The sequence below is a fragment of the Heloderma suspectum genome, chromosome 3 (assembly GCF_057233095.1).
Source record: "Heloderma suspectum isolate Gila_16-S chromosome 3, 16-S_ref, whole genome shotgun sequence".
Classification (NCBI taxonomy): domain Eukaryota; kingdom Metazoa; phylum Chordata; class Lepidosauria; order Squamata; family Helodermatidae; genus Heloderma; species Heloderma suspectum.
Genome location: NC_139460.1, coordinates 322,845,637 through 322,899,528, shown reverse-complemented (window position 1 = coordinate 322,899,528; position 53,892 = coordinate 322,845,637). Strand labels below are relative to the sequence as shown.

Below are 53,892 nucleotides of genomic sequence, written 5' to 3'. Positions count from 1 at the left end.
CTGAACTAGCATTTAGCTTGCTACTATGTACATGCACAGCAAACGTGGGATCACATAACAGCTGAACAATCAGCTGTGATCTTATTAAAATGTTACTTCTGTCTTCACCCTTAAATCATCAAGCCTGGTCCCTGGGATGTAGAAACAAAACTTTCAGTGACTACATCGCAGTCCTTTTGCACTCTGAGATGGTATCCCAGAATGCAGTGCTCTCGAAAATGATACATGATCCTTCTGGTTCATCACATCTGCCTGATTTGTGTCCACAGGAAATGTGTGTGGCGGGGTGTCTGTGTGGCACGGCTTCCCTTCATTCTTTATACCTGTAGCAGACACTGCAGGAAAAAAGGTTTTCCCATAGACTGTGTGCTTCTCTGTTATATTTGACATTCCAGCCCCACCTTCCAGCCCCACATTCCAGCCCCATCATGACATGAACCGAAGGCAACAACAAACGGGTGTCCGGTGTGGTGGACATCTTTTCTCTAAGAAAGGGCCCCCACTCTCCATAGGTATTACTAGGAGTTTATAGGGGTGGGGGGAATGTTTTGATTTCTCACTTGTTTCAATTGCATCCCTTTTCCCTTTGATTCGAACAGAAGGCTCAGCCACTTTTCTGCTGCCTGTAACTTTGGTGTTTTCAATATAAACACATGCTATTTGCAGGCGTTCTATTCCCCTCTGCCAAATATCGGATAGGTAGAGCAAAGGGTCCCTGTTTTATAGGTCAGTTAAAAAGAGCGCACATCCTACAACCTTCCCTTTTAGTGGGAAACTTTGCTGCATTCTCCTGCTCTTAATGTCTGTGTTTTTAATCCCGTTAGCATGCAATTTTCAGGTATTCTTCTATCGTCTTCCCCCACCACATTCCGGGCATCAGACCCTTGGGAGTCCTGAGGAATCTCTGCACACAGGGGCTCAAATATCCTTATAGGGAAGAGCTGTGAATCAGTGGTAGAGCTTTGCATGCCGAAGGCCCCAGGTTCAACCTCTGGCATCTCCAAATAAAGGACTGGGTTGCAGGTGATTGAAAAGATCCATTTCCGAAACTCTGGGTAGCTGTTTCTCATCAGAGCAGGCAAGAGCGGGCTAGATTGACAGTCTACATTGGTATACAGGAGTCTCCTCATTCACCAGAGTATCTGGATTTTTCTTGTCATAGATTGCATAGAATTCTTGTGTAAGGTTATTTTTTATTTATTTTTTAATCCATACAGATAGGGATGGGTGAAAATTTAGTTTGGTTCATTTTTTTAAAGGAAGAACTTCTCAAAATCCACACATTTCTTCATAAATTAAAAGGAAAGAACTTGAGACTTTAAAAGGGTTCAAATGTGGGAGAAAGCAAAAGATTCAAATGTGGGAGAAAGCAGACAGAAGGTGTTGAGTGTTTAGCCTTTAAAAATCTGGTTTGAATTCCTGTGTATTTGGCCATGTTTCCGGTGCTGAATTAGGGTTCATAGAATCATAGAATAGTAGGGTTGGAAGGGGGCTACAAGGCCATCGAGTCCAACCCCCTGCTTAGTGCAGGAATCCAAGTCAGAGCATCCCTGACAGATGGCTGTCCAGCCTTGTCTTGAAGGCCTCCAGTGTGGGAAAGCCCACCACTGCCCCAGGTAATTGGTTCCATTGTTGTATTGCTCTAACAGTCAGGACGTTTTTCCTGATGTTCAGCCGGAATCTGGCTTCCTGTAACATGAGCCCAGTATTCCGTGTCCTGCACTCCGGGATGATCAAGAAGAGATCCTGGCCTTCCTCTCTGTGACAACCTTTCAAGGACTTGAAGAGTGCTATCATATCTCCCCTCAGTCTTCTCTTCTCCAGGCTAAACATGCCCAGTTCTTTCAGTCCCTCCTCATAGGGCATTGTTTCCAGTCCCCTGATCATCTTTGTGGCCCTCCTCTGAACCCTCTCCAGTTTGTCTGCATCCTTCTTAAAGTGCGGTGCCCAGAACTGGACACAGAACTCCAAATGAGGCCTAACCAGTGCTGAGTAGAGGGGAACTAGTACTTCCCGGGATTTGGAAGCTATGCTTCTATTAATGCAGCCCAAAAGAGCATTTGCCTTTTTTGCAGCCACATCACATTGTTGGCTCATACTCAGCTTGTGATCAATAACAATTCCAAGATCCTTCTCGCTTGTAGTATTGTTGAGCCAAGTATCGCCCATCTTGTAAGTGTGCTTTTGGTTTCTTTTTCCTGGGTGCAGAACTTGGCCTTTATCCCTATTAAATTTCATTCTGTCATTTTCTGCCCGGCGCTTCAGTCTATCAATATCACTTTGAATGTTGTTTCTGTCTTCCAGGGTATTAGTTATCCCGCCCAATTTTGTTTCATCTGCACATTTGATCAGCATTCCCTGCACCTCCTCCTCCAAGTCATTAATGAAAATGTCGAAGAGCACTGGGCCCAGGACTGAGCCCTGCGGTACCCCGCTCGTCACCACTCCCCAGTTTGAGAAGGTCCCATTGATAAGCACTCTTGGAGTCCGATTCTGTAGCCAACTGTGGATCCACCGGATCGTTGTTTCATCTAGCCCACTTTGAGCTAGTTTGCTCATCAGGATATCATGGGGCACTTTGTCGAAAGCTTTGCTGAAGTCAAGGTTAGGGATGTCAGAGAATTCCGCCATGGACTCCAGTGAGGCCGGATTCTTTAGAATCTTGCCCCCCGGAATCCGTGGTAGAACGGCCTCCTGCCTCCCACCACCCCGCGGAATCCCCCCAGGACGGAGCTTACCTGGGGTGGATGCAGCGGCGGTGGCTCCGGCGGCAGAGGCGGCTCTGGCTGGTCTCCTGGCCGGCTGCTGCCAGGCTGCTACGGCCGCAAATGGCAGCCGTCATAGCAGCTGCCATTTGCGTGCTTGCAGGCAGCCATGATAGGCTACATAAATACTTACGTAGCCTATCACGGCAAAGAACAGGGGCGCAAATGGCGTAGCGGCCGCCATTTGCGTCCCTGCTTTAGCCGTGATAGGCTACGTAAATATTTACGTAGCCTATCACGGGCTACCGTAGGGACGTAAATGGCGTCCTCTACGCAGGACGACATTTGCTTCCGCACCAGCCTGGCAGTGGCTGGAGGCCCCACTGCGGATCAGCCCGGCTGGCAGCTCCGTGGACTGGCCGCGGAGCAGATCCGGCTGGGCAGGATTCCGGGGGGAGGACTGGATCGTCTCCCCCCCATTGAGGATTCTGGGGGGAGGAACGGATCGCCTCCCCCCCGCAGCGGATGCCCCGACCGGAACCAGGTAAGGTATTCGTACATCCCTAGTCGAGGTATATTATGTCCACAGCATTCCCACAATCCACAAGGGAGGTTACTTGATCAAAAAATGAGTTCAGATTCGTCTGGCAGGATTTGTTCTTGACAAATCCATGTTGGCTTCGAGTAATCACTGCATTGTTTTCAAGGTTCTTCCAGATGGATTGCTTTATCATCTGCTCCAGAATTTTCCCAGGTATTGATGTCAGACTGACTGGTCTGTAGTTCCCAGGGGCCTCCTTTTTGCCCTTTTTGAAGATAGGGACAACATTAGCCCTCCTTCAGTCATCTGGCACTTCACCCATCCTCCATGATTTCTCAAAGAGAATAGATAGTGGTTCTGAGAGTTCCTCTGCCAAGTCCTTTATTACTCTAGGATGCAGTTCATCTGGCCCTGGAGATCTGAACTCATTCAAAGTAATTAGGTGTTCCTTGACCATTTGCCTATCGATCTCAAGCTGCAATCCTGCCCCTTCAGCCTGTACTTCACCTTTGCCAGGGGGGTCATAGACCCTCTTTTGGGAGACGACTGAGCCAAAGAAAGTAGGAATTGAGCATTTCTGCCTTTTCTTTGTCACCTGTTATCATTTTGCCATCCTTATTTAATAGTTGAACCACCATTTCTTTGTCTTTTACTATGCACATAGCTGAAGAAAGCCTTTTTGTTGCTTTTAGCATCCCTTGCTAACCTCAGCTAGGGGTGTACAAACCTCACTTACCTGGGTCCGTTGGGGGGTCTGGGGGGGGGAGGCAATCCTGTCCTCCCCCCGGAATCCTCCCCAGCCGGCTCTGCTCCGCGGCAAGTCCGCAGAGCCGCCGGCTGGTCTGCGTCCGCAAATGGCGTCCGGCATAGCGGACGCCATTTGCGTCCCTGCACTTTACTGTGATAGGCTACATAAAGATTTACTGGGGTCCATGGAGGATTTCTCCAACATCCCTAACCTCAGCTCGTTCTCAGCTTTAGCCTTCCTGATACCAGCCCTGCAATTCTGTGCTACCTGCCTGTATTCTTCCTTTGTAGCTTGACTCTTTTTCTCGTTAGAGTCGCTCGCCACGGGACCTTACTTATCATTGTTCTGAGTTTATTAAAATTGGTTTTCCTAAAATCCAGGGTATGTGTTTGGCTACACTCAGCTTTTGCTTCCTTTAGAACCAAAAACTCAAGTATAACATGGTCACTTTCCCCTAGAGTTCCCATAACTGCTACTTTATCCACTAGGTCATCTCTGTAGGTTAGGTTCAAGTCAAGGATAGCCGATCCTCTAGTTCCTTCCTCTGCTTTCTGTAGGAGGAAATTATCCGCAACACAAGTAGGAATTTCTGGGAGGGGCCATGTTTTGTTTTGCAGAATTTGTCTCCCAACAAATATTGGGTAAATTGAGGTCCCCCATTACTACCACATCATGTTTCCTTGAAATGTTGGCAATTTGCTTTTCAAAAGTTTCATCCTCGTCTTCTCCTTGATTGGGTGGCCAGTAGTAGACTCCGACCACCATGTTCCTTTTATTCTTTGCTCCATTTATTTTGATCCAGATGCTTTTGATGGGGCTACCAAGCTCCTCCTGCTGTATTTCTGTGCAGAAATATGTATTTTTCACATATAGTGCAACCCCACCTCCCTTTCTGTTCCTCCTGTTCTTTTTGAACAAGTTATATCCTTCAATTGCTGTATTCCAGTCATGGGAATCATCCCACCAAGTTTCAGTTACACCTATCAAGTCATAATTTATTTCCCTCCTGTATTAAGAGTTCAAGTTTATTCTGTTTGTTTCCCATACTCTGGGCATTAGTATACAGACATCGAAGACCATGTGCTTCGTAGTCTGGCTTTCTTCCTACATGTTTCTGAAGACTATTATTGGGTGCTATCAGAGCTGTTCTCTCCATTGTGGTGCATGAGCCTTCGTCCATTATTACCCCCAACTTTACGTCTCCCTTCCCCATAGGATTCAGTTTAAAGCCCTCCTGATGACGTTCTTCATGCTGTGGCCAAACACATTCTTCCCAGCCTTTGTGAGGTGCAACCCATCCCTTGCCAACGGTCCATCTTCCAGGAAGTATAGCCCGTGGTCCCGGAATCCAAATCTCTCGCATCGGCACCACCTTCATAGCCAGTCATTCACCCGGAGTATTTTTCTTTCCCTTTCTATCCCTCTTCTAACTCCTGGAAGGATGGATAAGAAAACTATCTGGGCCCCAAAGTTCTTGAGTTTCCTTCCCAAAGCTTCAAAGTCTGACATGATTTCTTCGTAGGTCTGCTTGGCGGTATCATTTGTTCCCACATGGATGAGAAGAAAGGGATACCTGTCAGTGGGCTTTATTTGTGTAGGCAACCCTTCAGTCACGTCTCTAATCCGTCCTCCTGGGAGACAGCGCACTTGGTGAGTCTTCGCGACATACTTGGGTTTTGATCCCATGCAGCAAGGAGTCTCCCACTACTACTACTCTTCTCTTCTTCTTGTTATAGGCCTTGGTTTCATCACCTCTGCTTGACTGACCTTCAGCCTCTTGCTCGCTCTCTTGCGAGGTTCCCCTGCAATTCTTCCTCTGCAGGCTGTCCTCCAGTCTCATCCTCAAGTACCTGGAAACGGTTCTATAGTTCCACTGCTTCCACTGGTGCAGAGTGGCTTCTAGTTCTTCTTCTCCTAACTGTCACCCTTTCCCAAGGAATATCCTCTGCTTCATTTTTCCTCACCTGAGCAGTTTCCTTTCCTGCCTCAACTTGCTGTTGCTCTTCTAACGTCTGTTCTTCACTTTGCTGATGTAATTCCACTGTCCAAGAATTCTTCGTGTCCTCTTATTCCCTGGAGGGTGAACACTCACCGCTCCAGTCCTCTTATTTTTTCTTCCAACAGTGTGATCAACTTGCACTTGTTGCAGGTGTAGGCCATGTTGATCTCAGGCAGGAAAACAAACATTGCACAGACCTTGCAGGTCACCACCACTGCAGAGTCTTTTCCTTCCATAGTCTCTATTCCCTTTTTGTTTCTATTTTTCTGACTGTACTGGAATAGCCTGTGCTTTGTCCTCTATTCACTGGGGCTTAAAAACAGAGTCCCACTAGTATGGAAGTGTGTGTTACAAGAAAAAGAAATAAAAAAAAAAAGTCAGGGGCCTCCCCCTTGACCTCCCCTGCTGAACTCCCCTGGCCATCTCCTGTTTGCTCTCCCTCTTCACTCGCTCTGATCGCTCGCTGTCTGGGAGCTTGCTTGCTTGTATAGCCCCTAGACCAGCTGGGGCAGCTTCCTCTGCTCTGCTCTGCTCTGCTCAGCTAGGAGGCGGGAAACAGACTGAAAATTCCCGCCCACACAGCTGCTGGGATTACTCAGGCCACACCCCCTCATTCAATTGGAGCTCTCAGGAGCACATGGTGAGCACACAGCGACTCAGAATGGAAAGGACGACCCCCTGGGCTTACTCCAGCCCACCCACCACTTTGCCTTTGTCTCCTCTTCCTCTGCCACCTCTGTTTTCTGACAAGCCCCTTATCTTTAACAGCTTTATGGCAGACAGCCACAACATGGTCCCCTCCATGCTGGGAATAGCAGTACCTATTGAGTTTGGCCAGTGCAGGTGGATGAGAATTTTGTTACCGTTTGTTTTTGATAGGAATTTATTTATTTATTTACTTATTTCATTTCTATACCGCCTAATAGCTGAAGCTCTCTGGGCGGTTCACAAAAATTATCAACATTTATCAACATTCACCAATGTTTTCATGTGCATGATAGAAAGATTTTAAAAAGCTAAATGCGGGAGAAACCAAAATTGACAGATTTGTCTGTCTCTACATCCAGTCCATTAGTAATTTATATGCCAATAGGAAACACTCATTGTATGTGGATGTACCCTTAGGGCATCAAAATATTGCCAGAAACTCCAATGAGATTAAAAACCAGTGAATGGACAAGGATCTGTGAAGGAGACCCTGATCCTACCAAGATGCGGTAGCCAAGCGCCTGGTATAATAATGCATTATATTGGCAGTTTAAGAGGTTTAAACTAAAACATGCTGGTATTGTTGGCATGTCCTGCTCCTTTTGCCTTTGGTCATGCCTAACACAGGAATGCAGCCCTCCGAGAGCTTCTCCTCAATGGAATTCAGCCCTCGAACTGAAAGAGGTTCTGCACCCCTGAGGTATGCAGTGCTGACATCTCTTCCTGTGGGGTCACGGCCAGTAGGGCCTCGTGGGGCAGGCCAAAACCATCTCTCAGGCTAGATGCTGTCCCTGAAGGGCCACCAGCTGGACTTCCCTGCCCTGTATCGGTGTTCCCCCAGGGGGGCATTTCCGTTTTTCCCTTGCTGGACTTCCCAGGTTCATCGCCTCAAAGGCAGGCCTCAAAGTTCCAGTAACTTTGGAAGCCCCCCCAATGCAACCTCTAGGTTGAGGCAAGCTATGCATGGAGCTTATTTTTAACCCCAAGGCTCCAACCAGCTGTTGTGTGGGAGAAGGAGGTCAGGGGGTCAGGCGTCAAGCAAAGGAGACAAGGCCTACCAGGAAGTGCCTTTCTGGGGAGACAGACGCCATTTCACAGCAGGCAGCTGGGGCTTGGCCTGGCCTGCAATGCAAACCACAGACAGGAGGACAGCTGTGTGGCTTCCTTCTGGTTGGGTCTTACTGGGGCGAGTGGGAGCTTGGAGAAGACAGGATGAGAGTGCTTCTCTGACAGCTTCAGCAAATGGGCTGGTTTGCACAATCGCCGGCACCCACCATGGCTTAAATAAGCCACGGTGGGTAGCGGCCTGTGCTGGCCACCATTGTGAATATTTGTGGCTTACTGCGACATGCGAACCTGGGAACTGTGGCTTGTTGCCGTGGATAAAAAGCCACCCCAGAACCTTGCTACACCCCATGGGTTCTGGGTGGCTTGTTTTTAAGCCACGGTGGGTGCAAACCAGGTCAATAGATGTCCCTGGGGAAGCTTTAGTTCAGCCACGTGGACTTCCCTGCATGAATTCATTGTAAGCCACTGGCAGGAAGGCTGGTTCGCATTAATTTATTTACTTTGTTTTTGGACTCTGTTGTCCCGCCCTCTCTCAAGCTGTAAGTTAGGGGTCAGAATCTGAAATACAAGATCAGTCCGTAATAAGACCTTTTTGGATCTCAAAACAACCCAACATCTCTGTTGTAATGGTCAAATTGATTTTATGACAGTTACATGGTCATAACTACCCCCAAGGAATCCTGGGAAATGAAGGGAGTTCATGAAAGTTTGCCACCCACAAAACTACAGGTCCCAGAGTTCCTCAGGGAAAAGCCATGACAGTTGAGCTCCTTTAGTAGGCACATAGTATGGCTGCGCCCACAAACCCTCCACACGTAATCCTAAATCTCAGTTTTAGCTGAGAGCTTCGGCTACTGGGTGGTATAGAAATGAAACACATAAAAATAAGAACATAGTCCTCCATTTCAATCTGGCAGTGGCAGCTGGGAAAAGCTTTTCTTTTGGTATGGGATACGACTCCAGTCATGAGTTTGCTGTCCGGGTCACTCTAGGCCAGGGGTGCAGGACCCCACAGCCAGGGGCCAAATCCAACCTACCAAGGGTCCCAATACTTCCCTCTGTGGTTTCCCAGATGGCCCCGCCCCTTTTGCCTTTGGCTCCACCCACCACTGGAATACAGCCCCCAAGGGCTTCTCTGAAATGGAGTTTGGCCCTTGGCAACACTTCTGTTTTATGGTGTATTTTTGACCCTGAATAGGACTTGCCCTTCCCCCAGCAAACATGCTAATCTTTCACTTTCTGGGATCCTTAATTCCCCTCGCTAGTCTTCTAAACATGGGGTGGGGAGTGGGCAAAGCTCAAGCAATGGAACAAGCATGTGCTTACGGGGGTAGGCGGCTGCATCCCCCCCAGAAAAAATGTGCTCTTGGCGTTCCTTCTGTGATTCTGAAGCTTCCCGCCCAGCTGGTCTGCCAAGCAGGTCTGGCGCCAGTGGTTAGCATCATCGGGCACCTGCCAAGGTGCCCCAGCCCAGCAAGGTGGGGGTGGGGGTGCTGCTGACCCCCAGAGCCCTCTGGTCTCACTGCTTTTCCCCTTCTTTGCTGTTGCCCCCATCACCTGTCCGCTCCAGGTGTGTCAGTAAGAGCAAAGGGAAGGAACAGCAGCCTCTTCTGGGCAGCAGGGAAAACTGGATCCCAAGGGAGCAGGGCAGATGTCTTGGCAGTGGTGACATGGCAAGGAGGGGGCACTCAGGGAGGGAGAGGCCATTGAGGGCATCTTGCCAAAGTACCCCCCACACACACCTGGAACCAAAACTGAGCAGCAGGGATAGTGGAAAGGGGACTGAATTGGTTATGAAGATTGGCTTGGTGGATCTTTCTAGTTATCCATAAATCCCAAACAGCACCCTAACCTCACTGGTGCTGGGAAGAAACCCCCCCAGCTTGGATGGTATTTTGGCTTTCAGGGTCAGCTGGCAGAAAAACAGAGAGAGGGGCTATTTACATGGAGCTTTTCTACACAAGGCTGTTTAAGCCGCTGTATCTACTTTCAGTTTCATTGCAGAATTGACATCTGAGCACTTCACAAAGAGTGTTTCCTTTCCTGCTTTTCTGCTACATAATCTCTAGGTAGTGCTACGGCACAGCAGAATACCGCAATTACACAAGCGGATATAGCACGTTCTTTCACTTTCTCAAATAATACCACATTTTCCCTGCTCTAAAAAAACTTGCCGAAAGAGCTGTTTACAAACAGTAGCAAACCTGGAGGGTCATGTCATCATCTAAAGAACCCATAAACAACTGTGAGTAGGGAATGACGAGCGCACAATAAATGCCTCGTGTAGAAAAGCTCTCACACACAAGCTGTACACTGGCTCTGCTGTCAAGCCCACTTTGGGCTCTGTCCCCAGACTTTCCCTAATTATCGAGGGTCGGATGGAGGATCTGCCTTCCTCCCCTCATGAATGGTCCTTCTACCTGCTTTTGGGGGATCCCCATTCTCCCCCACACCACAGCTCTCCCCATTCAGTAGGGATCCTGTCACTCTCTGTGTAGCATTTTCAGGGGGCTGCCATGGGAAGGAGGGGGGCAGGGAGCCCACTTCTGCCAGCACACTCGATCCACCTTAAATCTGGATCCAATTCGCGGTTTATAAAATTTTATTTCAAGAGTAGGGTGCTGGGCTCACCTACGAGTGCCAGGTACCAGGTGTGTGTGGACTATGTCAAGTAATAAGGAATGCCTCTGAAAATAAGAACAGTGGATTTTACCGTGTCACTCTGGCTTAATCTCATACATCTGAGATTAGGAGTCAGGTTTCAAAGCCAAAGAGCTTGGTGCTTTTTCCCAGGGCACATCTGAACCCCAGCATTGATAGTTTCAGAAATGAAATGACAAAATGAAATACCAGAAAAGGTGAGAAACTCTAGCCAGCAAGTATGGCCCTCTATATCCCTCGTCACCAGCACATGGTACCCAGACAGAATGGTCCTCTGGACAGGGAGATGGTCTCAGCAGCTCTGAGAAATTGCTACTGGAGGTTAGATGAGAAGTCCTTCTCTTTGGCCAATTGCAGGGAAACGGGGTTCTCTTCTTGGTCCCATTTTACAGATGAGGCCCCTGGCACAGAGTGGCAGCCGAAATTGCAGCAGAGCAGTTGCCAGATCGATGGAGCCACCCCAAGACACGACCTCTGTATCCTCTCGCTTCTGTGTCCATTTGTGCTCATCTCTTGGCATCAGCCCCTGCGACCTGGGCAGAAATTTCCCGAAAACTGCGCTGAAGGGCTGTCTTCCTCTTTATTCCTATAAATAGGGGCAGCTTTGTTGATCCGAGTTACACAGTGGTCTGGGCACAAAGATGTTCCCGGCACTTCCGGACACCTGCCCACCCCCTGCCTGCCCCGGACAGTGACCCCACAGAACGGCCCTGCTTAGCTCGCGTGCCCAAGGGGATTGGCAGGGACAGACAGTCCTGCTGCTGCCCCCCACCCCATCCCCACATTGTTTCAAAGGCAATTGGCTGCCATAATTGGGGAAACAGCTGACAATGCAACTGTCAGACAGCTGGGCCAAAAGTGCTTGGAAAGGAGCGGGTGCGGAGGGTGGGAGAGGTGGGTTCCAGCTCAAAATAACCCTCCAGACCCTCCCGGCTCCACACACACCCGCTGCTGCTTGGAGACAAGAAAGCCGGATCCAGCAGGATGGGTTGGCCTCGCTTGCTCCTTGCCTACAGCTTCCTCGCAGGTAAACGGGCCTGATCCAGTTGGAGCTCGTGGGCTCTAGCCAATGACGCTTGAAAGCTTTCTTTCTTTTTGCTGGGGGGCTGGGGAGAGAAGGGGAGGAAACGCTTTCCACTGAGATTAATGTGAAGCAAATCCTGGGGCCATTAATGTGGCGCCCCTACTCCTGGACCTCAGGGCTGAAGTCCAGGGACCCCACGGCCCAGTGGGCCCCCAAAGGACCATCCAAGGAATGGCCAGTGATGCGGTAGAGGCAACAGGCCCACATCAGCCCCTCAGCCAGCATGAACATGGTGGGGCCCATCAGGGCTGCCCCTGCTCATCCAACACCCTTTCTTCTTATTTTCTTCTTATTAAAATGTGTAAGAGTTAGGGGGCAGCCAACGGGGCGTGTGCACTTATTTATTTTATTTTTTAAAATTACATTTCTCTACCACCCAATAGCCTAAGCTGCATGGGTATGGATGCTCATTTTTATTATTTTTAGTTAGAAAAGATATATTTCTCTTTTACAATAAAATGCTGCTTATTCCCAAGTCAATGTGTTTCGCACCAGAGCAGCAGAAGCAAACTCCATTTGATTCCTGGAGTCGTGCTGGTGCTTTGTGATGATTTAAGTGAGTTAAAAATGCAAAACGGCACGTGAATCCTAGAATCCTAGAATAGGAGGGTTGGAAGGGGTCTGCAAGACCATCGAGTCAATCCCCTGCTCAATGCAGGAATCCAAGTCAGAGCATCCCTGACAGATGGCTGTCCAGCCTCGTCTTGAACGCCTCCAGCGTGGGAGAGCCCACCGCCTCCCCAGGTAATTGGTTCCATTGTCGTGCTTAGAGTATTTCTCTTTTATCAGAATTCGCAAACTGCTTCTTTCTCTCTCTACCATATCAAGAATGTGGAAGCAGTGGTGAAGCATGGAATGGCAGGGAGAGGAAAATAGAATTGTTAGTTATGTGCATCCTAACTGAAGTAATACACACGGCTGTCCAAAGGCCCCCCCCCCCATTACAGCCATTAAGTCCAGGGTATGCATTCTATCTATCTATCTATCTATCTATCTATCTATCTATCTATCTATCTATCATCATCTATCAAAAAAAATCCTTGGCTGCCTTCCAGGGCAGAAGCCCTCCCACAGCAGCTCCTTCCCTATTCCAGAGTTGGCAGGAGACAGATCGGCATGATATATAAAGCATCCATAGTGTGAAATGAATGGGATGTTTGTAGGGCTTGTCACAGCCACAATACCGTCATGGACAGTCACAGCCAGTCACATTGTTTCATTTATTTCCATTATTTTAAAAAAGAGATGGAGCCAGGAAACATCTCACTGATACCTATTGGGCACTTACTGCATTTGGGGGATGTGTGTCTTTCTTGCGGAACAATTTTAACCTTTCAGGAGCGAATATGACAAAGGTAACCCCAGATGCTTCCAGGCGGGGCTTCTGTTGTGTAATCGCCCACGGAAGACGACGAGCCATCGTCGTCTTCCGTGGGCGGGGGGGGGGGAGTGTTAAGGAGAAAAGATGGAATACTGCCTAATACTTTTCGATTGTTATTGCTAGGAGCCCTCTGTCTGGAAGCACCCAAAATTGAATGTACACAGCACTTTTCAATATTGAAAGAGCATCACGTGTGTTCTCTCAGTAAGTCTTATAACAACACCGGGAGCATCTCTACAGCAGCGTGAAATCCAGCATTTAAAAGGGGGCTTTTGGCCTCCGCTTTAAATGCAGGATCGCAACAGACTCCCTTTCCACGTGCTTCCTCCCCCCCTTTCCCCCCTCCTTTCCCCCCTTAACTGAGTCTTCCATATGTTTAATTATGTAGCCGCTAGATGGCGCTGTGGTGTAGCTCCTCTTATTGCGGGGTTTCCTCTTTTCACGGAGGAAACTCAAGCGGAACTCAAGTGCTGTAATTGGATCGCTCATTGTCTCCGTTCTTTTAAAAAATGGAATAAAGATCAGTTAGTGCGGGAGATGCCCTGGAGGTTGACGACATCATCTAAAGGACCCACAAACTTCCATGAGTAACCAATCTCAATAGCAGGATAAACTCTCCATGTGAAGAAGTCCCATGAGGCAGGGCTACACAGTGTGATGCCCACAGGGCACCATTGTGTCCCCAGACACCTTTCTTGATACTTGCCAAGGTACCCTGTCTCTCCCACTTTTAAAAAAATTAATACATATTGTTATCGACAGCTCGGGTGAAATAGGTTTATGTTGGTGCTGAAAACTGGAGCGTGTGTGCGTCAAAGGAGGTGTTTAGTGTGTTAAGGCTCAGACCTCTGCCTTGTTCTCAGCCTTTTGGTCAGGTTACTTGTCCTTTCCCATAGCTCCCATGGCCGCCATTTTGTGGTGGTGCCCAGGACAGTTTATCAAATGTGCCCAGGGCCCCCAAAAGTTGCCTGCCTCTGCTGAAAGTTAGCCCAGCCTCTGCAGTTACCCCTATATCTCAGATGTGGGGGTTGCAAGGTGGACTGCGGCTCAGACAACAGTAGCTCACCTCATATGAGGCCCCATAACAAGTTTGTGACAGAGACAGGATTTGAAAGCAGGCCTTCATGGCCCAGAGCCAAACTAGATGTGACATTGGCAGCCATATTTATTTTTCGCCTAGGACGAGGCAGGATGGTGCAGTCTAATTTTGACAGCCGAAGGAACACATTGGTTGAGGGGAACTAGTCAAGTTGGGTTGACTTCTCTTCTCTTCCTGTCGCTTCCTGCCTGGTTTGACCATGTTCTTGTCCTAGTGCAACCTGCCCCAACCTGTTACTCTCCAGGTGTATTGGACTACAGTGCCCATAATCACCAGCCATGCTGGCTGAGGATCATGGGTGTGTTGGTTCAACACACGTGGAAGGCACCGGGATTGGGGAGTCTTCCTTAGTGGCTACTAGCCCAACTGTTGTTAAGCTACAAGGAAGCGATTCCTTTTTCATTTCCAGAAAAAGAATGTTCAAGGCTGAAGTCTTCCGGGAAAATGCAGCTCAGCAAGTAGTAGAAGCAGTAGGTGTATCATGAGAGAGTCTCTAGATCAGGGGTGTTGAACCTCCTTCAGCCCAAGGGCCAAATTCAATATCAGAGGAGCACCCGGGGGCTGCATTCCAGTGGTGGGCGGGGCCTAAGGCAAAGAAGGTGGGGCCTAAGGTAAAAGGGGTGGGCCCAAAATGCAACCACTCTTCCCCCCAGTACATTGTAGTCTAAAGCAACTAGGTCTTAGGAGAGGCATTTTTAGAACAGGGAAGAACTGCACAAAAGCCAGCAAGCCACCCAGCAACTGGTGACTGGGGAAAAGGGAGCGTGGCCAAGGGAAGGGGATGAGCCAGCTGGGGAACCCTGGAGGGCCAGACTAGCCCCCAGGAGGACTGGATTTAGCCACCAGGCCGGAGGTTCCTTACCCTTGCTCTAGTTGGTGGTTGGCGCATCCAGGGTGCTAGGACCTTGTCATTTGCCCAAGCATGCTGACCCTGTCCTTGACGCCACGCCAGCATCCTCTGCCATATTGCAAGGCATTTTGGCTCAGTTGCCACATGGTGGGTGTCTCTCTCTGCCCTGGGACCCTCGGAAACAATAGACCGCGAAGTCTGAAGCTTTAAACAGCCAACAAATACTGGGCAGAGTTATTGTCTCTCCAGTTCCACCCAGGCATACATCGAGAGTACTACTCACGTTTTCTTCCTAGAGAGCCACCTAGCCTGTGAGTCCAGGAGGGAACATGAAATGGATTAGTATGTTATCTGGATAATCCTGACTAGGGGATCAAGAAATGGATCCATCCTGATCACTACAACCACCTTGCACTCGAGACAATGGCCACAGACCGTTAAATCTCCAGCTGAATAACAACAGTAATATTTAGCATTTATGCAGCGCTTTTGAAAGCCCAAACCTTTTCACACAGGCTCTCCAACATGGTCAAGGCCTCCCCCAACTCTTGCTTCTGATGGTTCTTTGGCTTCAACCAGACTTGGACCAGGCAGCCTGTCAACTAGAGGACACCTTCAAATAGAAGACTGTTCTCTGCTAGCTCTTCAAAATAGAGGGCTGTCCACTGTAATGTAGGACACTTGGCTACTCTACCACTGTAGCACAGATAGGTCTAAAATGCCAAGACCTTAAAATGACTGTGGTTGGGCGGTATTGCTTTAGCAAGGCCAACTGTTGCCACATTTGTTAACAAGTGTGTGAGATGCCGTCCGGCAGTCACATACAGCCCTAACCAACGTTCAGTCTGCCATCTTGGCCACCCACCCTAACAATCCTGCCTGGCGCTCTGCATTCCTCAGTCAGTAGCTGCAATTACCGTAATGAAGGTAATTTGCCAGCACTTTTCCCCCACGCTCCCCTTTTAGATTTTATTGGGCACTTGCAGTTTGAGAGTAATTTGATAATGTAAGGGTTTTTCTAAAAAAAAAAATCGTTAGTAAGGTAACGATCTGTGGACTAGACAGGGATGGATTGCAGGCAGAGGACTATTTATTATTAATCAATTAGTATTTGCGGAATGCTTGACGCCAGCCTAATTAAATCCTCATTTATGCCCAAGGATGACCCAGAAATGAGCATTATGTTGGGAGTTGTGGCTTTTTCATTTAGGGGGGCGGGAATGATAAACACCACAGAGGTGCAGATAATTATGCATGGTGAGGTGAAAGTGGGTTTTTCTCCCTCTCTCATTATACTAGAAGTTGGGGTCCTCTGATGAAACTGATTGGCAGTATGTTCTGGACAGACCAAAGAAAATACTTCTCCATGCAAGTTAACATAATTAACTTGCAGAACGCGCAATCTGCTTTCCTTCTCTCCCTTGGCATCCGGAGGCGGGAGGACTCTGTTCTTGTCCCTCTGCTATTCTCTCTCTGCACAGTGTCCCTGAGTGCCCTCAACACATCCCGTAGCTTTCAGTACCACCTATATGTTGATTTCACCCAGCTCTCCCTCTCTACCCCAGAACATTCTCCCTCTCTCCCAGAGCTGTTGAACCTCAGGCCTGTGGGCCAAATCCACCCTCCTGGGGTTCCCCAGATGGCCCGACCCCCTTCTCCTGTCTGTCCCCACAACCTTTCCTCCAACTACCAATCATGTGGTGGTTTTCCAGCTTCTGCAGTTTCCCTGCCCCCCATTCCAGGAGGTTGAAATGGCTCTCGTAAAGTTTCGTTGCTGGCAGGAAGAGCTTCAAGCTGAAATAGGCTGGTATTTATACTCCCACTTCATGGATCACTGCCTTGTTGTGGCAAAGGGGCTTGCGTGACTCAGTGAAGCCATAAGCTATGCCGTGCAGGGCCACCCAAGACGGACAGGTCATGGCGGAGAGTTCTGACAAAATGTGGTCCACTGGAGAAGGAAATGGCAACCCACTCCAGTATTCCTGCCAAGAAAACCCCATGGAACGTATCACAAGACTAAAAGAGATGACGCCGGAAGATGAGCCCCTCAGGTCGGGAGGTGTCCAATATACTACTGGGGAAGAGCAGAGGGATTTCCAAGTAGCGCCAGAAAGAGTGAAGCGGCTGGGCCAAAGCCGAAAGGACACTCAGCTGTGGATGTGTCTGGTGGTGAAAAGAAAATCCGATGCTGTAAAGAACAATATTGTTTAGGAACCTGGAATGTCAGATCAATGAATCAAAGTAAGCTGGAGGTGGTCAAACATGAGATGGCAAGATTGAACATCGACATCTTGGGAATCAGTGAACTAAAATGGACAGGCATGGGCGAATTTAATTCAGGTGACCATCATATCTACTATTGTGGGCAAGAATCCCTTAGAAGAAATGGAGTAGCACTCATAGTCAACAAAACGGTGGGAAAAGCAGTACTGGGGTACAATCTTAAAAATGATAGAATGATCTCAGTACGAATCCAAGGCAAACCATTCAACATCACAGTAATTCAAGCCTATGCCCCAACCACTGATGCCGAAGAAGCTGAGGTTGATCGGTTCTATGAAGACCTACAACACCTTCTAGAACTAACACCAAAAAAAGATGTCCTCTTCATCATAGGGGATTGGAATGCTAAAGTAGGAAGTCAAGAAATCACTGGGATAACAGGCAGGCATGGCCTTGGTGTACAAAATGAAGCAGGACAAAAGCTAATAGAGTTTTGCCAAGAGAACACGCTGATCATAGCAAACACTCTTTTCCAACAGCACAAGAGGCGACTCTACACATGGACATCACCAGTTGGTCAATATCAAAATAAGATTGATTATGTCCTTTGCAGCCAAAGATGGAGAAGCTCTATACAGTCAGTAAAAACACGACCTGGAGCTGACTGTGGCTCAGATCATGAGCTTCTTGTTGCAAAATTTCAACAAAATTTCAACATAATTTCCCTACGTTCTACGAAGAACGTAGGGAAAACCACTAAACCATTCAGGTATGACCTAAATCATATCCCTTATGAATATACAGTGGAGGTGAGGAATAGATTTCAGGGATTAGACCTGATAGACAGAGTGCCTGAGGAACTATGGACGGAGGTCCGTAACATTGTTCAGGAGGCAGCAATGAAATCCATCCCAAAGGAAAAGAAATGCAAGAAAGCAAAGGGGCTGTCTGATGAGGCTTTACAAGTAGCCGAGGAAAGAAGGGAAGCGAAAAGCAAGGGAGAAAGGGGAAGATATATCCAACTGAATGCAGAGTTCCAGAGAATAGCAAGGAGAGACAAGAAGGCCTTCTTAAATGAACAATGCAAAGAAATCGAGGAAAACAACAGAATGGGAAAGACTAGAGATCTCTTCAAGAAAATTGGAGATCTCAAGGGAACGTTTTGTGCAAAGACGGGCATGATAAAGGCCCAAGAAGGCAGGGACCTAACAGAAGCAGATGAGATTAAGAAGAGGTGGAAAGAATACACAGAAGAACTATACCGGAAAGATCTTAATGTCCCTGATAGCCATGATAGTGCGGTCACTGAACTTGAGCCGGACATCCTCGAGAGTGAAGTCAAGTGGGCCTTAGGAAGCATTAGTAACAAAAAAGCTAGCGGAGATGACAGTATTCCAGCTGAGCTATTTAAAATCCTAAAAGATGATGCTGTTAAAGTGCTGCATTCAATATGCCAACAAATTTGGAACACTCAACAATGGCCGCAAGACTGGAAAAGGTCAGTTTACATTCCAATTCCAAAGAAGGGCAATGCCAAAGCGTGTTCAAACTACCGTACAATTGCACTCATTTCACATGCCAGCAAGGTGATGCTCAAAATCCTACAAGCTAGGCTTCAGCAGTATGCGAACCGAGAACTACCGGAAGTACAAGCTGGGTTTCGAAGAGGCAGAGGAACTAGAGATTAAATCGCCAACATTCACTGGATCATGGAGAAAGCAAGAGAATTCCAGAAAAACGTCTATTTCTGCTTCATTGACTACGCTAAAGCCTTTGATTGTGTGGATCACAACAAACTGTGGCAAATTCTTAAAGTGATGGGCGTACCAGACCACCTTACCTGTCTCCTGAGAAACCTGTACAAGGGTCAAGAAGCAACAGTAAGAACCGGACATGGAACAAACGAGTGGTTCAAAAAAAGGAGTACGACAAGGCTGCATATTGTCACCCTGCTTATTTAACTTATATGCAGAGTTGTTGTTGTTCAGTCGTTCCGGGTTGGATGAATCACAGGTCGGAATTAAGATTGCTGGGAGAATTATCAACAACCTCCGATATGCAGACGATACCACCCTAATGGCAGAAAGCGAAGAGGATCTCAAGAGCCTCTTGTTGAGGGTGAAAGAGGAGAGTGCAAAAGCTGGTTTGAAACTCAACATTAAAAAAACGAAGATCATGGCATCTGGCCCCATCACTTCTTGGCATATAGAAGGGGAAGAAATGGAAGCAGTGACAGATTTTACTTTCTTGGGCTCCAAGATCACTGCAGACGGTGACTGTAGCCATGAAATTAAAAGACGCTTGCTCCTTGGGAGGAAAGCTATGGCAAACCTAGACAGCATAGTAAGAAGCAGAGACATCACCTTGCCAACAAAGGTCCGTCTAATCAAAGCTATGGTTTTCCCAGTAGTAATGTATGGCTGTGAGAGCTGGACTATAAGGAAGGCTGAGCGCCGAAGAATTGATGCTTTCGAACTGTGGTGCTGGAGAAGACTCTTACGAGTCCCCTGGACTGCAAGGAGGTCAGATCAGTCCATCCTAAAGGAAATCAACCCTGAGTGCTCATTGGAAGGACAGATACTGAAGCTGAAGCTGAAATATTTTGGCCACCTAATGCGAAGAGAAAACTCTCTGGAAAAGCCCCTGATGCTGGGAAAGACTGAAGGCAAAAGGAGAAGGGGACGGCCGAGGATGAGATGGCTAGATAGCATCACCGATGCAATGAATATGAACTTGAGCACACTCCGGGAGTGAGCGCAGGACAGGAAGGCCTGGCATGCTATGGTCCATGGGGTCACGAAGAGTCGGACACGACTGAACAACAACAACAACAATTTATACTCCACCCCTTTTGCCCGAGCCCCGCCCACCACCAGGATGTGGCCCCCCAAAGCCTCCCTGAATTGGATTCTGCCCTTGGGCAGAAGGAGGTTCAGTGCCCCAAGCTCTATCCCAGCCCACATCTCCGAGCGCTTTCCTGAGATTTCTTCTTGGATGCTTCATCGTCATCTTGATATGTCCGAGACTAAACATCTCAGCTTCTCTTTCAAGCCACCTCGCTTTGCTCATTCTCCCAGTCCATTGGCAATATCTCTCTCCACTCTGCCGAATGGCCACGAAGCCTTGGATTGCTCTTTGACTCCTCTCTCTCTTTCGATCTCTGCCCTTCTCAGATATTCAGTCTGCTACCAAGTCATTTCTCCCTTTACAGCATTGCAAAAATATCTCCCTTCCTTCCGCAAAAGTACTTGTTCATGTCTGGTTATCTCTCACCTTGACTACTGTTATCTTCTCTACTCTGGTCCCACCTTGAGCCCTTCCTGTCTAGCCGATACTTCCTTGCCCAAACCATTCACCCCCCTTGTTGTTTTGATCATGTGACACACACACCCCTTAAACCCCAACACTGGCTTCCTGCCCATTCCCAGATCCAAGAGCAGCTCTTTGTCTTGGCTGCTGAAGTCTTCCACAGCCTTGCCCAGGACCCACCCCACCCCACCCCACCTCACCCCACCTCACCTCACCTCACCCCACCCCACCCCACCCCATTTCTTTTTGAAATTACCAGGTGTTATATCCTGGTAGATCTCTGTCTTGCCCCCTGATCTTCTCTCTACCAGTCCTACCACCCTTCACTGTCCACAGTTCTCCTGCTTTCTTTGAGAGAGCCACTCTGCTGGATCTCTCTTGCTATCTTGAATACCTGGAATGGCCTCCCAGAACACCTGCATGATGCTATCTCCCTCTCTCCCTCCCTCTCTCCCTCCCTCCCTTGTTTTTTCTTTCTTTCTTTCTTTCTCTTTCTTTCTTTCTTTCTTTCTTTCTTTCTTCCTTCCTTCCTTCCTTCCTTCCTTCCTTCCTTCCTTCCTTCCCTCCCTCCCTCCCTCCCAAGCCCACCTTTTCCATGAAGCCTTTGGCACAACTTTCTAATTCCCATGCTCCTTCTAATCACTATACATACTAAGCCTAGGAACATGTAACTGAATTAACTGCGTCGTCTTCCTGTGCTTACCACTACCTCCATTTCCCTCCCCTTCCTGTTGTTCCCCCTGTGTTGATTTATAGGGCGTCTCGACACCTCCAGTTTATTGCACATTCATGATTGGCCACTCACTGAATTGTGTGGGTCCATTACATGGCGTCGTCATCGTCCAGTCATAATCCCACCATTTCCACCCACCTATCCCATGTTTTCCTCAAATGGAAAAAATGTGGTATTTTCCCAAATATGCACAAATAGAGCGCCATGACCTCCCCGTGTATTTCTCCCCTAGCATGAATGAACCGCTGTGTGTTGGCGGCTGTGGGTGGTTGTTTTGGGTTTTGGGGGTGCTGTCATGATGGCGAAGGTGGTGACGACAGGCTGTGGGCCGTGTTGCCTTCCCGTGCCTGCACGACTTTGGGCCCTTGCCATTTTCGGCCCGCAGTGTTCTGAACAAGGCAGCAGGTCGGCAGAGCAGCGGGCCAGCCTTCCGACCCGCTGTCTATTCCCAGCGAGTAAATGGCAGAGATTGTCCAAAACACTGAACGGAGAGGTGGGGCCCCCCGGGGAGATCGGTGGGGGGACTGTCTGCGTGTCAGTCCCCATCCACCAGTAACGTGCAAGGGGAGGGAAAGGGGCAGGAACCAAGGTGGAGCTGTCGCCACACCCCGAGTGCACGTAATGCTTTTTTGTGGAAAGGTGGTGATGCCTCTCAGAGGCATCACCACCCCCATGAGAAGGAAAGACGAGAAAAATAACTTGACGGGAACAGCCATCTAAAGAGAACGACCCATTCCTGCAATGATACTGGATGGGGAGAGAACCAGCATTGATGTGGAATGCCCCGCCTGTGTGATAGAGCCCATAAACTGTAAGACCCTTCGGACAGGGACCCATCCTATCATACTACATAAAGCACTACTGCGCATAGATGGCAGATATTATCATTATTAGATAGGTCTATCAAGGAGTATTCTCCTGCCAACCTAGCAGTTCGAAAGCAAGAAATTGCAAGTAGATAAATAGGTACCACTTTGGCAGGAAAGATAACAGCGTGCCGTGCACCTTGGTGTTCAATCATGCTGGCCACATGGCCACGGAAGCGTCTTCGGACAGCGCTGGCTCTTCGGCTTAGAAATGGAGATGAGCACCACACGCTAGAGTCGGACACGACTGGTTGGGGACACCTTTACCTTTTTTTATCAAGGAGTATTAGCTATGATGGCCCTATGGAACCTCCATTTTCAGGGAAGATACACCTCCCAATACCTGGTGCTCAGGACCAACAGCAGAGGGAGGTGTCCTTGCCTTCATGTCTGGTTAAGAGCTTAGTAGAGGCTTCTGGATGGCCACTCTTGGCAACAGAATAGGCAGACGCTGGGTTCTTCTGTTCTTATGGCGTACCGACTAGCAAGTGTTCGAGGTGGGCCTTTTAGAATTGCTTCTCTCAGGGGCATTGCTATACACTGCTAAAAGGTTCAGGGCCCAGGCCCATAGGACTCAAATCTGCATAAAATCTGCATACACTAATTTATATCTGTATCTGCAAATTTAAAAACAATCATTAAGATTTATTTACATGTTACAGAAGGCTAAGCCAGCCAATTAATTTTTCGTCCAAACCATCTCAAATAAAATAAATTCTTCAATTAATTTGCAATCTGACCCAGATCATCCCAAACCAGTGGGGGCGGGGGAGTTTTTTTTCCTAAGCTTAATTGCCATGCAGGGGAAGATTCTTTTGGGGTGTTGCAGCATGTGGGAAGGGAAGAGTTAACCCTTCCCGCCCCAGCTGCAGTCCCTCTTGAAAATTGCCCTCTGCATGGCAATTAAGCAGAGGGGAAAAAACCCCTCGGTCGGCACTAGTAGTCGCTCAGGGCCCTGGGAAATAGATTCTGGGCCAGGCTACCATGGGCCCAGACCTAGCAACACCCTTGGCTGTTCAGCTCCCTCACTCCTCTTTCCATCACTTTGAGAATGGTACCTACATATCCAATGGTACCTACAAAGGTTGCCCCCAAGATCCCTGGCTGGAACACATGGGGCGATTTGCTATCATCTCATAAGCAAGGTGCTGCCTTGTGCATCACCAGTAGCTGCTGCCCCTTCAGCGTCTGGTTGCCTTCTTTCTCCAGTGGTCCTGAGCCGGAACCAGGAGAAGAAGCTCCTCAATGACCTGATGGCCAACTATGACCGCAACTTCCACCCGGCCATGGGCAAGGGGGAAATTGTTAATGTTTCGCTCAAGCTGACCCTCACCAACCTCATCTCGCTGGTAAGGAAGGAAGGGCTGACTCCCCTCGCCTCTGATTCCAAGGCCCACATTGCATCATGCCAGTGTTCCCTGGTATTGGGTTTGACCTGAAATTTCAGGGGCTTCGCTTCCTTCTCAGGGTCTCCAGGGGAAGTAGCAAACTCTCAGGGCAAGGGGCCAGGACCAAGGAGACAGGATGTTTTGTGTCTGGCTTGAGAGGTTTGGTCATTCACGCAACTCCCCACCCACTGGTGTAGCAGCTCCACCGCCGAGGCCCCCACCAGCCTCTCCCTCTCCTCTGCCCCCACCAAGTGCCATTCGGCCCCTTCCATGAGGCTCCACCCATGCTCCACCCAAGATCCCATGCAGTATCTCCCAGACTCTGCCCCTTGAGTTCTAGGAAATGAGCCTCAGGAGAGCATAAGTCAGGCGCCCGCCGACACTTGAAGGAGGACAAGGGGGCATTTGTTTAATATGGGCAAGGGGTTCCTCCCAGTTGGGAACTGCCAGTGCTGGCAGCCTCCACACAGGCCAGTCGACAAGCTGGAGTATTCAGCAGAGATTCAAGTGCTCTGTGAGTGTCTCAGCCTGAAACTGTGTAAGACACGGCTCACACGAAAGAGCCAGAGCAGAGGCTGGCCAGGACCCTTTGGACTCCTCAGGTCACTTGACCCTCACTGGGCTAGAAGCTGCGAGCCATCCCCTGGCCACAGGCCAAGGCAGCAAATGCTGCTGAATGTCTCCGTGGAGCGGCAGCTGTTCTGAAATACGCAGAACAGGGGTGTTGACGCTCTTTCAGCCCAAGGGCCAAATTCAGTTGGGGGCCCCACTCCAGTGGTGGGTGAGTCCAAAGGCAAACAGGGGTGGGGCCATAGGCAAGAGGAATGGAACCCCAAATGCCGGTATCTTCGACTTTGAAGCGCTTCCTGCCAGCGGCTATGTCCTAGGAGAGGGAGCCCAGCCTTTCAGAATAGGGGAAAACGACGCAAAAGCTTCTGGCCTGGACAAAGGAGAGGGCATTGCTGGCAGGGTCACCTGTAGCAAGGTGCCTGGCTGCCAACAGCACGCTGGGGGGCAGCCAGTTCCTACCTCCTGAATGGCACAGCGAAGCTCTGTGCCAGCTGGCCCGCAGATGGATCCATGGCGCTCCCCTTTCCCCCTGGTTTTCGGGACACGTAAGTGGGTTGGACATCTGGAGGGGACTGGGGTGGGGAAGGCTGCCATAGGCCTACTGTGTTCCCTAAAGAGAATGCTGGCCAGGTTGCAAAGATGACAAGCTGCGTCTACAACCCTTATGAGATGTCAACGGGGCTTCATTACAGAAGTTTTGAAGGGAGTTGCAGAGGGGCTAGATTGATGTTACAGCTGTCCAACTCATGATTTTGTCTCTTTCCAGAATGAGCGGGATGAGGCTCTCACAACCAATGTCTGGGTAGAGCTGGTAAGAGCTTTGGGCAAGCTTCACTTAAACTGTGCCATTGCTATCTTTCTATCCTCGGGGTCTCCAATGTGGTGCCCATGGGCTTCAGTGGGCCCACAGACACCTCTCTTGGTGTCTGCCAGGCTCCCTGCTCCTCCTGGCTTTTTTGGGGGGTTCTTTCTTAAGATTTCTTTAAACAAAATGAAATGGAGAGGCTGCCATGCTGCAAAGCAAAGGGCTACACTCCAGCACCATCTTTATTTGGGTTCAAAAGAGTGGTTTTGTGTTTTGGGGCTTGGATTCCACCTTGTCCTCAGGTTCTTGGGCAAGTTACTTTTCTTTTCTCATCTCACCAGTTTGCCTTCTGGGAAATGGGTGTTTTGTGACTGGTCATGGCCCCCATGACAGCCATTTTAGGAATGGGCAAGCCCTCTCCTCCCAACGTCAGCCGTTTCAGAAGAGCTCCCACGGCACTCTCCAAATGCTGAATGTGCCCAGTGACCGAAAAAGGTTGGGGACCCCTTAGCTGTTCAAAGTACTGTCACTAACTTGAAATCCCTAGACACTTTAGGACCGGGATACCTGGAGAATTGGCTCTTCCTACCTGAGCCTTCCTGGCCACTCAGGTCATCAGAGGAGAGTTTTCTCCACAGCCTGTCACTGCTGGAAGCTGGGTTGGGGGTAGAGGGGGGAGGGCCTTCTTCACAGTGATTCCCAGAGTTTGTGACTCTACATCCCAAGAGATCTGCTTCATCTTCTTCCCTCTGATGGCATTCATCACAAAGGAAAACCTATGCTGTTTCGATGAAATTATGGGCTTAACTGGTCTTCATGGGACATGATCTCCCAATCCACTTCTCCTCCTCCTCCTCCTCCTTCCCTCACTCCTTCTCTGTAGGCATTGCTGTATGTAATGTAAAGGTGGGATATAAATCTTTTAAACACCACAACTCATTTTTAATACCAAAAAAATGGAATGCTTCCATCTGGGCTTTAGGAGAGAGTCAGCCAGTATAGCCTTCTAGACCTATCACAGCCCAAAGATGTTCACCAGCATTGGCTCTGGTAGAGATTTTCAGTTCTGAGGAATAGTAACTTGCTTTTATTTATTTAAAAAGAAAGGAAGGAAGAAAAAGAAATTAGCCTAGCATGGTTCATTCTGGGTTTGGAGGCAGACTAGTCCTTGTGAAACTTCTATTGTGCCTGGCTTGAAATGTCTCAGCATTTAGGTTCACTGATGAGGTTCATTGTTTCAAGAAAGCAGGATATAATATTGTGAAAATTCATCAGGTCATGATGACTTTCACTTTCTTGTTGCCAGAAATGGCACGATTACCGCCTGCAGTGGGACCCGGATGACTATGACAACATCAGGCTTTTACGGATCCCCTCCACCATGGTGTGGCTGCCGGACATCATCCTGGAGAACAAGTCAGTATCCTTCAACCCTCCTTCTTCTTGCCATCAGCCAGCTGGTGGCAGGCAAATTTGGGTTGCCCCTGTAGTCGGAGACATGACCTGCCTTGTCTCATTCTGGCTAGATCACTTAGTGGATTTTGGCAAGATCCACTCTTGGGAGTGCTCCCACATTTAGTGCTACAGAGGCATTGCTTTCTTCCCAGTAGCTGGAAGTGCAATGAAAACAGGTTCTGCACAGCATTTAATATAGCACAGGGGTGCACAAGCATTTTGGCCCTGAAAGGACCACACACACACATTCACATACAACTGGCTCTGTCTGTCTGTCTGTCTCTCTCTCTCTCTCACACACACACACACACCTCACTCACTGAAATCCAACTCCTTCTGCCCAAAAGCATTTCAGAGGCCTGGCACCTGCTTCGATCAGATAAAGCCAACGCTCCTCCCAGAAACCTCCGTTCTCAACCCACCCTGCCATCCAGGACTCCTGTCTTCCCCTAGCCCTCCTCCCTCCTCTAATCCACTCTCTTGCAGTTAATCTGGGATCATTTCACCTCTGCCCCCCTGCCACCACATCTGGAAAAAAACCCTGGTTCCTGCCATAGAAGCCCCATTCCTAGAGCATCCGATGAAGCAGGCCAGAGCTCAGGTGCTCTGGCAAAGCAGAAATGAGAGAGTCAAGCCAGGAGTCAAAGCCAGAACACACCAGAGCCAGGAAGACCATGGTTGCTCAGTGTTAGCCTCAGAACCAGTCAGAACTGTAATCTGACTGGTTTTGACTGAAACCTGGAGAGAGTTCACTGCCCCACTGACATCGCAGCCACCAGCCTCCACAGCTTCAGGGCCCATTCGGATACTTTAACCAGCATTCTAGGTGACCTTCCGCAAGGGGCTGCTGTTCAGAGCCTGGATTTCTGGTTCTAGCAGTGGTTGGTTAGAGGAGGGATTAGGAGGAATTCCGAGCGGCTTGTTTTAGCCATCTTGCAAGGCCAGTGTGGGCTCAGTACCCCAGTCCACGCATGCCGACGGACATTGCAGCAGGCTGCATGCATGCAGTGTTATGTGAAGATTCAGTGTGGTTTTATGCGATGAGTTGACCAGCTCAGGAGTTCCAAAAGGTTTGAGAAATGCTATCTGGGCCACAGGGGTGTCAGATGCAGATAAATTATAGAATCATAGAATAGTACGGTTGGAAGGGGCCTACAAGGCCATCGAGTCCAACCCCCTGCTCAATGCAGGAATCCAAGTCAGAGCATCCCTGACAAATGGCTGTCCAGCCTCGTCTTGAAGGCCTCCGGTGTGGGAGAGCTTAGTCAAGAGCAAATGGGTCACTCAAGCAAGTGAGCCAAGTCATAGTGCTACTGGGAAATGCCTTCCAGGGTGATCCGGCCCAAGAGTCAGAGGGCAAAAAGTGAAGCAAGTTCCCTTCGCTAGGCTAGAGAAGCTTGTTTCGTGGGTTCAGTGGGGAAGGGAGCTCTGGCCTTGCTGATCTTTTTCTCTCCTTGTTCCCTGCAGTATAGACGGGGTGTTTGACATTGCATTGTATGTCAACGCTTTGGTGTATCCCAATGGCAGCATTACCTGGCTGCCTCCAGCCATCTACCGCAGCGTCTGCTCCATTATCGTCACCTACTTCCCCTTTGACTGGCAAAATTGCTCCATGGTGTTCCAGTGAGTCTTTGCTATCTATCTATCTATCTATCTATCTATCTATCTATCTATCTATCTATCTATCTATCATCTATCTAATCTATCTAACTACATTTCTACTCCGCCCAATAACTGATGTTCTTAAGATTTATGTACTGCCTCACCTGCAAGGTGCTGTACAACAATTTAAAACCATAAAACAAAAGCATTACAAAACCAGTAAAACACTAAAACAACTATATAATTTAATGGTTGCTTTTGCAGGGCTGAATTGGTAGGACCGATAGTGGAGTTGGACGTCCCTTTGAGAGTTTAATCTTCCCATTTGGCATTTCTGGTGCCCTCTGTCAGTGGTCTTCAGATTAAAACACGGGTGTGAATCATCTGGAGATTAAAAAATGGGCGTAGTCAAGTCTGGCACCACGTTACGGTGGTGTGTTTTGGGATTCTCCCCTTCCCCCGGCCATACGACTTCCTTAGTCTTTGCTCTGGCCCCTCTCCCAAGCAAACAGAAGTGAGCCAAGGATGATGCAAATCATAGAATCATAGAATAGTGGGGTTGGAAGGGGCCTACAAGGCTTGTGTTTCGTATATGCCCAGGATAGGGATGTCAGAGAATTTCGCCACGAATCTCAGGGAGGCCGAATGCCAGTGCATTTGGCCCCCCGAAATCAGTGGCAAAATGGTCTGCCACCCCGCCCCCCGGGACAGGACTTACCTTGTGCGAATGTCCCTGGCGGCGGCGGTTCGGCAGCAGCGGCAGTTTGGCAGCAGCGGCTGCGGTGGCCGGTCTTCCGACCGGCTGCCGCCACCGCCATTTCCAGTAAAAAAAAACACACCAAAAAAACGTGATAGGCTACGTAAAGATTTATGTAACCTATCACGGCTAGATTTTAAAAAAATACCATGATAGGCTATGTAAATGTTTACGTAGCCTATGACGGCTGAGGAAACACCCCCCCTCGCGCGTATGCAAATGGCGGCGCCCATGGGCGCCGCCATTTGTGTTCCTTATTTTGGCCCGTCTAGTCTACGTAAACATTTACGTAGACTACGGCGAAAATAAGGGGAACGCAAATAGTGTAGACTTTTGCGTACGCGCGGGTTTTTTTTTGTTTTTTGTTTTACTCAGCCGTCATAGGCTACGTAAACATTTACATAGCCTATCACGGCTGATTGCAGGGATGCAAACAGCGGCAGCTATGGCCACCACCATTTGCGTTCCCGGCCAGCCAGGATTCGTGGCGGGAGGGATGGGGCGCCTCCCCCCACCGCGAATCAAATTTCGGGCAAGGTAAGGGACTTTCGTACATCCCTAGCCCAGGAGTGACCTGGTGAGGTCTGCTTGGGATCAAATCAACCACTCCCAACTTGCTTCAGTCACTACTCAGCACCGTGGCAGTGTTGGTCCCTTCCAACTATGTGATTCAATGATACTAAGGATAACCATCTTTTGAAAGGAGCAAGGCCTGGGGGTCACCAGCATTGGCATCGTCCCCTAATCCACACAAACAGAGAAAAAGACAAAGATCTCTTCCTTAGTATGAATGGCAACAGCAGCTTTGTCAGTGTTCTGTCCTGTCACACCCATTTGCTTGTGTTTTGTATATGCCTAGGAGTGACCTGGTGAGGTCCACTTGGGATCAATTTAGACAGACCATCTATTGCTGTTTGCACTAGGGGAGTGAGGGGGTTTAGAGAGCCCTTCTATCTCTCTCAGCATGGGAGAAAATGGCTGAGGTGGATCAGGGAGGGGCATTTGACATAAGAGGCTGTGTTTGGGACTGAATGGTAATCCCTTGGGAGCCGTCTTGGATTCATGGGGCACTGGTTACCTGGCCCTGGTGAAATTATCAGTGAGTTAAGCCAATCAACAATTGGCTAATTCCTAAAAAGAAACTCAAGAAAAAAAGACCCAGTGTCAGGCTTGGAAATGCTGTTCCAAATCAGATGTGTGGATTTTGTTCTATGGTACTTACTTAGTGATGAGGGAACAGCACTCTGCACATGCTCTACTTACTTTTTATTGTTCCACATGATCCTGCCATGTGGCTGGGGCTCAGATTCTGGGGCTCAGATCTGGTGAAATAGTGGTTATCATTATTCACACTAAGGGCTTTTCTGTTGGTGAAGAAGCCTCCGGCAGTGATTGGCTGAGTTGCCCTAGTGTCATAGAAGGTATAAGAGCATAAGAACAGCCCTGCTGGATCAGACCAAGGGTCCACCTAGTCCAGCATTCTGTTCACACAGTGGCCAACCAGCTGTCGACCAGGACCTGGAAGCAGGACACAAGTGCAACAGCTCCCTCCTGCCCATGTTCCCCAGCAACTGGTGTACATAGACTTACTGCCTCTGATACTGGAGGTAGTATACAGCCATCAGGACTAGTAGCCATTGATAGCCTTCCCCTCCAGGAATTTGTCCATGGGTGGGTTTCTCTGGCTGCCATTGGCTGAAGCCAGTGAGTTCATAGACTGGGAGCACGGCGGGCAGAAACATCTGGGGCATCGGTTTTGGTATGTGCATCGCCAGGAGCTAACAAATGAGTTGACCTTACTTGGTGATTCTGTGTTTACAAGGTCCCAGACCTACAGTGCCCAAGAAATCAACCTGCTGTTGTCAGTTGAAGCCGAACAGACAATTGAATGGATCGTTATTGACCCTGAAGATTTCACAGGTAACCACATGGCGAGGGAAGCATTGATACTACCCATGACCGTAGAAGGTCGTAAAAATGTAAGAATTATCTTGGTGGATCAGGCCAAGGGTTGATCTAGTTCAGTGTCTTGCTTCCAATGGTGGATAGCCAGTCGCCTCTATGGAGCTTCCATGTGCTTGAAGTTGACATCCTTTGCCCATTGTTTGCCCCCATACCTGGTGTTCAGAAGTATCCTGAGTGGTGTAGTGGAGCCCGGGCTCACAGGGACGCAGCGCCAGCACCTTTTGATTAGCAGGGATGCTGACATCATGTGCCATACCCCACAGAATTCCCTGTTCCGTGGGAGCTTAGCTGCAATCCTCACAGCAGTGGAGTGGGTGGGGTGGGGTATGGATTTTCTCAGCAACTATATATAGTTGTGAGCTGTCCCTGTTGTAATGCAAAGCCTGGTCATGAATGGGCAATTAGAACCTATTCGCTTTATAGGAGACTTGTTCCTGGTAGAAATGAAAACCACGAGAATTAGCTTGCTGATATAGCTCCACACAGCTGCCTGCATTTTTGGCCTCTCCTTGGGGCAGTGGGAACTCTCCTGCACTTCAAAATTTCCCACCTTCCCACTGGGTATCCTGCCTCTGAATACGGAGGTTCCATTTAGCTGTTGTGGCTAGTAGCTGCTGGCAAGCCTATCCACTATGACCAGTCCCTTTAAAGGCCATCCAAGCCACTGACCATCCGTGCATCAGGGGGCAATGATTTCCACAAGTTAGTTAATTACACCCAAAGGGAAGAAGGACGTCATCTTTTTTTACCGGTCCTGATCCTACTGCCAGTAAGCTTCTTTGGGTGACATCTAATGTTATGAGAGAGCAAACTCTCTCTCTCTCTCTCTCTCTCTCTCTCTCTCTTTCTCTCTCTCTCTCTCTCTCCATTTTAGGAAATGACTTAGCTTTGTGGAATCCTAAGAGCATTAGGAGGATAAAAAGGATTTTTGGCACAGGTATCACAAAGCCAAACATCAGGCAGAGGTTTCCTGGCACTGGAGTGGGCAATCGAGTCATACTGTGGGGAAAATGATTTAGCTGGGAAACTGATTAGCAATATTCCAAGCGTGCCTGACAGTGGGAGGGTGCTTTCAGACGAGGCGTTTATAATGCCCCTCACCCAGCCTCATTCATGGACGTTTACGGGTGTGTGTGTGTGTGTGTCCAGATGTTGTCGTCTTCTACTGGTGACCCTCCCGTGTTTTCTTACCACTTCTTCCATCTTTTTCCTTAACTGAGAAAATCCGTTAATGAGAAAAAGACAGAACGGCTGCACAAGGCCGTCTGATTGCTAGCGCTAGGAGCCCTCTGACTTGAAAAACCCTTAGTCACGTAGATACGCTGGTGCAAAATCCCACACTCATGATCTAGAGAAAGCCAGACTTAGGAATGGACTAACCTGCCTGTTTCCAGTCTGTATCACATTTGCATGTTCTTTGCTATAGTTCTCTTCTGCTTCATAGAATCATAGAATAGTAGGGTTGGAAGGGGTCTACAAGGCCATCGAGTCCAACCCCCTGCTCAATGCTGGAATCCAAGTCAGAGCATCCCTGACAGGTGGCTGTCCAGCCTCCTCTTGAACGCCTCCAGTGTGGGAGAGCCCACCACCTCCCCAGGTAATTGGTTCCATTGTCATATTGCTCTAACAGTCAGGAAGTTTCTCCTGATGTTCAGCCGGAATCTGGCTTCCTGTAACTTGAGCCCATTATTCCATGTCCTGCACTCTGGGATGATCGAGAAGAGATCCTGGCCTTCCTCTCTGGGACAGCCTTTCAAGTCCTTGAAGAGCGCTGTCCTAGCTCCCCTCAGTCTTCTCTTCTCCAGGCTAAACATGCCCAGTTCTTTCAGTCTCTCTTCATAGGGCTTTGTTTCCAGTCCCCTGATCATCTTTGTTGCCCTCCTCTGAACCCTCTCCAGTTTGTCTGCATCCTTCTGAAAGTGTGGTGCCCAGAACTGGACACAGTACTCCAGATGAGGCCTAACCAGTGCTGAGTAGAGGGGAACTAGTACTTCATTGCAACCCTTCTGCATCAGGCCCAGATGGCAACACGCCATCCCTGAAGTGGCCTGTGATCCAAGCTCTGCGTCTCAGGGTTCTTTGTGATTTCTTGCAGGATGCTGGCCTGATGACAGTCTCCGATCATACATAGCTTTGTGCATGTAATCTGAGAGTGGCACATGAAACATCAGAAGGAATCCCTGGGGCACATCTCTGACGCTGTACAGCAGGGATGGAGATCTGCCCCTCCTGGCTTCCCAATCCAGCCTTCCAAGAGTCCCTACATTTGCCTCTCTTTGCCTTTTCCAGGGATGCTCTGTTTATCAATAAGAATCCAGCAAAGGAATTGTTTGTATTTGTTTCCCCCTTTGTTCTGCCTCCCTCCCTCTCAACCACTTCCAGAGCTACCAGTTACATTGAAGCTGATTGATCCAGGGACACAGTCGTTCCGAGCAGCTGCTGCCGCCGTCCTCCGTCGCGCTTTAATAGCACAGGGAAGGCACAAGGTTCTTCTCTTTCAGTGAGAGGCGTTTTGTTTTTCATTACTGGGACAAGCCAGTTATTTTATGCTGTTAAAAAGCGATCGCTCTGGCAGATGACAAGGGGGAAAATACACAAGAAAACACCGGCTTAATAACGTGTCATGCATGGCTTCACGTTGCAGCCGGGAGACAGAGAGAGAGAAAAATGTGGGCCTTTATAGCAGCAGGCACACTGGAGACTTTGGAGACCAAGCACCTGGCAGGATCGTCTCTCCACTCCATCAAATACCAGCGCCTGACTGAAATCCCCTTGTGATGCAAGTCAATAAGCTGGCTGCTCCAGGCATCCCGGACGTGAGATGAACTGGTTCTTGCTATTATGGGTATATCACCCACAGGGCTTTGGCTCTCTAAATCCTCACTTAGATCTGTAGTACTTTGCTCAGGGTCTCTGTTTTGTTCTTTCTAAACCTGACACACATACACACATACACACACACACACACACACACACACGCCCCAAATATGAAAGTGATATCGCTCTGCTTCTGCACCTTGCAGGTAATTGTTTGGATGCATTTTTCCATCAGGGCATTCACAGTAAGCACTTTCTCCAGGCACCTGGAGTTTGCCTCTGTAGCCCTTCCACCAGAAGCTGCATTTGTTCCCAAGATGGCCACTTGACATTGGATTCGGGGTGGCCACAGGGATCAGACTCAGGGACCCCAGAAATGCTTTTAAGGTGGGAAGGTTCAAAGCGGCCAGGACGTAATGAACGCTGTTTTCTCTTCAAGGGCATTTTTTTAAACATCTGCTTTATTGAATGGGCGAACAATAAAGTTGTAAGCTAGCACATGCAAAATTGCAGGAATGAATTAATCATAATCATACATGCACTTCAGTTACAAAAGTCAGTGACTCTCAGCCTAACCTGCCTCACAGGGTTGTTGTGAGGATAAAATTGAGGGGAGGATCATGTATGCTGCCTTGGGCTCCTTGGAGGAAAAGGCGGGATATAAATGGAACAAATAAATATAATAAAAGAAATAAAAGTTATGGAACTCTTGCAGAACATCAGTCAGATTGGACTACAGCAGCAGTCATTTTTTATATGTGTAGAATCCTAGAATAGTAGGGTTGGAAGGGGCCTACAAGGCCATCGAGTCCAACCCCCTGCTCAGTGCAGGAATCCAAGTCAGAGCATCCCTGACAGGTGGCTGTCCAGCCTCGTCTTGAACGCCTCCAGGGTGGGAGAGCCCACCACCTCCCCAGGTCATGGGTCCTGAGCCTCCCATCCTGGATTATTCCAGGGTAGGGGGCTTAGCCCACTCTGCCTTCACCCACCATCTGGGGTCTATAGCCAGATTTACTGCATTGTCTCAAAACTAAAATAAAACAAAAATAAAATAAATATATGTTAAAAATCCAAACCAAACAGGAAGAATAACACAGGGCCAGCTAAAAATCACTAAAAAGGGACCCAGCTGTTTCACAGAACTCACCTGGAGGCTCAGTGTTAAGCCAACAGTGAAGAGATTTAAAAGGCTGAGGGGAAAAGAGAGAAGAAGAGGGGGAAAGATGTTGCTAGCAGAAGATCAGGCTTTTCTACACTTCCAGCACCTTTCCCCCACAGTCATGAGGGGAGTGCGTTATGTCTGTGTTACTTAAGGTGAGATTTCCACAGGTTGCGGCATTCCATGAAGTGAGCACTGAGCCAGGGGGAACCAGCCTTGCGCAGTTGCTCTCAGACGCACCACGATTAATCTGAGCTGGACAAGTGTGTGTGTGTTTCTACAGAAGGGCTTCTCTTATGGCCATGTGGTGTTACCTTCTTCCTACAGAGAATGGGGAATGGGCAATTAAGCACCGGCCAGCCAAGAAGACCGTGAATGCTGGACGTGCCACACCAGGGGATATCGGGTACCAGCAGATCATCTTCTTCCTAATAATCCAGAGAAAGCCGCTCTTCTACATAATCAACATCATCATCCCGTGTGTGCTCATTTCCTCTGTCGCCGTGCTGGTGTACTTTCTGCCTGCCAAAGGTCAGCATCCCGGTGTCACCATGGTGGTGCGTCAGTTGTCCTAGATATTATTAATTTATTGCATTTATGTCCCATTTTGCATTTCCTCCAAGGTGGCGTACTCCTCTCCAAGTTATCCTCACAACAACCCTGTGAGGGAGGTGAGGCTGAGAGTCAGTGGTTGGCCCAAGGTCACCCAGTGAGTTTCATTTCTGAGTGGGGACTTGAACCGGGGTCCCCCGAGTCCCAGTCCAGCACTCTAACTACTGCACCACACTGTCTCAGTGTTAAGATGTATAAGTTAAGTGCCTAAGATGTCACAAAGGGGGAGGGGGGAATCAGATGTGTGTTTGCTGTTTTCAGCAGCAGCTACAGGTTTAGCACAATATTGCCATTCCACATTTGTTTCTTCAACCCCCACCACCAGAATTTCCAGGCCTGTTCCAAGATGGTTGCAATGATTCCCTCACTGAAATGTTTACCAGTCTGGTAGATCAGGTACTGGTAAATTCTGCGATTTGCAGTAGATCAGCAGGGATTTCTGACTCCCAGTGGTTTAACAAAAAATGACTCCCCCATCCCTGAATTATGTTACTGAAATGAAAAAAGCCTGGGGTAACCAGGAGTGGATTTGTGTGTGGAAGGACTGTGAGCTCAGTTAAGTTCTGGTGTTCAGAACCAATTCCTGGGCTCAGAATCCTTAAATTTGCAGCTTATCTCTTTTGCACCTGTCTCTACTTGATGGATCTCAGAGCTCCAGGAAAAAAACAAAGTAGATCCTACAACAAGCCTGAAGTCCGCTTGCCCCTGTGATAGATAAACCCGTGCCTACTTCCCATCTCTGCTAACAGCAAAGACCTTGGAAAGCATCAGCAGGAGGGAAATTCAGCCCCTCTCAGGAGACAGGCCAACGGGCAGCAAATTGTGGGTGGCAGTTTGATAGATGAAGCCCATCATAAGCTTGTCCAGGGTCAGGCAGTGGAAGCAGGAGGAAATAGAACTACCTTGAAGGATACTATCTTTTAGAGCTTTTCTACGCGAGGCATTTATTGTGTGCTTGTCATTTTCTACTCAAAGGTGTGTACGGGTTCTTTAGACAATGTCATGACCCTTCAGTTTCACTTCTGTTTTTAAACAGCAGCACTTCAGCTAGTTTTTTTAGAGGAGGGAAAATGCAGTATTATTTAAAGAAAGTGGAAGAAAATGCTATTTCTGCTTGAATATTTGCGCAATTCTGCTATTCCACAGTGCCACCTAGAGGTTATGCGGTGGAAGAGCAGAAAAGAAAACTTTGTTCATATAGTAGTCAGTTCTCAGTTCTGTGACAAAACTGAAAGTTGATACAGCAGATTAACAGCCTCGTGTAGAAAAGCAGAGCAAAGACCTCCCTTCTCCAAATGGGAACCACAGAATGTCTTATCTTAGTCAGAGAGTGTTCTTTTCAGGGCCCAGAAGACACAGACTGGAATAGGGGTACAGAACGTCAGGTCCATGGGGCAACTCTGGCCCTCATGGGGTCCCAGTCCAGCCCTCCAAGGTTCCCTGGGTGGCCACTAGTCCTTCCCTTGACCACTGATTTCTTAGTTTTTGCCCATCCCCCTACCCCCTGAGAGCTTCTCTGGAATAGAATTTGGCCCTCTGGCGGAAAGAGGTTCAACACGCCTGGTCTGGAAGGGGATTTGCACACAAAGGCTCTGAATCTCACCCACTCCCATCCATTTCAAGTCTTCTCCACTGGCACTGATGTTCTTTCACTGCTCTTTTAATGTGTTAATATGGCTTCGTTGGTTTTATGGGTTTATGTATTATTGTGTTTATTTGAATTATTGTATATCACCATGGTGGTATTTCTGGAAAGGTGGTAAATAGAGAGAGAGAGAGAGAGTAGCAGGCAAAGAGGACGGGAAAGGAAGACTGTAGGGAACAGGCCCGTCAACCGGAGCTGGCAAAGCAAAGGTCTGCTAGCTGTGACTCATGCCATGGCTTGTAGCCATGATGGCGATATGCTACCTAGTGGAGGCAGGTGGCGCCAATTTCGGTGGGGCTGTGATAGCTAAAGGAGCTATCTAAGGTGCTGAATCTATATTAGGGTTAGGGCTCAGCACCTTGGATAGCTCCTTTAGAGTTCTGGCTGGTTCTGACTGAAACCCAGAATGGATGCACCGCTCCACCAAAATCAGAGCCACCTGCCTGCACTGATGCTATGTGCAGGATTAGAAGCAGCGTGCCTCTGAATGCCAGTTTCTGGGGAACAGCAGCAGCAGAGGGGTGCTATTGCCTTCGTGCCCTGCTTCTGAGCTTCCCATTGGGGCATCTGGGCTGGTCACTGTGGGAAAGAGGCCTTTGGTCCGATCCAGCAGGGCTCTTCTTAGGTTGCTAATGTCTTCCGGACGATGGGTGAATTGAATGGGAAGGGCTCATGAAAGGCTCCCAGCCAGTCAAGGCCAGACTGGGATGTGACCAAGAGACTGATGCCTTTGCTTCCGGACCAGGTTCTGGCTCGGTGATTAATCAACAGCACCATGTGTCAGCAGAGAAAAAAAAGTGTTTGGAAGGGACACTAACTTTAGTGCCCTAAGTTTAGAGTGGCATTGGTGCCACGTCTGAAATTCCTGTGTATCTGATGCCAAGAGGACTGATGATAACTGATGCATACTGCTGGATCCCAAGCCTCTATTTTTGGAAGGACATGGCATTGCTGGAGTCAGAAGTGAACATTTGGGATAAAGCCTAGCGTGAAAGAGCAAGACAGAATTCTCCCTCGCCACATCCCAGGCACCGTTGCCACCATGTTCCTCTGTCCACCCCCCACCCTGCTGTTCCAGTTGATCTCTTGCTTTTCTTGTCTCTGCAGCTGGTGGACAGAAGTGCACTGTTTCGATCAACGTCCTCCTAGCCCAGACTGTCTTCCTCTTCCTGATTGCAAAAAAGGTCCCTGAAACGTCCCAGGCTGTGCCACTCATTGGAAAGTAAGCATTTCCTGACAGAGCCCCAAAACAGGCTCAAGATGTCCAGCTTGCATCCTTCTGGGATTCATTTACCAATATCGATCCCCTCCACAAAAAAGCTTTTTCAGACATTTACAGAAGAATCCCAAATGTGCTTACTCAGAAGTAAGTTCCTCTACTTTCATTGAGACTTAGGCTGCCATCTTGTATCCACTGGGAGTAAGACTTATTTAACTGAATGGACTTTACTTAGAAACATAAAATAGTAGGGCTGCAAGGGGCCTTTAAGACCATTGCGTCCAACCCCCTGCTCAATGCAGGAATCCAAGTCAGAGCATCCCTGACAGGTGGCTGTCCAGCCTCATCTTGAATGCCTCCAGCATGGGAGAGCCTGCCACCTCCCCTGGGAATGGGTTCCATTGTCGCATTGCTCTAACAGTCAGGACGTTTTTCCTGATGTTCAGCCGGAATCTGGCTTCCTGTCACTTGAGCCCATTATTCCATGTCCTGCACTCTGTGATGATCGAGAAGAGATACTTCTGAGTAGACATGTATAGGATTGCATTGTTGCTCCCTTGTAAGAGTGTTTAGGACTACAGCTGTAATCTATCTGTTTTATTTATCTAATTTATCTACTAAAACTGAGCCCTGTCAAGTTCTGTGTAGGTGTAACACTGACACACTTACTAGTTTTTTTGTCTTTCATTTTTTAGAACTGCTTTAAATTTGTGTTTAAGGTATTTGTTTTATTATTATCCAGTTTTATGAGTGATTGTAAGCTGCCTTGAGTGCTATTTTTGGTAGAAAGGCGGGCTACAGTCACATAAATAAATAAATGTGTGCTACAGAGCTTAAATTGAACTGCATACTCAACAGGGTTCAGGCAACACTTGCCCTCCCATACATAAAAGGCCCCTACTATGGCAAGTAACTGCTGCACCTCTGACTTCACTGTATGAAATCAGCACTTGCAAATGCTAAGCATGCCCACTTGAAGCAAAGCTTGAAAGTGCTAAAGATGGGGCCACATGAGATAAAATGCTGATGGCTAGGATTCTCAACGGGAAGAGCTGAGGAAACTGAATCTGTCCTGAGGGGGCCGGAGATAAAGGAACGAACCTTCAAAGCCACAGTTATGGATAAAGGGATTCTGCATTTGCTTGCCCTGATGAACTAGGAAAAAGATGGACAGCAGGGATGTGGGCAAGGTGCGAGCTTGGCTGGTAAGCAGAAGGTGATTTGGCTGAAGCGCAGGGAGGCATGAAGAGGAGCATCTATTTGACCCCCCCGGTCAGACTGCATCTGGAGCAGTGGAGGCTGGTGGCTCCGATGTCAGTGGGGCGGTGGTTCACGCTTTGGAGAGCTTCTTTGGAGTTCTGACCGGTTCTGACTGAAACCTGGAGCAGATTCACTGCCCCACTGACATCGGAGCCATGAGCCTCCACTGAAGTGGAGTGCTGTGTCCAGGTCTAGGTGCCACATTTTGAAGAAGGACATAGGCAGAGCGGAGCGTGTCCAGAGGAGGGTGACCAGGATGGTGAGGGGTCTGGAACGTGGGGGTGTGCATTCACTTTGGGGAAATCCCAAACCCTGAACCGAACCAGGCTGCTTTGGAGAGATTTGGGACGGGTCCGAAGCGAAGTGGGCGCCCTCCGAATCAGTCCAAACTGAAGCGGAACGACTTCTGAAGCTTCAGGAGTGATATGGAGATTTGGAGGGACACAGCAGCACAGGCAGTGGGTTAGATCCAGATTTCAGTTGAAATTTGGATTCAATCAATGGACCTACTATACTCTAAGGATTATTACATCTGGATCCAACCCACTGTATCTGCAAAAATGGATACATTTCCTCCCTACTTCTTCATATAAAGAAAAGGCCATGGTGGCAAGAGGTGGAAGGGAGAGCAAGGGGTGAAATTTGGTGACTGACAGCTCTAGCTTCCAACCGGGGAAGAACTTTGCCAGGGCGTTCCTTTTCCCCCTGCCAGTCACAGGGCTTTGGGGAAGGATGCAGAAAGCGCTTATCGGGCTGCCCCTGTGCTTTCCCAGTGTCTTGCGAGTGTGTGTCAGCCGCGGCAACAGAGGCGGCAGCAGCACTCCGGGCTCCCAGGGGTGGCTTGAGAACCAGCTCGGGCTCTTAGCTGCCCGAACTCACTGCTGCTTGTTCCGGGGCTTGCTGCTGACACCAGCTCCCCGAGCAGGGGTGTGGAGTTCTACTGAGCGGCCACAACCTGAGCCATTCTCTGCCGGCACCTTCTCCTCGGCGGCAGGGCTCGCGGGGGGCAGGACACCCCTTCCTGCTAAAGCCAGGGAGCGTATCGAGGCGGGTGGGCGGGGGCGGGATTGGTTTTGCCACCTCTCCCGCTTCCTCTCCCAGTATCTGTGACGCAGTCGTATGACTAAGAACACGGCATATTGCCCACAAAAGCTGGGGGGGTGAGGAATCCCATTTTAGAACCCCCCTCCTCCAGATGTCTGTGTCCCCTTTGCACTGTGCAGCAGGGCACAAGCTCTACAGGGTGTTTTTCTCCACGAAGCATCATCCATCCACTCGAGTCATGGATGCAGCACTGAAAGCGCATAAAGAAAACTAGCCCGTGGAGGAAGTCAGGCCCCCTGATATACTGCTTGTCCCAAGGCCACAGGAGTGGCAGGGCCTGAGCAAGCCCAGGTCTCAGTCTGCTGTAACAATGACTGGTCTGCTGGTCCAGTCTGTGGTCCGCTAAGGCAGGGGCATGGAGCCTCTTCTAGCCCCAGCGCCGAATGCAGTTTCAGAGAACCTCTCAGGGGCTGCACAAAGCGGTGGCTGAGGCTGAAGGGGAAAAGGGCCGGGCCAAACACCCCAAACACCGGTGTCTTTTACTTTAACGCTCTGACTGCCAGTCACTGAGCCTTAGGAGAAGCATTTCCCAGAGTGCAGGACACGGAATCATGGGCTCCAGTGACAGGAAGCCAGATTCCGGCTGAACATCAGGAAAAGCTTCCTGACTGTCAAAGCAATATGAGAATGGACCCATTACCTAGGGAGGTGGTGGGCTCTCCCACCCTGGTGGCATTCAAGATGAGGCTGGACAGCCAGGGATGCTTTGACCTGGATTCCTGCACTGAGCGGGGGGTTGGACTCGATGGCCTTGTAGGCCCCTTCCAACCCTACTATTCTGTGGTTCAACCTTGTAAAATGGGAGGGAAACAGTGCAGGAGCAGGGAGGCTTCCAAACGATTGGTGCTTGGGGGAAAGGGGCGTGGCCCTCAGGGGAATCCAGATTGGGGGATCAGACTGGGGAACCACATGGGCCGGATTCAGCCTGCGGCCTGAGGTTCAACACCCTTGAACTAAAGGGTTGGTCATGGCAGCTGACCAGTGTTACCTTTCTCTCTCCCTACAGGTACTTAACTTTCCTGCTGGTCATCACAGTTGCCATCGTCGTGAATGCTGTTATTGTACTCAACGTTTCTCTGAGGACCCCCAATACTCACTCTATGTCTGAGCGAGTCCGGCAGGTAGGTCTAGAGGATGCTACCTCGGTCACCTAGAATTATCCAGGCTCCTGGGTCAGTTACCTGCTCTTAGAGGAGGTCTGCTCACCTTTCACCTTATGGCCATTCTGAGCCCCAAGATGTGGGCTGTGCCTAGGGATGGGTGTATTGTGTTAAATCCGTCCCATCTGTCTTTCATGGATTGTCAGGCCTCTTTCGTTCCGTCGTCCACTCATCGACAGAATTGGATTTCCCCCCTGAATTTGTGCAGATGCAAATTTGCACAAATGCGCATATGCAAAATGCGCAAATTCCCCCCAAATGTGCAATTCCCCCCCCCCCAAATACACATTTCTATACCCCCTGTGGGAAATGCACATTTTTGGCTTTTTTTTTTAATTGCCTATTTTTCTATGATGAAATTTGCATAAAATTCTCAATGGTTAGAAAAATGGTCGGCAAGTCTGCAGAATCCGCTGGGAAAAGCCAGTCCGCTGCAGAATCCATGGGTTGGATTCATAAAAATCCAGACTCATTTGGTTCTGTTGCAGATTTCTCCAACATCCCTAGCTGTGCCTTCTTCTGAAAACATCAAACCTCCTTCCTCTGCCCCCCTGCCCCTCAACACAACACTTCCAGACCACAGGCAAGGGTGACAGGGCTGGTTCCAATGGTGAAAAAAAAGCAAAGGAGAGGGAAAGCCTCAAACTGGTACTCAAAACCCCCGTTTTATCAACTCAGAGGCTCTGTAAAAAGTGAGTAGACAAAGAATTGCAAGTCCCGAGAAAAGGGCTGGTGTGGAAGCAACCGCATACTGCTTCGTAATAACTGTACCGATGTTATTATCACAACTCAGCCAGCCCCTCCCCAGTTTCACGATGTGAAACCCTTAATGCATAGGACCTGGCCCCCACCCTGTGCTGAGCAGACTTCCTCTAAAGGCAGAGTTCATCTCTCCCCCCAAACTACTTCTTACACAGGAACTGCTGTGCTGCTGCACAGATCTTCACCTTGTTGATTGGGTGATATACTCTATGAATAAGTCACCCCTGCACCTTAGGGTTAAGAGCCTGTCTTAGAACAAACCTGGAACCTTCTCCACTGGGATATTGTAATAGGATGGGGTTGAGCTGGATGATATCCCGGTGTCCCTTCCAAATTGTTAGTTCTTTTTTCTAACAGCTCTAGAGCAGGGATGGGCAGCTTCTGGGGGCTGGGAGCTGCACTGCTCCCTCAGAACCCACTTGGAGCCACACCCTACCTCCTCTGCCAAAATTGCCGCCACTGAATTTGCTGTGCAAATTTTTGGATTTTTTTGTTGCTGCCACTGCGAATTCAGCAGCAGGGGTGCCCCCCCCTGCAAAAACAGCTAGGTGAGCCATGTGTGGCCTGCATATTGCCCACTCCTGCTCCAGAGGGTTATCTGTCAGGGTGTTTAACACTGTACCTCCACCTATGTTCAACTCATATATTTGTAAATAAACACAAATATTACAAAATATTACCTCCAGTGACCTCATTTCAAAGAAAAACAAAACCAGTGTAAGTGCTGCACCCTTGGCAATTCTTACCATCTGGAGACTTGGGACAAGCATGACAGTATTGCTCCGTGCTCCACCATCCCACAATGCCTTCTAGAAAGATTCTCCCTCCCCGCTGCTAATGGACGCATGGTGCCACCCACCAGGATGTTCTCCTGTGCAAGCACCACCTTATTTCTGTTCCTGCCTTCACAGGTGTTCCTGCACCTCTTGCCCCGCTACCTGGGCATGCACATGCCACGCAGCGCGGTGCCCGCCGGGGGCCAACTCGTCCGTCGGCGGAGCTCACTGGGGCTCATGGCGAAAGCCGACGAGTACATGCTCTGGAAGGCGCGGAGCGAGCTCCTCTTTGAGAAGCAGAAGGAGCGCACTGGGCTGATGAAGGTCGTCCTGGCCAAGATAGGTGAGCTGCTTTTGCTGGCTCTGTGGAGCAGAGGTTGGTCTGTTGCAGGCTTCCGCAAACTGGCACCCTCCAGATGTGTCGGACGGCAACTCCCAGCATTCCCTGCCAGGATGGCCAGATGAGAGTTGCAGTCCAACCCACATGGAGGATGCCAGGTTGGAGAAGGCTGTTTTAGAGGACAGAGCTCTGGAGTCTTATGGTGGTTGTTCGAGTGCCTCTGCTGGTGCAGCAGGGGCGCCTGAGCGAGGACAAGCAGGCAGTCCCTGTCCCAGAACAGCATCAGCACTGAACTCTCCCAACAGCAGCTTTGGCCAGCAAACTCTCCCTGCTGCTGTGCTTCTCCTAGTTCTTTTGGGCAGTTCTGCCACACCAGGCAACATCCTGCAGGGTGTGACCTGCGTTCCAAGGGCCTGGATTATCAGCTGCCCACCAGGACCCATGAAGGAGACGCCTGTCAAGTTATACAGCACCCTGGGGAGACCAGCATCTCTTCGCTGTGAGCAACAGGACAGCATGGCACGTACAAGGCCTGGGTCTGTCTCACACAGTGCCCAGCTGCTGAGGCCTGCCTGGCCAGGAAGTTTGCAGACTGCTCCGTAGGGTTTACTCTGGATCCAGGGTATAGCAGTTGCTTTTGTTTCTTGATTGGAGGAACATGTGAACCCTTTTGATTGGACAGATTCTAGAAGGATGGCATGTTGCAGCAAAAACAGTACTGTCTTGTGGCTTCTTAAAGTTGTATTTTAAATTCTTGCACTGCTGCTAGGTTTTATTGTGGTTGTATTGTTATATTGTGGTTTTAATGTTTGTTTTATTGTGTGCCGTTTGGTTTTAATTTTTGTGAACCACCCAGAGAGCTTTGGCGGTATAGAAATGAATAAATAAATAAACCAAGGGTTGGATCCAGGATCTGCCCGATTCTGGGGGATCTACCTTTCCCTCCACATCACAGCTCACTCCATTCAGCCGGGTCCCCTAACCCTCTGTTTAGCATTTTTAGGGGGCTGCTGTGGGAAGGAGGGGGCAGAGGTGTCCACTTCTGCTGGTCCAGTTGCATGTACTTAAATCTGGATCCATACCCAATAGAATCATGGAGGCGTATGCTTTCACTGGATATGGCAAGGACTGAACCTGGCACTGCCTGCATGTAAAGCATGGCTGCTACCACTAACCTATCACTCCAGCACCTTTAAAATCACAGAGCCATGGTTCACAAACTTGGTTTTATTGAAAATCACGAATTCGGTTGCTTGTAATGTTTTCTTACATTGCATCTGCCAGGTAGGAGGGCACTTAAAAGTCTTCTGGATCAAAACTTAACTGCTGCATTTGTTCTCGTTAGTCATGATCCAAGAGGTAGGCATATGCACCGTGTGTACATCTAGGGCCTTCTTTGAAATTTCTCACTGCAGCCAGTTGCAGTGCTGAAGAGGAAAGCTGGCTTTCAGTTCAACTTTGCAGTGAATTGCCTCTTCAGCACATGGGGGAGAGTTCAAAGAACCCTCCAGCTTTTCAGCATTTTTCTCTCATATTTCCATCGTGGTCCTAGGGTCTGCTCATACCAAGATTCACTGGTGGGTTTTAGACCACAGTTTACAGACTGTCACCCTAGAGTTGTAATGCACTGTTGCCCACACTTGCTCTAGGGTCAAGTGTAGAAACTGTAGGCCTTGGAAAAGACCTCACCTCTCCAGATGCTTCCACTACATCCTTGACATTTCCCCTTTCCAAAACCCATTCCCAGGAGGAGGCCTAGAGAACGGATGTTCTCAGGACTTTTGCAACAGTCTGCGCCACGCTGCTCCAGAGATCCAGGCCTGTGTAGATGCCTGCAACCATATCGCTAAGACTTTGCAAGAGAAGAATGACTTTGACAGCGTAAGTCCTATCGCAGGGTGTTCGTGTTTGTCGGGTCCCCTTCACACATGCGTGCTCATCCGCCGAGGACTGCAGCACCCAGCTGTGCTTTGCTTCTGTGGAAAAGCAGCTGCAGATGAAACATCGGCAACAGAAGTTTTGTCTGTTTTCCAACATCATATTTCTCAGTGGAGACAATGAGCACATCCAGGGCCCCTTGAAAATCCCTGAAATGTTTCCTCCATTCTTCTCTGGACTGGTGAGAAGAGAGGGCTATTTTATTTGAGCCCTACCCCTGGCAGGGCCTAGGACCTGGCTGGTGCAACAAGGACGGCCTGTGGGCCTCTCGGGATCCACCCCCTTCCCCACCCTGACCCTGCTTCCACTGTACTCCGTAGAGGCCCCGATGTCAGTGGGGCGGTGAATCTGCTCCAGGTTTCAGGCAGAGCTCCAAAGGAGGAGTTCTACTTGTGTACAGGTAGTACACTGACTGTACTACTTGTACACACCTGCATGGCTTAGAAACCTTTTAACCTTGTGGCCTGGCTGACCTTTCCTTCCTTGCAGGAGAATGAGGAGTGGATCCTTGCGGGGAGGGTCATCGACCGCGTCTGCTTCTTCATCATGGTGTCCGTCCTCATTTTTGGAACCATCGGCGTCTTCTTGATGGCACACTTCAATCAGGCCCCACCAGAGCCCTTTCCTGGAGATCCCAAGCGATACTTGCCCTCGCCGTGAAGGGTGTGGGGCTGTGGAACCTCTGAAGTCTAGTGCTTGTGGCAACTCTCCAATGATTTCACGGGGCTTGATGGATCTCTGTGGCAGGGGTGGGGATGTTTGCCCCGGTGCTTATTGACATGTTCCAGCACCCCCTAGACCAGGGGTCTCCAATGTGGTGCTTATCGGCACCATGGCGGCCGCAGGACCTTGAACAGCACCTGCAAAGCTATCCACTCCCTGCCCCCTTCAAAAATGTATTTTTAATTTTAAAAAACCTTGAAAAAAGTTAGGTTGCCAGGTTCCCCTTCCTGTTCCTGACCCCGCTGCTGATCAGCTGTTCAGCAGGCAGGAAGAGAAGGAAAAAGTTGCTTCCTGTCCCACCCAATCTTCTTCCGTCTGACTGTTCCCCTTTGCGCTCTCTCGCGTGCGCGCTCTCGCTCTCCATTCCCAGCCTCTAGCCTTGCTTGTCCTCTCCACCCAACTCCTTTCCTCACTATATTTCTCTCCCTTCCCCATCCCTAGCCTTGCTCTTTCTCTCCCTTCCTAGCTCCAAGCCTTGCCCTTTCTCTCCCACTCACCCCTTCATCTTGCTGTTTCTCTCCACTCTCAGCTTCTAGCCTGCTATTTCTCTCACCCCCACCACCTCTTTACCTCACTGTTTCTCCCCCCACTAGCCTCTAGCCTCACTCTTTCTCTCCCCTCCCCCCTTTGCCTTGCTATTTCCCCCTCCCACCCAGCCTCTAGCCTCTCTATTTCTCTCCCCCCAACCTCTTTTAATTATCCAGGCCCCCAAGGCAGCCATCATGTGACTAGCCACACCCTTCATGGGAGGCATTTGGGGGTGGTGCCCAAAGCAGCTTCTCAAATTCCCAAATGTGCCCACGGGTCCAAAAAGCCCGGGGACCCCTGCCCTAGACTCTATTCTTTGCAGGATCACATGGTTGCTGCCTGTCCCAAGTCACTCAAGCAGGGGCTGAAGCGAAGGCAAAGACCGAGGAGCCCACTGGGACCCTATCAAAAGCTTTGCCTACTACCTTCAGGGGCTGGGGCAGGTTCTCTGAAACTGGTCACAGAAGCAGCAGAAGTGCCAGATGTGAGCCTTTTAGCCTTACTGTTTAGACCAGACTTCCCTCACCCTGGTGCCCTCCAGGTGTGTTGGACGACAACTCCCATCATTCCCAGCCAGTTGGGGAGTTGTCGTCCAACACATCCAGAGGGCACCAGGGTGAGGAAGGCTGATTTAGATGGATGTTTGAATGTTATTAGTGTGGAAGTCAAAGCGGAAGGGGGTGTTTCGAATGCGAATGAGCAATTTGGATAACAGTTGCATGACCGTTCAAACCAGTCAGGGCAAGAACTGCTTTAAGTGCTGTGTATGGATAAAAGACCCATCGTCTCTGACATCGCATTGCTAGGGTTGTGCCAAACAGCCAGATTTTACAGGCATGGCCTGAACGCAGACATCTCGCCTGGTTGTCAGAATTTGAGAATGCAAAGCCAGAATCCCGCTTCCCCCAAACATGGCCAGCCAAGTCGTTTGTGCTGTTAGTGGGCATGCATGACATGTCGTAATTAGGGAGGCCACTTACACACCACCAAAAATGGGGGGCCGTGCGTGGCAGGTGAACCTGGGGAAAGTTGGACAAGGAAAGACATTCCTTACTGGTGGACCCCCTTCTTTGCAAGAATCTGCCCCAAGGAGTCACTGATAGGCAGCCAACGGTCAGGATGAAGCTCTTGACACTCCCTAGTCTGTCCAGCTGCTGGGGGAGTTTCTGAGCCCTATTGCCAAGGACCCCTCCCTTCAGCCCAGCCCCAGGGAAAAATAAATAAAAAGGAAGGCACTTCGAATTTTCTTTTCCAAAGCCCAGGAACACAGAACTTAATAAAACTCTATTTTAAAATCTTAAAAACTTAAGCAGTAGTTTTGTGACCATGCAGTGCTTCGCATGATGAAGAGTTTTGAGTGAGAAACTCTTTTTTAAAACCTTGAAGCTAAATGTCCAAATATAAGTAGGAGTTTATTGGGGGGGAAAGGAAGTCAACAATCACACACACAGAATTCCAAATAAAGTCAATAAAGTCAACCTAGTTTATCTAGTTATGTGTTACCTGCTTGAGTAGAGTCTTGGGTTCAAGGGTATATGCAGAGTTCATTGCAGAGAGGATGGTCTGAGAGAGAGCATCTTGGCTTCCAATTAAATGGTATTAGGAAGACTCATGAGAAGTGAGCAATCTCCTACTTTTATGGGACTCAGTAAAAGCCAGCCCCTTATTTTGCCAGCTGAGCAATGCCCTTAATTTCTGATGTCAGTGGTCTACCAACAAATCAGAAAGTTACTGAGGGGCTGGACCCGGCTTCTTAATGACCCTAAACTTTTGTTTCAAAAGAGTCAGCTAATTTGAACCAGTTAGCACGTTATAAAAAGACAGCTAATGTTATTTGAATGTACATTGGAGAACAAAAAGGTGAGATGAGCCTATTCAGGAATTCCAGCATGTTGCCATTTTACCAGATGCTTCTGGGGGCACTGTTGAGCCACATCAGAAATAGGGCTTTGTCGCAGCCTTCTTGGAAAATGGCAGTTGCAGCATTCATCCCCCAGAATGGGCATGTCCACCCAGTTAAATTTGTTCCCATGTGGGCCTGAACCTCATACAGACTTCAAGATTCTCTGCACCTCTGTTTCTTTATGCGGTCCATGGCAAATTCTGGACTATTCTGAGCTAGATGGATCAGCAAAAGGCAGCTTCCTATGTTCTGAGAGATGAGGAAGGGAGGATTTCTGGATGCTGTACCATCCAAAGAGCATCTCATGCCATAAAACCTCCTGGACTATACTACTTCAGACTGTAGTTGCATGACTGGTTGAACGCACCTCCCAGATGTCAAGAACAAGGGTGCTGGCTGGCAATGCTGGGAGCTATAGACCCACACATCTGGAGGCAGCCAGGTTAGGGAAGGCGGCTGAGGTGTGTTGTAGGGCACAGGGAGATTTTCAGAGCCAGAAAGAGCACACGGCAATGCGCTTTGCACATTCCGCTCGATGGGGCTTGCGTGGGAGAACATCCCCAGTGAAAGATGAAAGATTATCATCTCCCGACCCTGCTCCAATCCTGCCAGGAGCCAAGGGGCCTGGTGGTGCCCGCCTCTTTCACTCCTGCACCCCACTGCTAAGGCCGCATCCTTTGCTTCCGTCCCAAACTGGTTTTTGCTGCTCCTCTACCTTGCTTACGCAGTCGCCATCCGGGGCTCCTCAACCAGAATGCCAAGGTGGGCATTTGGGCAAGGTTGCCTCCCTGCTATCAGAAAAAGGCCGAAGCAGCTCTGTTTTCCTCTGCCCGTATAGCTACGTTGTTCTGGCACCTCTCCAGGTCTCATTGCAACAGGAGCCTCAGAGACTTTCTCTGCAAGATCCTCTTCCAAGGAACTGCCAGAAACTCTGTTCAAATTTGCTCGCTCTCGCTCTTCGACGTGGCGGCAGGTGCAGCAGGCCAGCAGCGGTAATGACAGGGAATGAGAAGAGGAAGATTTCGATAAAGGCCCGCTCATTAATTAGAGCCGATGGAGGGATTTTGCTCCCACATTCTCAGAAGCTGGAGAGTTCAAGACAGCTGTCTTGGGACAATCAGTTTTCTTTAGAGCAAAGAGAAACGTACAGGCATATGGCAGTCTGCTTATTCAAAGAATTTGTATAGATGTTGTAACAAAGGCATGTTTCTTGCAGTCAGCGGATGAGCTAGTGAATCTGTTTCTCAGATGTGTTCACATCGGATTGCAGGTGGAGGCTCACACAATGGAATGCTCCTTGATACACACAAATTTCCCTGCATGTAGAAAACCAGCGTGGCTACAACCTTGCTGCCAGATGTGTTAGCTTTCTATGTAGAACATGCATATTGTTCTATGCACCCTGTTAGCAGAAGTAGTGGAATAAAGAAGCCTGGCTCCTACCTCCAAACTGGTGCTGCTTCACACACGCAGCTTGAATGACATATCCTCCAGCAAGGGTATGTAAGAGGGTATTTAAAAGACAATTAGCCTTTAAATACCCTTCAAAGAATTGAGCTGCTGCAAAGATTTTGAGGTGTGCATTTTGCAGGCAGAGGACCTCCTCCCTTGTGAGTAGATATGCGCAGGCTTAATTTTTGGGGTGCTATATGAAAGTGCTGCTCAGTGGTTTAGTCCTGCTTATTTCTGACTAGACGTACCGAAGTCTTGTCCTGCATACTTCTGAGTAGGCTTAAAATGTTAACAATCACACTTGTCCCCATTCACCCTGCCTTTTGCCCCACCCACAGATGGAATGTAGGCCACAATTTAAGTAAAGTTAAATTCTCACATGTCCAGCTACTGTCAGAATCACAAGAACAGGGTGATTAATAAACAGGAGCGGACTACAATCTGAGACATATCCCAGAGAAAGCAGCTGGTGCAAAAACACCCTGGATTTGTGCCGTCGGACTGGCACTGTCTCTGTTGGCTGCTGCTTGGGTCTACTTCTCACAAAGAGCAGATGAGGTGGCAGGTGGGACACCTGTTTCTGGGCTGTGCAGGTGGAGGCAGCGTTTGCATGGGTGCGCGCGCCTTCTTGCAACAGAGGTCCAGCTTTGCCTCTGGCAACTAGCTCTCTATACACATGGACATATGCGTATACAGAGCGACCGACATTGGACCCCAGCTGCAGTCTGAAGTGGCCAAGACAGTTTGAAATGAGGCTGTAAGTCCAGGTTTGGGCCTGGGAAAAGACCCATTTTACATTGGACTGATGGGGTGGAGGATAAATAGATGTTAGGAGGTCCCTAACATCGGTGGAAACACTTTTTGCTTGTGTGTGGAGTGGAAGTATGGATCAGGATTCTGGACCTTTAAATTGCTCCCTGCCCTGTCCTGCCACTTTCAAAGGATTTGGAGGTAAAACCCATCCTACACGTGGGACTGTCATCGTTCAGTCCACAGTCCAAAAACCATGGGTGAGGAACCAGCGGCCCACAAGCTTCCTCTGGGCCCTCTGGTTGGCCCCACAACCTCCATTTCTCTCGTCTCCTCTCTCCATTTCCTGCAATCTCCATTGTTCTCATCATGATGCAGCCGTGGCTACAAGCTGGAGGCAGGCAGGCGCACGGGCAAGTTCAGAGACCTGACCACAGAGTGCAGCAGCGAAAGGCGCTCTCATGGGCTGCAATGCCAGGACAACGACAATCACTCTCTCCCGCATGGTGATCGGGGTTAGGAAAAGAGGTCCCACTGGCACCCATGAGACTGAGCTGTTTTTCCACTGGAGGCTATTGGCTCTGATCTCAGTGGGGCAGTGAATCCACTCCAGGTTTCAGTCATGGTATATCGCACCTTGGAGAGCTCCTTTAGCATTCTGACTGAAACCTGGAATGGATTCACTGCCCCACTGAGATCGGAGCCATCACTGTCAGTTTTTCTAACCCTAATGGTGGTCAGCTGGGGGAGGGAAGTGTGTGTGTGAATGTGGGTGGTGATCTGTGGGTTGATGGATGTGTGTGTGAAGGGGGGGATTATGGATGGATGTTTGAACTGCGGAGAGAGAAGGAGTGGCAGAAAGAGAGAGAGAGAAAAAATGAGTGTCCCCACCCACGTTTATCTTTTGGCGCACATTTGGGTTTGACATCACCTGGTATGCAACCTCCCCCCCCCCCGACAACTTTCTCCTGAGGAAATGCAGCTCACAACTTCAGAAAGCTTCCTTGCCCATGCTGTACAGCACCCTCCCCTCCGGACACACACACATCTTTGACGTCTTGAGGTTTGGGGAAGGGTCCCCAAACCTGAAGAATGACAACCACATTTTTAATAGGTAACCTGGAAATCCCTCCCCCCCAAAGGCCAAACAGAGGCAATGCCAGGACAATGGCTTACCAGGGAGTAATGCAAGAGCATCAGAACTGACCACAGCAGTGACTGGGATGTAAGGGGCCAACACCATCCGTCCAAAGAAGCCTTGATGTCTCTCCAGCACCTCCCCATCTCTGGCAGGTTTACTTTTGCTGCTCATGGCCTCCATTCACCGACCTCTGCATCTGGGGGATCTGCCCTTTTTCGCTCCAGCGGCGCCATTGTCCCTGCACAATAGGTCAGGTCCGGGTGGTTGGTATGGAAACGCTGGAGGGAACGGGATGCAGGCGTGAAGATGGAAGCAGGGTTTGTTGGAGGCAGCAGAGTCCATTCTCGGCGGGACGAGCACACAGGCTCCACCGTCAGCGATTCCTCCTTGCTTTGTGGCCATCGCCTCCGGAGACCCACAGCTCCTCAAGATGTCCGTGGTAAGCTCCCAGCCCTCCCCCTTTGGACACCTGATGCGGGAGAGACACATCGAATCCATGTGCAAGCCAACAAGGAAGAAGCAAAGCCCCCCGGAGCTCCTGCACGGGGAGGCAGCTTGTGGGCTCACAGACGAAGTCTTGGGTACTGAGTCCAGTTCAGCAGGCATCCAGAGGGGTGGGCCTCTGGCGGCCAATGCACATGGCGCCAGGGGCCACAGCAGCAGCAGAGAGGCATGGACATGTTCTGGAACGGCACCATCAGGAAGGAGGGGTCAGGGAGCACTGGCCTGGCCTCCGGTGCCACCTCCAACCTGCAAAAGAAGTGGGGAAGGAGAGATGAGGCCTGCACAGCAGCAGGAAGTTGGCATGGATTCTGGACTGCATTTACTGACTGGGGCTGGCCAGCTGTGCATCACCTCCAAGGCGGAGCGCCATGGTAAGGCCCAATCTTAATGGCCCAGGGCAGCTTCCCCTGACCTGGTGCCCTGCAGATGTGTTGGGTGGCAATTCCCATCCTCCTCCAAGCCTGCATGGCTGGAGATTATGAGAGTTGTAGTCCAAGACACATGTGGAAGACACCAGGCTGGGGGAGGTTGTCCTAGGCTCCGGTTAACAGCTGCTTAGGGCTCTTTGCCCAGTGAGACGGTTTCCCTGCCAAATGGCTTCTTGGCCCTGAGAAAGACTGAATTGCAGAGGAGGGTGTGGGTGACAGGGGCTGTGCTGGGGACCACAAAACCTCTGCTAAGGCACCAGGGTCTTTGGTCCGCCAATCCTGATTAATGGTATCCTTTTGCAGTATGCCTTTGGGTTAGGGGCACACCCAGGACTTGGAGTTTCAGAGTTTTTTCACCTCCTTCTCAGGTTCTCTAGGGGAAGGAGTAAGTTCTGAGAGTGAGGAGCCAGAATCAAGCTCTTTTGTGCTTGGCTTGGAAGTGTCTTGATTGGTTCTGTTGCCCGTATCCCTGGGTGGCCCCCAGAGTCATTAGGCACAGCTGGCCTGTTGTCCTGGCTTGCCAGGTGCCATCCTTGGCCCCATGTGGACACACAGGAAGTAGGGATGGAAGAATCTGTCAATTTTGGCATTTTCCCAGTTTCTAATTTTTCCAGTCTTAAATTCGATTTGTCCTGAACTCTGAGATATATATTTTTTTTAAGTTGGCATGAAAATGTGTAAGCATTTTGTGCACATTCTCCTAACAGATGCACTTTGGGTTGCAATTTCACTTAACATAGACAGTTTTTGCAAGCACTTTTCCTAAAACAATGCATTTTTGAACATTTCTTCCACAAATACATGCAGTTTTGTGTTCACATTTTCCGAATGTATGTGTTTTTCCATTGGAGAGCTCTGCTGTAAGATTCAGAGATGTGCACATTTTGAGGGATACCTGAATTTCAGTTCTCGTATTGGTTCCAAAATGCAAAATTAGGTAAGTGCACATTAAATTCGAACTGGATTAATTTCTCCCCCACCCCGATAGGATGTTGCCTTCTACCAGCTCATGTATGGACAGCCAATGAGTTCACCCTGACATGCCAGTGTGGCACAGTAGATAAGGTATGTATGCTTGGACTAGGATGTTCTGGATTCAAATCTCTGCTCAGCCATGTTGCTCACTTGGAGTTTGTGGTATTTCACTTAGTCTG

General features: G+C 49.3%; 1 protein-coding gene across 1 annotated transcript; it reads left to right on the top strand.

Annotated features, from left to right (window-relative positions):
* The first annotated feature begins 22,959 nt into the window (after positions 1-22,959).
* On the top strand, positions 22,960-45,969 carry CHRNG (cholinergic receptor nicotinic gamma subunit). The gene is made up of 12 exons (XM_084845716.1): positions 22,960-23,029; positions 23,185-23,324; positions 24,700-24,744; positions 26,045-26,154; positions 27,661-27,816; positions 30,375-30,472; positions 34,821-35,024; positions 37,858-37,972; positions 41,340-41,454; positions 43,167-43,374; positions 45,119-45,252; positions 45,799-45,969. The coding sequence occupies exons 1-12, from the start codon at positions 22,960-22,962 to the stop codon at positions 45,967-45,969; spliced, it is 1,566 nt and encodes a 521-aa protein (XP_084701842.1).
* Positions 45,970-53,892: the final 7,923 nt, after the last annotated feature.

Excerpts from the sequence above, each read along its gene's own strand:
- CHRNG (XM_084845716.1), top strand. The coding sequence starts at position 22,960 with ATGGGCCCAGACCTAGCAACACCCTTGGCTGTTCAGCTCCCTCACTCC. Across the intron at positions 35,025-37,857 it reads GTACTTTCTGCCTGCCAAAG|CTGGTGGACAGAAGTGCACT; the intron begins GTCAGCATCCCG and ends TTGTCTCTGCAG. Across the intron at positions 43,375-45,118 it reads GGTCGTCCTGGCCAAGATAG|GAGGAGGCCTAGAGAACGGA; the intron begins GTGAGCTGCTTT and ends ACCCATTCCCAG.